The 72,089-nt window shown below is 37.8% G+C and overlaps 5 protein-coding genes across 7 annotated transcripts; 2 read left to right on the forward strand and 3 right to left on the reverse strand.

The window, feature by feature from the left end:
* The first annotated feature begins 3,123 nt into the window (after positions 1 to 3,123).
* LOC104214689 (putative late blight resistance protein homolog R1B-16) lies at positions 3,124 to 9,945 on the forward strand. Of its 3 annotated transcripts, none has more exons than XM_009764396.2 (3): positions 3,124 to 3,815; positions 4,866 to 7,586; positions 8,350 to 9,945. In XM_009764396.2, exons 2-3 carry the CDS (start codon positions 4,901 to 4,903, stop codon positions 8,364 to 8,366), a joined length of 2,703 nt encoding a protein of 900 aa, XP_009762698.1. In that variant the 5' UTR covers positions 3,124 to 3,815; positions 4,866 to 4,900; the 3' UTR covers positions 8,367 to 9,945. The 3 variants fall into 3 exon arrangements, with proteins under 3 accessions (XP_009762698.1, XP_009762700.1, XP_009762697.1); XM_009764398.2 differs by having other exon boundaries at positions 4,920 to 7,586; XM_009764395.2 differs by having other exon boundaries at positions 3,124 to 7,586.
* A 10,389-nt stretch (positions 9,946 to 20,334) lies between these two features.
* On the reverse strand, positions 20,335 to 24,747 carry LOC104214690 (putative late blight resistance protein homolog R1A-10). The gene is made up of 4 exons (XM_009764399.2): positions 22,577 to 24,747; positions 21,877 to 21,957; positions 21,724 to 21,789; positions 20,335 to 20,792 (listed from the first exon to the last, which is right to left on the reverse strand). Exons 1-4 carry the CDS (start codon positions 23,751 to 23,753, stop codon positions 20,620 to 20,622), a joined length of 1,497 nt encoding a protein of 498 aa, XP_009762701.2. The 5' UTR covers positions 23,754 to 24,747; the 3' UTR covers positions 20,335 to 20,619.
* Positions 24,041 to 30,542, reverse strand: LOC138882681 (putative late blight resistance protein homolog R1A-10). Its single transcript, XM_070163294.1, has 2 exons — positions 29,412 to 30,542; positions 24,041 to 24,055 (listed from the first exon to the last, which is right to left on the reverse strand). The coding sequence occupies exons 1-2, from the start codon at positions 30,540 to 30,542 to the stop codon at positions 24,041 to 24,043; spliced, it is 1,146 nt and encodes a 381-aa protein (XP_070019395.1).
* Positions 30,543 to 33,980: 3,438 nt separating this feature from the next.
* On the reverse strand, positions 33,981 to 35,988 carry LOC138882682 (uncharacterized). Its single transcript, XM_070163295.1, has 3 exons — positions 35,574 to 35,988; positions 34,331 to 34,819; positions 33,981 to 34,264 (listed from the first exon to the last, which is right to left on the reverse strand). Exons 1-3 carry the CDS (start codon positions 35,986 to 35,988, stop codon positions 33,981 to 33,983), a joined length of 1,188 nt encoding a protein of 395 aa, XP_070019396.1.
* A 27,420-nt stretch (positions 35,989 to 63,408) lies between these two features.
* On the forward strand, positions 63,409 to 64,290 carry LOC104213513 (uncharacterized). The gene is made up of 2 exons (XM_070163296.1): positions 63,409 to 63,832; positions 63,902 to 64,290. Exons 1-2 carry the CDS (start codon positions 63,409 to 63,411, stop codon positions 64,288 to 64,290), a joined length of 813 nt encoding a protein of 270 aa, XP_070019397.1.
* The last annotated feature ends 7,799 nt before the right edge of the window (positions 64,291 to 72,089 follow it).

Raw genomic sequence — 72,089 nt, forward strand, 5'->3', positions numbered from 1 at the left:
GATCTGATTATGTTTGCAGAGCTACATGGATCCACTAAAACACGTTTAATTTGAACTTTATTTAAAAGGATAGAGATTACTAGGGCATCATTATGAGGCAGAGATACGTCCTCTACTTTCTCATCACAGAACGATAGGGCGTCCTCGGGCACATAGCTCCGAGTCCGTTTCTCTTTCGTGATGGATACTTTGGTACATTTGAATATGGGTCTCTATGGGACGTCGACTCCACCGATGATCATGTGAATGACCTGTTGAGGTTCTTCAAGTTCATTCTTCCTATTTGCATCTCTTTCTCGGAAATGGTTCTTAGCCCGATCACTGAGAAATTCATGAAGATGCCCTTCATTGAACAACCAGGCTACCTCCTCCCTAAGCTGCCTATAATCCTTGGTCATATGCCCGTGAGTACCATGATACTTACATATTAAGTTGGGATTCATATGAAAAGGATCAGTCTATATGGGCTTGGGCTATCTAGTATCTTTAACTTTACCAATGGCTGATACGATACTTGAGGCATCGATACTAAAGTTGTATTTTGACAATTTGAGTTCCTCCATCGGTCCCGAGCGCCTGTCGAACCCGGTTTTTCTCATGAGCCCTCATGTATTTTGGCCTCGATCTACTCTTCGATCATTCTGAGGTGTATTATGCCTTGATATGTTCCTTCTATCTTCGACGTACAATTGATATCTTTCCTTGTTGAATCTTGGTCCCTGTGTTTGAGTCCCTGGGGGGCTTGGCTGCAAATCTGTTAGGATGAATTGAGCCCGAAGGGGCTCCCAACTGGTCATCCTCGACCCTAATTTTTGACTGATAATGATTGTGCACATCTAACCATATCACAACGAGATATTCAATAAAGTTCTACTTCAGCTGTCGAGATGCAATCAAGCTTTTTTCGTTCAAAACCTTGCATAAAGGCCTGAACTGCCCAGTCATCGGAGACCGGTGGTAATTCCATCCTTTCCATCTGAAACCGGGACATGAACTCCCTTAGTATCTCGTCATCCCTTTGTTTTATTTTGAAGACGTTCGATTTTCTTGTGGCCACCTTTATAACCCTGACATGTGCTTTCATGAGCGCATCCGCCAACATAGCAAATGAATCTATTGAGTTAGGAGCTAAGTTGTAATACCATATCATAGCCTTTTTTGATAGTATTTCCCCAAACATTTTCAATAATACTGACTCGATTTCATCGTCATTCAAGTCATTTCCTTTGATTCCACAAGTGTATGAAGTAATATGTTCGTTAGGGTCAGTTGTTCCGTTGCATTTTGGTATATCAGGCATGCAAAGTTTCTTGGGAATGGACATCAGAGCCGCACTTAGGGGAAAGGTTTTTGTATGAATTTTTTGGCATTTAGACCTTTCAAAACTAGAGGTGCTCCCGGTATTTGGTCTACCCGGGAGTTATAAGTTTCCACCTTTTTATCGTTGTCTTCTATCTTCTTTTCTCCTGACTCGATTCTTTTAGTTAGTTCTTCGAGCATTTTCATGATTGTGGTGTTAGTCCCCGAGCCGCTTTCGTCGGGCCTTTCTAGCGCTGGCTCGTGCCGGGCGTTTACTGGTTCAGCAGTATTAGGAGTTCTATTCTGACTCTGAAGTTGAGCGATGGCGACTTGCTGAGCTTGCAGCATCTCGAATATCACTTGGAGGCTGACTCCTCCTTCTTCCATCCCTCACGTTTCCTGGCCTCCTGCTCGGGCTTCCCTATGTGCGTTCCTTGCGGGGTCTGTGCATGCGTCCCTGTTCAGAGCGTTGTGCGAACTGATATTAACTGGCTCCACGTTTGACACTCCTTCAGAGTTTATAGGTGGTACACCGACCCCTATACCGCTATTTTCTCCAAGACCTTCGTCCTCGTGAATAGGTGCATTCTATGTGCTAGACATGTTTAAGCCTGAAACCAAAGAATCTTTGACAAGAAAAAGTGTAAAGAATAACGTGTGTTATCAGAAAACTAGCACTAAAACAATCACTATTATCTTTAGCCCCACGGCGGGCGCCAAATTGTTTACCTCGAAAAATGAGGGTAACAATTAAATGTAGTTTGTGATTTTAAAGATATATGTTTTATTCTAATACTAGTGAATATACAAGTAGTATTAAGTTTAAATAAGAAGAATTGATGAACCAAACCAGTCTTGCTATAACGATGGAGACCTCGAGCTTGGCTTTCTTGAGGACCTCGAGGTTAGCTAAGAACAATGAAGTACGAATAACAAAGTAAAAACAATAAAGCTGAAGAACACTTGTTGAGCACGTTAAACAAGAAAAATATAGTAGAATATTCTATTGCAATGAATAATGTGAAATGATAATGATTGAGGTCCCCTTTATATAGGAGGAGAAAACCCCAAGATAGTACATTTCTAATTGAGGTATAGAATTCTATTGGTACAGGTGTATAATAATCTAGTACGGACTTGTACCATTTCATACAAATCTTATCCTTTAATTTATGCCCTGATCCATGTGTCCTAGAGAAATTCCCGCTCTTTCTTGATTGCCCTCGAGAATGTACTGCCCTCGATGAAGGTCGCACCAGGTCTTCGATTTGCTTCCCGAGGTGCGTGTCTTCCAACCGGGTCTGACCTTTACCTCGAGTCGCCCGGACTTGGACTCATAGACCAATTTAAGGCTTCGAAATCAGACTTCTTGATTTTGACCGTATACACTGATATATAGAGAAATATGGCCTACTCTTGCTTTGAGATTGTGTCTTCATCTTATGGCAACAAAATGGATTGTCATAAGCAGTGGCGACACTAGGAATTTTCTCAAGGGCTTTCAAATTTAAAAGAAGTGAAAAAAATTTGCGACAAAAGGTGTTCAGTACGTGTTATATACCTCTAAAACGTAATATTTTACCTATATAGACAGTGTAAATTTTCGACGAAAGGTGGTTAGTTGACCACCGTTAGGACCATGTGGCTTCGCCACTGGTCATAAGTACAACAACAACAAATTCAGTGTAATCCGACAAAGTGGGGTTTGGGAGGGGTACAGTGTACTCGGACCTTACCCCTACCTTGTGTAGGTAGAGAGGCTGTTTCTGAAGTCTTCATCTTATGAAGATTGCTATATATGTACATGGGTCTGATTATGTGGTGTAGATGGTGGCACCGGTGGAGGAGAGGGTGGAGATATTGGTTATGGAAGAAGTAGGGGAGGGGAGGAGGTAAAATGGGTTGGGTGCAGTGAGATGGCATGCCATGTGATATTCACCTCACCAGGGATTGGGCTTCCATATTAGACAGTTCTAATGGAGGAGGGGTATATGCGAACAGTATAATGGAGGGTAAATCTAGAGCTTTCCACATAGTAAAAAGGCAATTTGACCCTTTTTCCTTTAAAGTAATAGTACTGTTTTGAGAATGTGACTATGCAATTAACATTTGAATGCTCAAGTTAGATGTGCTATAGGTGTTCAGTATACTACTTGCATACAAGAGTTGTTCCCAACATTAATAGAGTATTTACCTTATAAAGGAAAAAATGGTGTTTTATTTCATGTTTGAGGTTAAACGAAAAAATAGTAGTAGTAATATTTTTGACATTGATAATCCTAAATCCTTCAGGACAAGAGAGTTATAGCAAAAAGAACTTCACCTTCTGAGATCGAAGTCGACTAGAGCTGATCAGATCACCTTCTTTTTTATTGGATTCTGCAAACTTATGGGAGAGGGTCTAATTTATAGCACAAATTAGCTCCAAGTGTGTCATCAAACCAAGATTTAGTCATCAAATCTTTAAGAACTCAAAATCACCAAAGTTGTGATTTTTCAAGATTGGTCTACAAGAGGTAACCGCACAACCCAAACCTTGTTATTTTTGTATAAATACATTTGTGGGATGATGATTTTGGTGTAGAAAATGTATTTAATCATATCGTTGAGAAAGCCCTAGAAACTGGTGTTCTTGAAGTGAAATAAATAATTGGAAATGACGATGAATAGTGACTCTTGGATGAAATATGGGTTACTACTATTCCCAATAGTGTCGTTAGCTTGATTTGAAGTTGTAATATGTAGAGAACACTGTTCGAGCTAGAGTTAGTTTGAAGAGGTGAAGGGCTTAGGGTTAACTTCGTCTTACCTCAAGTTAGAGTTGACTTGAAGGGGTGCAACAGTCGAGTGATTGTTGGGGTGAGGCTTAGAGTCAGTCTTACATAACAGAGTTGTAATCTGAATTTGCTTGCTGTTATAGTGGAGTTGAGTTGAATCTTACAAGGGCAGATCTTGGTTTTTACACTTTTGAGTCGAGTGTTTTTTCACGTAAAAATCTCGTATTTTTTGCTTTATTCGCACTTTGTAGTTTATTTTCGATTACAAGAAACACATAAAGAACCAGGCTCGTCACGACGTAATTCACCCTCCTCTTGTGTCGTATAGGTGCATAAGATAACACATGGCAATCATCAAATGTATTTTTGAGCATTACTTGATAAATCTTTACTAGAGCAGGGCCTGTCTCTGGTTGTTGAGACTTTATAAAGGTGAAGTTGATTTGGCATATTATAAATCAGTAGGTGGAGACCATTGCCATATTTAAATGGCAACTTGCAATTTAATTAAGTCCTAGGAAACAATTGTTTTAAAAGACCACCCATATTGTCTGTTATGTACTTTGTACTACTATTTGTCATATTTTATTTTATTATGTGGACTGTGGAGTATCAACTTTATTGAAAACTGCTATGTAGCTAAGTTCTAGGATGCTATGTCAGTAAAATTAACAATTAGTAGTATTTAATAAATGACCACTTCAATTGATATACTTAGTAGTAGTTGTCAAACTATTCTATCATTTTGATAACTTTCAACAAATTTCTTCAATCGCAAATCCTGTATAGATCTCTGAAGAAACTTTGCAGAAGTAACAAGAGAAATGGCTGCTTATGCTGCAGTAACTTCTCTGATGGGAACGATACACCTGATTTCACAATCCAACTTAGACCTGCAGGACGGTCATAAAGAACACTTAAAATTACTCTACGAGAAGGTTGGCTCTCTGCTAGAGTTTCTTGACACTAATTCTGATGACGGATCAATGAAGGATTTGCAAGAAAAGGTAAAAGATCTTGCACATGAAGTAGAAGACAAAGTTGAATCACACATTCAAAGAGAGGCGCAGAAGAAGCTTCTTAAGATGTTGCAACGAGTCTTTCATCTTCCAACAAAGGCACATGAAAGGCTTCTTAAGATTTTGCAACGAGCTATAGAAGCCATTGATTCTATCAAAGAAGAGCTTTTCAAGCAGAGGGAGAATAATAATATGCAAGCAGGAAATAGTTCACTTGGTGGTTCTAATTCACCAGAATCTCATGTTTCTACACTTGAGAATAACATGGTGGGGTACAATGATGAACAAGCGAGCATGCTGCGTCAACTTACTGGAGACTCACGTCAACTGGAAGTCATTTCCATTGTTGGTATGGGAGGCATAGGCAAGTCAACTTTTGCTAAAAGAGTGTTTTCTGATCCCTCAGTTGTGGGCTTCTTTGATGTTCGTGGATGGGTTACTGTGTCCAAGGACTATAGTATAAGAAAGATGCTTCTATCCCTCCTTCAAGATGCCGGGGTGGAGCTTGATAAGGTAAGCGATGAAGAACAAGCAGACGACTTGCAGGAAAGCGATGAAGAACTAGATCACGTGCAGAAAATCAATAATGCACTTGCAGATCGCTTGCAAAAAAGTTTAAAAGGTAGGAGATATTTGATTGTTGTGGATGACATATGGAGCACGGATGCCTGGGATGAGATTAAACTATGGTTTCCAGAATACAATAATAGAAGTCGGATATTATTGACTACTCGAGACATGAAGGTTGCTCAATATGCTAGCTTTCCTGAGGATCCTTTTCCGATGCGTTTCCTGGATCCAGAGGAAAGTTGGAATTTGTTTTGCCAAAAGGCATTTGACAAAAAAGCTTGCCCGATTGAACTTGAGAATGTTGCAAAGGAAGTTGTAAAAAACTGCAAAGGGTTACCACTAATGATTTCTGTGATTGCAGGGACTCTCTCTAGCAAGAGGACACTGGGCGAGTGGAGGAAAGTAGCTGAAAGTGTGAGCTCCTTAGTAAACCTTGACGATTATCAACGTTGCTCAGGAGTGCTCGCTTTGAGCTACAATCATCTTCCTTCACATTTGAAAGCGTGCTTTCTGTATTTTGGAGTTTTCCCGAAAGCTAGCGACATTTCTGTGAAAAAGTTGATGAGATTATGGGCTGCGGAAGGACTCTTCGAGCTAAAGGGGCTTGAGGGATTGGAAAAAGTGGCTGCTTATCTTTTACATGATCTTATTGATAAAAGTCTAATCATTGTTAGCAGGCGAAGTATTGATGGCAAAATCAAGACTTGTAGGATTCACGATCTTCTTCATGATCTATGCTGGAGAGAAGCTGAAAGCAATAGTATTTTGTACGTTGTAAATGACGTACCTTATGGAGGACCAAGACGGTATTTTCCTCAAGGTCGTAGGTGGGTGTCACTTCATTTAGCGGGAGGTTATTATCCTACCCTTTTCAGTGCTCTTAGTTATAACAAAACGCGTTCCATTCATTTTTATGCTGATCCAGTTTATAATCTACAACTGGAGCATTTCAAACTTCTTAGAGTATTGGACTTGGAGGCCACGGAATTCCAATATGGTTTCCCTGGTGAAATATTACGCCTAGTTTGTTTAAGGTATTTGGTTATGAAGATCGATGAGATCTCTGAACATATACCGATTTCCAATCTTCAGAATTTACAAACTCTTGTTATATTTACTACATCGCGGAAGGGGTTTATAAATTTACGTGATGGAATTTGGGACCTGTCTCAATTAAGGAATCTCAATTGTTCAAGGATCTTTTTGTACCCTCCTCGGAATGTATCTCCTAATGAAGTTGAGTACCCGATTTTGGAAAACTTGCAAAGTGTTTGTGGGTTGAGTTCTTCTTGTTGCACGAAAGGAATATTTAAAGGGATTAAGAAAGTGAAAAAATTGGGGATTTCTTGCAACAGTTATACCGAGTCTGAATGGCTAGCTAATCTTAACTATTTACATGAGCTTGAGACACTAAGTATTGCATCGTCATCCTACTATGGTTATGTTTATTCAGATTTCAGGCTTCCATGTCCAGGTTCTTTCCCACCAAATCTCAAGAAGTTGACACTTTGTGGTACTCGGCTCTCATGGGAGGACATGACGATCATTAGCAAGTTGCCCAAACTCGAGGTGCTCCAATTGAAGGAAGATGACTTTGCACGTAGTTTGTCTGTGGGAGAGAGAGTCTGGGAAGTAACAGAGATGGGATTTCCCGAATTGAAATTCTTGCTCCTTGAGAAGTTGATTCTTGATTATTGGAGAGCCACTGATGATTATTTCCCATGCCTTGAGCATGTAATTATCAAAAATTGCCGTCACTTAAAAGAGATTCCTCAAGGATTTGCAGATAGTATGACTCTGAAACTAATTATGTTACAGGGATGTTCTCCTTCCGTTGTGACATCTGCTGACCGGATCCAGAGAGAGCAATTAGAGTGTTCAGGAAGCGACATGCTTAAAGTTTATGCCGTTGATACAAGGGGTAAGTAAAATAATCTACAATGAAATTTCAACATCCATTATATGTTTGGCTAATCTATGAACTGTGTTAAACCATTAGATGAGAATTGTCATGTGGAGTGTGATATTAGTTTTGTGCATAACTGCTATATTGTTCGAGTATAATAAGATATGCAACTCGCAAAGTTCATAAGGTCTATTACATCTTAGTATTTGTATTGAACTCGTTCATTCATATTTTCATTTTGCAATGCATGAATCATTAGCCAAATAGAAAAGGACGCAACCTGGAAGTGCAGACTAAAAAATGGCTAGTAAAGTTCAAGATCCACTTATGTAAGAGAAGCAATGTGAAACAATACTTATTGTGAAATTTTTTGTACTGTTAGTGTGAAACAAAGAATATTCTGCACCTTTACTGAAGTAGAAATGAAATAATTCATTTTTGTTATATTCACTTTCAAGGGCTTTCCACAATTGTAACTTAATGTTTGAGTGTACCTTGTGTACTTCAGCCAAATAATGTGGCGATGAGGTCTCAATTCAAAATTTTGGGACAGTTGGTTATAGAATCTGTTGCCAAATTAGGTAAATGAAATAGAAATTCGCTCCTTGCATCTGTCATAAGCAGCTGATATTTTAAACAATGGTTGTGTGTTTGATGTTATATATGTTAAATCTGTGAAATATGTGTAATAAGTATTGAGTTTTCAAATCTAACAATCCCTTACTGTATTCACTTTACACTTAACTGAAGATTCACTTGTAATGGCAATTGTACACAGATTCAGATCAAGATTAGTGAGAAGCAAGTTGGCAGAGTTCATGGTGGACTAGGCATCAGGAATTTGAAGGATCATAGCAAGGCCCTCAAGATGAAATGGCTATGGAGGTATTCACAAGAGCCTCAAGCATTATGGGGTAATGTGATCAAAGCCAAATATGGTGAGAAAGACAATTGGACAACAAAGGAAGTAAATACAGCATATGGAGTTAGCTTATGGAGATCCATCAGGTCACTCTGGCCTATTCTAAAGAACAACTCATCCATTAAAGTGCAAGATGGCAATAAAACCTCCTTCTGGAAAGATAACTGGCTGGGAGATGGTTGCTTAAAGGATCTCTTTCCCATATGTTTGTTCTGGCACAACATCAACATAACACTGTGGCTGAAATGTGGTCCCCTCAAGGATGGGCACTTGTTTTTAGAAGAAGCTTAAATGATTGGGAGGTGGACAGAATGATGGAATTCTACAAACACCTGGAAAGATTCATAGATTTACAGAGTGGGGTGGACACACTAATGTGGCAAGGACATAAAAGTGGTTTTTATAAGGCGAATGCAGCATACAAGATACCGAACCAAGCTAACATGCAGATTAACAACTAGCCTTGGAAGCATATATGGAAAACAAAGATTCCATATAAGGTAGCGTGTTTTTCTTGGTTACTAGCAAAGGAGGCTGTTCTGACGCAAGACACTCTTATAAAGAGAGGAATTCAATTGTGCTCCAGATGTCACTTATGTGGAGAAGATGTTGAGACAGTTAGGCATCTATTTTTACATTGTAAGATAACTGACCAGTTATGGAAGATATTTATTAACCTCAGGGGCATAGCTTGGACAATGCCTAGTAAGATTACTGAAGTTCTTTTCAGTTGGGATGAAGCGGGAACTGGAGCAAGAGACAGAGACAGATGGTGAACAGTCCTAGCATGTATTTGGTGGATGATATGGAAAGAGAGGAACTCCAGATGTTTTGATGAGAGAAGTAACTAAGATCAAGCTTAATTGTGTTTTGCTTTTTTGCTTTTTTGCTTTTTTGCTTTTGGTGTAAACAAATCTTCACAGAAGATATAGTTTCAATTCTAGATGTCCTAGGATCTTGTTAGGGCCGAGGAGAAAGTTTTCTTTACTTGGGTATTCCACTTGTAAATATGGCGCCACTACAGACCTTGTACTGATTTTTTTTAATAATATTCAATATGTTGCCTTTTCAAAAAAAAAAAAAAAAAGATTAGTGAGAAGCAACGCAGGAAGATACAGACAAGATTTAGAGACAGATTCCAAGGAAGAAAGAGGAAGACGAGCATTTCAAGAGTGGCGATGAAATGGAATAATGAGATTGTGCGGTTAATCTCCAGATTTTAGGGTGTATGTTGCGAAAGCCAAATGTATATAGTGTGAATAAGTCACAACTACTATACCAAAAATTATGACAGCCATCAAATAATAAATAAGACAATAAAACAACAATAAAAGGAACACCAGAATTTACGAGATTCGGCTAATTTTGCCTACTCCTCGGATACAACCAATATTTTATTCCACTCCAAAAATACAAGTAAAATAATACTAAAGAGAGAAGATACAAATGCCTTAAGAAGATATGAAGGCAAATGAGAAGTGTGTTTAAATCCTAAACATTAGACCTTCTTTTATAGGGGGAAAAATCCCCCCAACTCTTCTCCCAACCGATGTGGGACTTTGGCATTTTTCCAAACTTCAACAAATCTCCACCTTGACAAAATTCCACATCTTCAATTCTCTCTCAATAACAAATTTTGGTTGTGTCTTCATCTTCAATGTTCAACAATGTTGATCAAATCCAAACAATGTTGAAACTTGATCGTAGTCACCACTTTTGTCAGCATATCAGTAGGATTCAATGTAATATGAATTTTCTTCATCGTGACTCCACCTTCTTCTATGATTTCTCGTACAAAATGATACCGAACATCAATGTGCTTCGTCCTTGCATGATAAACTTGGTTCTTCGCTAATTGAATAACACTTTGACTATCACAAAAAATTGTGATACCTTTTTGTTCAACACCAAGCTCCTTTAGCAATCCTTGAAGCCAAATTGCCTCTTTCACAGCCTCTGTAATAGCCATGTACTCTGCCTCTGTTGTAGACAAAGCAACTGTTGACTGCAAAGTAGACTTCCAACTAACTGGTGCCTTTGCAAAAGTAAACACATAACCAGTAGTTGATCTTCGTTTGTCCAGATCACCCGCAAAATCTGAGTCACAATATCCAACTACAGACTGATTGTCTTCCTGCTCAAAAACTAACCCGACATCTACAGTATTATGAATATACCGTAGAATCCACTTCACAGCTTGCCAATGCTCCTTCCCTGGATTGTGCATATATCTGCTAATAACTCCAACAGCTTGTGAAATGTCAGGCCTTGTGCAAACCATTGCATACATCAAGCTACCAACAACATTTGCGTATGGTACCTTTGACATATACTCTCGTTCAGCTTCATCCTTTGGCGACATAGTAGTACTCAGCTTAAAATGGGGAGCACGTGGAGTACTAACTGGCTTAGTCTTGTCATCTATGCCAAAACGTTGTAGTACTCTCTTCAAATATTCTTTCTGAGATAAATAGAGTTTCTTTGAACGTCTATCTCTTATTATCTCCATGCCAAGAATTTTCTTTGCCTCACCCAGATCCTTCATCTCGAACTCCTTCTTCAGTTGAATCTTCAACTTATCAATTTCTTCCGAATTCTTGGAAGCTATCAACATATCATCAACATATAGGAGAAGATATACAAAGGAACCATCTTTAAGCTTGCGCAAATACACACAATGATCGTATTTGCTTCTCTTGTACCCTTGCCGCAACATAAACTCGTCAAATCGCTTGTACCATTGTCTAGAAGATTGTTTCAATCCGTACAATGATTTTTCAAGTTTGCATACCATATTTTCTTTTCCAGCAACTTTGAATCCTTCTGGCTGAGTCATGTAGATTTCCTCCTCCAAGTTTCCATGTAAAAATGCAGTTTTTACATCCATCTGAACTAGTTCCAAATCCAATTGTGCTACCAAAGCCAACATAATTCTAATGGAGGAATGTTTTACAACTGGAGAAAACACTTCATTGTAATCAATTCCCTCCTTTTGAGCATATCCTTTGGCCACCAATCTTGCTTTGTAGCGAACATCTACTTGGTTAGGAAATCCTTCCTTCTTTGCAAATACCCATTTGCACCCAATTGCTTTCTTTCCCTTCGGGAGATTGGCCAATCTCCATGTATGATTCTGATGAAGGGACTGTATTTCATCATTCATTATAAGTGGTAGGAACATCATCAGCAACCGTCTCTATGAGACGAACATGTTTCGTTATTGTTCTTTTTGGCCTGCTGGTTGCTATTGATTCAAGTTGTTGTTGAGGTTCCTGAGTTGGAATCTCCTCTACTGGCTCTCCTTCCAGAGGGTAATCTTCATTTGTTTCCTCCTCTGCTTCTTGTGTAGGAAAAATAAATTTTCCCTCAAACTCCACCTGCTTAGAAGCACCTTCATTTTGTTTGGTATCTTCTGTTACCTTATTTACCATAGCAGATTCATCAAAGGTAACATCCCTGCTGAATATTACTTTCTTTGTCATAGGACACCATAAGCGATATCCTTTGACTCCAGAAGTAATTCCCATAAAAATAGCCTTCTTTGCCCTTGGATCCAATTTTGACTCTGTCACATGATAATATGCAGTTGAGCCAAACACGTGCAAAGAGTCATAATCTACAGCAGGCTTTCCATACCATTTTTCAAATGGTGTCTTGCCATCAATAGCAGCAGATGGTAAGCGATTAATGAGGTGACATGCATATGTAACTGCCTCAGCCCAAAATTCTTTGCCCAAGCCAGCATTGGACAACATACACCGTACCTTCTCCAACAAGGTCTGGTTCATACGTTCAGCCACTCCATTCTGTTGTGGTGTATGTCTGACAGTGAAGTGTCGGACGATGCCATCATTTTGACAGACCTTATTGAAATGATCATTTTTGTATTCACCTCCATTGTCTGTGCGAATACACTTGATCCTCTTGCCTGTTTGATTCTCCACCATCGTCTTCCATTTGAGAAAAATTCCCAACACTTCATCTTTGCTCTTCATTGTATACACCCATACTCTTCGGGAAAAATCATCAACAAAGGTTACAAAATAGTGCTTCCCACCCAATGAAGGTGTTTTGGAAGGACCCCAAACATCAGAGTGTACATAATCCAAAATGCCTTTAGTATTATGGATCGCTGTACCAAATTTAACCCTTGTCTGTTTCCCTTTAACACAATGCTCACAAAACTCCAAGTTGCAAGCCTTGACTCCTTTTAACAATCCTTGATCTGATAGAGTTTTCAAGGATTTTCCTCCAGCATGTCCCAAGCGCATGTGCCATAGCTTGGTTGCTTCTGCCTCTTTGTCGTCACTGGATGTCACTGTCGCTGTCCCAATAACTGTACTGCCACGATAGCGGTACATATTATTATTCTTCCGATTAGCCTTCATTACCACTAGTGCACCGGAGCATACTCTCATCACTCCATTTTCTGCAATGATTTTGAACCCTTTTGATTCTAGGGCTCCCACAGAGATGAGATTCTTCTTCAAATCCGGTACATATCGAACATCTGTTAATGTTCTGATCATTCCATCATGGTTCCTTAATCGTATTGAACCAATGCCATATGAGGTAAGAGGGCTGTTATCCGCTGTGTGGACGACTCCATATTCTCCTTCTTGAAATTCCACGAACCAGTCCCTGTTGGGACACATATGATAGCTACAAGCCGAGTCCATCAACCATATGTCTGATGATGTTGATGACTCTGTTGTAACTAATGAGAAGTCTGAATCATCACAATCAGCTACATTTGAATCCATAATAGCCTTTCCATTGTTATGTTTGGCCTTATTCTTCAACTTCGGACAGTCTTTCTTCCAGTGCCCTTTTTCTCGACAAAAGGCACATTCATCTTTGCTGGGTCTGGATCTTGACTTGGATCTTCCCTTCTTTGTCCTCGTTTGATTTTGAGGACGACCCCTCACAAATAGTGCATGCATGTCTAACCTTAGAACATTTTTGTTTTCTCTTTTTCTGAGCTGTAAATTCTCCCAGTTTGGTAATAAATTTTAATTTATAAAAAAAAGTGTTGCAAATAAATATTGTGAGCTGCTATGGAATTTGCAGATGGTACCAAACTGCAGATCAATGAGTGACACAAAATGTTGTCTAACTTTTTCTGAGAGCAAACCTAACGAGAGCAAGAGAAGACAAGAGTAGTACAACTTGTGCTTGTTACATGCTTGGTTTTTATTTTGTTATCGCAACGTTTCCAGTGTCTAGTGATAGATGTGGGGGTGAATTTATTCTCGAAATTTCTCAATTAAATAAATTAGAATATATTGAGTAATTTTGTAACAATGTGGAAATAGCCCCTTGCAGAAATGCAATGTAAGACACTAAGGCTGCATACAATATACCTTTGTGATTTGTCTCTTCACCGGACCTCACCATAGCGGGAGCTTAATGCACCGGGCTATCCTTTTAGGTCCGGGACTATATTTTGAAAATTTAGAATGTCTGAAAGATTATTTAAAGATTATTGATTGTTTAGAGGATGCTTTATGAAATATTCTACTATCAATCTGTTGTTCTTAATTTTAAAAGCAGTCATGTTTCCATTGTACACTCTCCTTGTTTGAGCTTGGTCCAGACCTAGATAAAGGAGAGTGGTAGGTTGACAATCAGCGCAAAAGTAGTTAATTTAATGAGTTAAAGCAGTTCAGGAAACTAATAAACCAGAAATTGTTATGGAATAAAAGCAATTTAGTAAAACATGAACAAGAAATAAAAGCAATTTAGTAAAACATGAACAAGAAATAGAGATAGAGAGAAGGAAGAGATTTTCTTCTTCAATTGTGTGTATTTTCCTATCTATTACAAGACCTTTATATAGGCATGAAAAGTGAAGAAAATATGTCATGGAATATGTCATTGAACATAGAAAATATGTCATTGAATATGTCATTAACCATTTGAGAGAAAGATCATGGAGGAAGAGTAGACATCCACCATATTTTGATTTTTTATCATAACACTCCCCCTTGGATGTCCATAAATAATGTGTCTCGTTAAAACCTTATTAGGAAAAAACCCTATGGGAAAAAATCCTAATGAAGGAAAAAGAGTACACATATTTAGAAATACACCTTTTGGTTGCCTCGTTAAAAACCTTGCAGGGAAAACCCAATGGGATAAAACCTTGTAAGGGAAAAAGAGTACAACGCGTATTAACTCCCCCTGATGAGATCATTAGTTCACATCGTTGAGCCTTCGTATCCCAATCTTATACACTAGTTTCTTGAAGGTTGACGCCGATAGATATTTGGTGAAAAAATCAGCCATATTATTACTTGAACGGATCCGTTGCACATTAATATCACCATTCTTTTGAAGATCATGTGTGAACAATAATTTAGGTGAAATGTGCTTTATCCTAACTCCTTTATGAATCCTCCCTTTAATTGGGCTATGCATGTTGTATTTTCTTCATACAAAACTGTGGTAGTTTATCACACTTCAAACCACATTTATCTCGAATAAGATGTATAGTAGACCTCAACCATAAACATTCTTGACGTGCTTCATGAATAGCAATTATCTCAGCATGATTAGAAGAAGTAGCCACGATTGATTGCTTAGTCGATCACCAAGATATGACAGTGCCACACATGTAAACACATAACATGTTTGAGATCAAGCCTTCTGTGTATCAGATAAATACCTCACATCGACATAACCAACAAGATCGGTATTGCAATCATTGCCATAAAATAAGCCCACACAGGTAATCCCCCTTAGATAATGTAATATGTGCTTGATTTCATTCCAATTTCTCCTTGAGCGGAGCTATATCTTGCTAAGACATTAACTGAAAAAGTTATATCATGCCTTGTAGTGTTAGCAAGATATATTAGCGCACCAATTGCATTAAGATATGGTACTTTAGGACCAAGAAGCTCTTCATTATTTTCATAAGGTCGGAGTGGATCTTTATTTATATCGAGTAATCTCACAACCATCGGGGTACTTAATGGATGTGCTTTATCCACATAGAAGCTCTTTAAAATCTTTTTAGTGTATGCTGATTGAAGGACAAAAATTCTATCTTTCATATATTCAATTTGTAGACCAAGACAAAATTTTGTCTTTCCAAGATCTTTCATTTCAAATTCTTTCTTTAAACAGTCTACTGCTTTAGGAAGCTCTCCGGGAGTTCTAATGATATTTGAATCATCAACATACATGGCGATTATAACAAATTCAAATCCATATCCTTTTATAAGGACACAAGGACAAATTGAATTATTCTTATACCCTTCTTTCAACAAGTATTCTCTCGGGCGATTATACCACATGGGCCCTGATTGTTTCAATCCGTATAAGGATTTTTGAAGCTTATTTAATAAATTTCTTGGAAACCTTAATATGCTCCAAGACAATTTAAATCTTTCAATGATATCCACAATACGCATATCAAGTTTTTCATATATTGTCACATTAAAACCTGAAGTGACTATATCCACTATAAGAGAACATGTCTCCATATAATCAATGTGAGGATATTTATTAATTTTCTTGTGCCACAAGTCGTCTTTATGTCTATCGACTTGAACCTTTCGCACAAGAACACATTTATACCTCAATTGACTTTATACTTTCAGGTGTTGGACTATCCGTCCAACTTCACATTTTTCAAGTGAAGTCAATTTCATTGCGTATTTTTTATTTGGCCAATCTTTTATCCGTCCAAATTTCATGACAGATTTGATCTCAAGATCCTCGTCAATATTAATCATATTGAGCGCTACATTATATTAACAATATCGTCGACAATCATTTTATGTCGGTTCCATTATTACCCAATAAAGACATAACTTATTGAGATCTCTTTATTTCATTATTTTCAGGTACCTGAGCCTCTCACATGAGGTCTTACGAAGTGTTATGTCGTGGTGCTCTTCTAGAGCACTTGCCTCCTTATTATGACCATTTTGAATATTTGCCCCTCTCCTTCTTCAAGGAGTTTTATCTTTGGAACCGATTGGTCTGTTACACTTCATGCGTGCCATAGACTCTGTCCCTCATGGACTTTATTCTATTTGGAGCATTAGCAGCTGAAATATGACATTTAGCTTTGGGTCAGCAAATGCGTCTGGCAATAATTTGTAAATGAATTATCACTTGAACTTCAAGTTTATATTTTCTTGTACGAGGATCTATATGTATTCATAATAATTCATTTCACGTATCACTTTCTCAGCTGCCCATTTTCTCCCCCTAATGTTGGGATCACCAACACATTTCCCAACCATCTTTGGGAACTCATCTTTGTGCATTTTGGTGGCATAATTAAATCATATAGCACATCCATATTTCTATATAGAAATTATTTGGTTCCTGACCCTGAACCGATTGTGATAGGGAGAAATTTTTATAACTTGGCTAGATGCGTACACGTGCTGCTGTATATTAAATAATAAATCTCATACCAAATTTCGTTTCTGGGAGTTTTGTTCTCATAACCAATGATTTAGCTATAATTGGAGGCATAAAATTTCTGCTAAACCAACTTGGATTTAAACCAGTATTATTATGATAAATCATCATAATTTATATTCTGGAATTGTGCTCTAATAATTTGAGCAAGCAATCTTGCAAAAACCAAACTGCAAGTTGATAACAAATGCACATGTGATCATAAAATAGATGCATCTATTAAAATCATATAATAGTAAACGGTTCACATGGCAGGTGACTGGACCCATATATATATATCACCTTTTGTTCCTTCCAGAAATCAAAGGATGCAATCCCAACCTTTAACTGGTATATCATGAGAATAAGCAGCACAAGAGAATTCTTGAAGAATATTCTATTCTTCAATATGTGTCAATGTAATTCTTAATTAATTTTTCGCATCATAATTGAACCGATATGGTCAACCGGTCATGCCAATTAATATTTATTTTAGTAAATCTCTAGTTTACTTGTGGCATATGATTCCAGCATCATGCTTATATTTGTGTAGTACAAATAGAAAGAAGATCGGGTAACCTTTCATATTTACCCGGTATGATTATAGAAATATGAAGATATTCAATATTCCTTCATTTATAGTCTCAATATGCCAATCACTTTGACTTATATATTTGAAACTCAAAAAGTTTCTTTTGAGACTTTACAATATCAATGTCATGAATAAGCTTATTCATCTGGGTAGTAACAAATTAGTTTTTCCAGAGTTCTTAACAACTTTTGTACTACAAGATTTTTTATCATACCATTCATATGGTAAATGTCTCCTTCACGGAGAAAATTATATCATAATAAATTGTCATGGTCAAAATCATCATAAGCAAAATTATTTCTTGCTTTAATTTTGCCTTTAATAACTTTTATAAGGCATGACAAAATAATATTTGGCGTATCACATGTACGCGACCGATGACATATTCATGTAACCACACAATAATATTTATTCTCTTTATTTTACTCAAATCTCCCTTAGAGGTGAGTTGTGTGGTATTCATATAATCATGAATTGCATGTCTTTATTCATTGCTTTTATCACATATTGCCACATTCAATTTTAGGAATGGGTTTGCATTCTCAATGCTTATCACAAGTCACATTCTCTTCAAGGAATGGATCATAATCAGCGACGTGCTTTATTATTTTCATATCAATTTAATGGTAAGCATTGCCTTCACATTTTGAAGGACTATTTTGAGAACGCTTATTGTTCTCCTTTTATAATCATAGTGATTATTATTATTATTTTGATATTTGGAACGCCCACGTTCATTGTTCAACCACTTGTCTTCATTGAAACTTATTATGCACTACTATCACATTCATTTCAAGAATGGAGCAAATCAAGTGAGACATTTTTCATGCCTTTTCATGAAAAATATATTATTTTTCTTTAGTCATCATTATATCATCAATATGGTACATTGGGACTCAAACCCAATGTCTTACCAATATAAAGACATGTTAGGCTATAATAAATTGGGACTCAAACCCAACTCTTATCATTATGGAGCATCAGGACTTGATCCCGATGTCTTATCCCCAATCAATGGCATAATAGGCTAAACAATATTGAGATTCATTCTCAAGCCTTAATTTCAATCACATGCCAAGAAAGTTATACACAACTAATTTGCAACTTAGCAAATCAAATTTGCTTTCTTAAATAAGTGTACAAATCTCAAATCAGCGTAAAGCTTTATTAATTATTTGTAGCATCTATATGAAATACAATTGTTTGTAGTCAGAATATTTCTTCTAAATTCTATTAGAGTTTAAAAGGATCATAAAATCATTGTCATAATATTTATTGACTCTCTCTCAAAAATATTGTTGCTTTCGGGGTATACCCTACCTATTGGATTTGATTTAACGCCATGACTTTCGTTCACTCAATTCAACCAAGCAATTAGTGAATAAATTTATCAAAAGTACACCATATAGGTAACAACACATATATAGTACTAATACATAAATTCAGCATTTATATTACCTAAAAAGTGACATTATAGGTAACAACTTACCAGTTGTAGCTTGTGCATTATTCATATAAAATACTTAAAAATGGTAAGTCAGTAGCAAGCATCAAGTAGGTCATGGATACTCAAAAATACCTCTTCCAGTAGTCATACTAATCATTGTTTGCTTTCAAATGATACGACCATAAATTATGAAGTATACTTTCTCAATAGCTTTTGAAGTAATTAATCAACCTAGATAAAGATGTGAAGTATTTCTTGTTTTCTTCAAGATGATTTATGCTTTTAATCAGTATGACCAATTTTATTTTATTTTTTATTCCTTTTTTTTGGTACTATATGCAAGTGTAAAAATCCAAAAGAAAAAAAATATTCATCCAAGTAAAAGAAAATGTTAAAAACGGCAGGACAGATTGAAGATAGTTAACACATAAATATGCATAAGACAATTTATATAAAATATCCTTGGTTACCATGACATGCATCATATCAACAATTAACTGTTACTATGATTTTAACATATAGAACTTCAAAAAATTTATTCCATTCATGTGATATAAAAGATGTAATATTAATATGTGCTTATGCAATACAGGTGTAGTACGAAGTTGTGTGTATATGAGATTTTAAAGGAATGACAAGTATAAGATAATCATACCTTCTTACATTTCATTACTTACCATATGTAGTTTCTCTTTATATTTAACCATGTGATGATATGTATGACTTCTAATTGTAATCTTTCTGGATGTAGGAAATTTTTTGTAGATATATATATATATATAATTGGTTAGAGACTCGTGCTGATAACGTGTTATGGAATAAAAGCAATTTAGTAAAACATGAACAAGAAATAAAAGCAATTTAGTAAAACATGAACAAGAAATAGAGATAGAGAGAAGGAAGAGATTTTCTTCTTCAATTGTGTGTATTTTCCTATCTATTACAAGGCCTTTATATAGGCATGAAAAGTGAAGAAAATATGTCATGGAATATGTCATTGAACATAGAAAATATGTCATTGAATATGTCATTAACCATTTGAGAGAAAGATCATGGAGGAAGAGTAGACATCCACCATATTTTGATTTTTTATCATAACAGAAATAAAGTTATTTCAATAATTTTGTCCAATTATTTTGTTTTATCATGATAACTTTTTGGTTATGGATTAATTAAAGTAGTCTTATTATTCTAATCAAACACATTTCTCTGAGTGTGGGATGACCTTGAAAACGTCAACTATACTGAAAGCATGACTTACCCCTCAGGTTCAAGTGTCGGAAATGAAGCAACTCCTAGTAATGAGCACTTCCCCGTTTAATGGATCCAAAGTGGCACGAATCCGAGCTAGTCAGGCCAGTGAGTTTCAAATACCCTATGGTTAAACCCAAAAAAAAATAATTTAAATAAACATTTAGACAAGCTAAATTTGAGTATAAAATCCCATAGCACTATTACACAGCAACTCTATGTATTCTGTTTATTTTTCTCTTGAGAAGTTTTGAGAATAAAATACAACCCATTTTACTAAACAAGAACAGGAACAAAACCAAAAGAAAAAACTAGCATTTGATTTAAAAGGGCTGCAGTTTTGTTCTATCTGCAAATTCCTTGGCACCTTTTAAGTAAACCAAAACACCTTCCCTCACAAATCTAACTTAAAAACTCATTTGCTTGATTCTTCCTCTGTTTCTTCTAGATGAAAATTAGGAAAAAATTCTACTAATAAAGGAGCAAAATAATTCTTATAGACGTAAGCTTTTGATCGGTCTCTTCCTCTAGAACTTTGCCCGGCCTTCTCTGCATCTATGTCTGCTGCTTCTTCATCTGAATCCAACTCTGTACAATGGCCATTACAACCGTAAGAGATTATTAGCGTTGGAAACTCAGTATAACAGATAATATACACTACTACTTTACAAGATTTAACATATCTAACTTCAACCAGACATCACCATTTTAAAAGGTGTTTCCGTGCTAATCAAAGATGCAAGTGTTGCATGTGTGTAAACAAAGTCTCACTTGGAAAGAAAAATAAGTTATTTATAAGGAGTTGAATACTTTTAGCGCCGTTTCGCCATAAAAAGTATTTTTACTTTTTTCCGGAATCAGTATTTGGACATAAAAAATTTCAAATTTCACTTGAAGTTGAATTTAGAAATTGTTCGAAAATTTTAGAAGTTCCAAAAAGTTGTTTTTCTCAAAAAATTTCACTTAAAATCACTCACAAAAATTCAAAAACAGCTCTAAATTGTATTCATGTCGAAATACAACCCTAATTTCAAATACCATATTCACTTGAATTTTTTTTTTGTTTTTTTTCTTGAATTTCACAATTCTTATGTCCAAATGCCCAATTAATGGTGTAAGGTCTTTGAAGAAAAATCATGCGGACTTGACGCAAAACGGACAATATCACACCAAAGTCAAGAGTTTCTTCGAGCCGCTTGGCGCGGGCCCAACTAGTGCCTTTACGCGTCTACGGGCTGGCTTACGGACATTTACCCATAGACTTGAAAACGTATACACACCATGCTAAGAGTATCTTTGGGCTATTAAATTTTAAATGTGAACTCTACTAGTCATTATCGAGCTAAATCTGCACTTCCCTAATGTTCTGATATTATCTAGTTTGCTTCCTTTTTCTATTTGATTAATGGACTAGACCTCTAAAGATGCGAGAAATATGTCAACGTATTTATCCAATTAATTTCAGCCCTAACAAAAAATAAATACACAAATTAGCGAGTTCAATAGAAACATTAGGTACCAGATTGAAGCATATCTAACACTGCTTTCATTGCTAAATCTTCAGAATCTTCATCTGAATCAAGCCCTGTACAGTAAGTGTTTAGTGAAAAGAGTCAGAGATTTTTAGACTTGGAAACTTAGTTTTTTAGAAAACCAAAACACCTTCGCTCACCAGTTTCTTGCTCTAAAGATTTGACAGTCTTCTCCATATCTCCCTCCGCTGCTTCTTCATTAACTTCATCTGAATTTACCTCTGTACAACGGCCATGACAAGAGTAAGAGATTATTAAAGTTGGATACTTGGTATAATCACATACTTTATAGCAAGATTTAACCTATCTAACTTTAACCAGACAACTATCAGTTAAAAAAGCATTTCTCTACATATAATTGATTTAGGAAGCCAAATTCTTATTTCCAACTGTTGACGTGCCGCCCTTTCGTTGTGTCATTTATGACTTGTGTGCAAAATTTGAGGTAATTCGGAATTTGTTTAATATGATTCGGCATTAGTTTTGAAAGTTGGAAGTTCATTAGTCCATTAGGCTTGAATCAATGTGCGATTCGTGATTTTTGTATGGGTAGATGTGATTTGAACTCGCTCGAAGCCTCAAATCACATCAAACAACACCAAAACCACGAATCGCACATCAATTCAAACCTAATGAACTAGGGAACTTCCAGCTTCCAAAACTATTTCCGAATTATATAAAACCAATTCTGGATGAGCTCAAATTTTGCACACAAGTCATAATGAACAACTTAGTTTTACCTATCTTATTACAATCAAAGAATATAATATAGGAGTAGTAGTTATGCACGGAAAATTTTGCATCAAAGTCAATACTAAACTACTAAATTATTTTACTTACCTCCAATTGTGTCAAAGGCATAAACTTTAAGCATGTTGTTTCCCAAATCCTCATGATTTTCTTGAATCTTCTTAGCAAAAGTCACAAGGGAAGGAGAACATCCCCATAACTCAATTCGCTGCAGTGTCCCACTATCTGCAAATACTTTAGGAATCTGTTTTAAGTAACTGCAATTTCTGATAACGACACGCTCGAGGCATGGGAAATTATCATCGATATCAGCGGCTCTCCAATATTTAAGATCCAACTTCTCAAGGAGCACGAATTTCAATTCAGGAAATCCCATCTCTGTTACTTCCCACCTTTCTGCTGACCATGCTTCAACAAAGGCTGAATTCTTCAATTGGAGCACCTCGAGTTTGGGCAACTTGCTAATGATCGTCATGTCCTCCCATGGAAGATAAGTTTTGGAAAGTGTTAACTTCTTGAGATTTGGTGGGAAAGAAACCAGACGTGGAAGCCTGAAATCGAAATCAAGCAAGTCCATATTGAACCCTGCAATTTTTAGTGTCTCAAGCTCATGCAAATGTATCAGATTATCTAGACACTCGGGCACATCAATAAATTCGTTGCCAGTGCCAAAAATTCCCAATTTTTTCACTTTCTTAATCCCTTCAAACATTTCCTTTGTGCAACAAGAAAGACTCAATCCAGAGACACTAAGCAACTTTTCCAAAATCGGGTGATTAACTTCATTAACCGATACCTTTCGAGGAGAATGAACGTACATGCTTGTACAGTGGAGATGCCTCAACTGAGACAATCCCCAAATTCCAATTGGTAAGCTTATCCGCCCGTCCAGTTCAGATTGAGAAACAACGAGAGTTTGCAAATTCCAAAGATTGGAAATTGGTACATCCTCAGGAATCTTATAAATAGCCAAGGCCAAGTACCTTAAACCTACTAGGTGTAGTATTTCACTAGGGAAATAACTGAATTCAACGGCCTCCAAGTCCAAAACTCGGAGAAGTTTAAAATGATTTAGGCTCAATAATGAATCCTGCCATAAGTCATTGGCAGAAAAATGAAGAGAACGTGTTTTGCTGTGAGTAAGATCATCAAAAAGAATGCGCCGAAAATTACCATTTGAATGAACTGACACCCAGCGACAACCTTCAGGAAGAATCTTTCCAGCTCCATAGCTTATGGGATCTACAACATAAGAATACAAAAGCATCTCGCGTTTAGCTTCTCTCAAGCATAAATCATGAAGAAGATCGTGAATCCTACACGCCTTGATTCTTCCGCACAAACTTCGCGTGCTAACAACAACCAGATTTTTATCAATAAGATCATGTAAAAGATTAGAAGCTAGCTTTTCCAATCCCTCAAGCCCCTTTAGCTCTAAGAGTCCCTCTGCAGCCCATAATCTAATCAACTTCTTCACAGAAATCTCTCTAGCTTTTGGAAAAACTCCAAAATACAGATAGCAGGCTTTCAAATGTGAAGGAAGATGCTTGTAGCTCAAAGCAAGCACTCCTGAGCAACGTTGATAATCGTCAAGGTTTACTAAAGAGCTCACACTTTGAGCTACTTCCCTCCACTCCTCTAGTCTCCTCTTGCTAGAAAGTGTTGGGAATAAACCCCTTACCAAAATAATATTCACGGTAATAAAGCGGAATAATAATGTAGCACCGAGATACGGTAATTAACAAGAATAAAAGAGTAACAATGACACCAAAATTTTTACGTGGAAAACCCTTCTGAATAAGGGAAAAAACCACGACCCCGAGAGGAGCAACTGATATCACTATAGTAAGGAATTTTACACTTTGTAGGTCGGAGGTAAATACTCCAAAGACCACTACAACACTCAAAAGAAATAACCCTCTTTTGATATTCTCACCTCACTACAATATCGCTCACTCTCTATTTTCCTCACAGACTATTTTCTTATACCTTGTCTGTGAAACCTTACTCTTTCTTTCTCTCTTTGTTGGTGTGTAGAAATGAGAGTTGAAGCTCTCCTTTTATAGCCAAAGCTTCACCCTCTAAAGCCTACAATATTTGACAATTTACACACATTTTTCACAATTCAACAAAGTTGGCTACCAAACCAAAGAAATTCAACAAGGTTGGCTACCAACCAAACCAAGTCAACAAGGTTGGCTACCAAACCAAAGAAAACTCTTATTAGGCACATGCCTAATACTTCTTCAATGAGATGGACATCATCAATCTCCCCCTCCAGTCTCATTCATCTAGAGGAGGTAGCACTGTCTTCTAGTTTGAGTGCATGCCGACAAGTTCTTTGCATAGCTCGAACTTGTTCCTTGGTACCACCTTGGTCAGCATATCTGCGGGATTCTCACTTGTAGAAATCTTCAAGACTTTTAGAGATTCATCATCTACCATTTCTCGAATCCAATGATATCTCACATCAATGTGTTTGGTCCTTGCATGGTACATAGAGTTCTTGCTAAGGTCTATTGCACTTTGACTGTCACAATAGACGACATACTCCTTCTGATGCAATCCAAGCTCTTGAAGGAATCGCTTGAGCCATATCATCTCCTTGCCAGTTTCTGTAGCGGCAATGTACTCTGCTTCAGTTGTTGAAAGTGCAACGCACTTCTGCAACTTAGACTGCCATGATATAGCTCCCCCTGAAAATGTAAATAAATATCCAGTAGTAGATTTTCTGTTGTCAATGTCACCTGCCATATCAGCATCTGTATAGCCCTTCAAGATTGGATCAGATCCTCCAAAGCACAAACAATCTCCCGTGGTACCTCTCAGGTACCTGAGTATCCACTTGACTGCTTCCCAATGTTCCTTTCCAGGATTTTCAAGAAACCTGCTGACAACACCAACTGCGTGAGCAATATCAGGTCTAGTACATACCATTGCATACATCAAGCTTCCGACTGCTGAAGCATAAGGAACTTTAGCCATGTTCCCTTTCTCCTCCACTGTTGTAGGACACATCTTCTTACTCAACTTTAGATGACCAGCAAGAGGTGTGCTGACTGGCTTAGCATTCTTCATGTTGAAGCGTTCTAGTACACGTTCAATGTACTTCTCCTGAGATAGCCACAACTTTCTACTTGTTCTCTCTCGAACTATCTTCATCCCTAGAATTTGTTGTGCTGGGCCCAAGTCCTTCATATCAAATGACTTGGACAGATCTCCTTTCAACTTTGCTATCAACCCCTTGTCTTTTCCTACAATTAACATGTCATCCACATACAACAACAATATAATAAAGTTATTCTCAGAAAATCTTTTGAAGTATACACATGGATCAGAATAGGTCTTTAGGTATGTTTGACTTTTCATGAATGAATCAAACTTCATGTACCACTGCCTTGGTGCCTGCTTCAATCCATAAAGACTCTTATTCAATTTGCACACCATGTGTTTCTTTCCAGCTACTTCAAATCCTTCTGGTTGCTCCATATAAATCTCCTCTTCCAAATCTCCATGAAGAAATGCAGTTTTCACATCCAACTGCTCCACTTCAAGATCTAGGCTAGCTGCTAAGCTCAAAATTGTTCGAATAGAAGTCATTTTAACAACGGGGGAGAAAATTTCGTCAAAATCAATACCTTTCTTCTGTTCGAAGCCTTTAACCACCAATCGAGCTTTGTATCTGACCAGCTTGCCATCTCCATCTTTCTTGAGTTTAAAGACCCATTTGCATTTGAGTGGTCTTTTACCCTTTGGAAGTTCAACCAGCTTGTATGTGCCATTTTTCTGGAGAGATTCCATCTCTTCTTGCATAGCTTTCATCCACTGGTTCTTTTCTGGATGGGACAACACCTCCTTAAGACTTTCTGGCTCCCCCTCATCACTGATGAGGACATACTCTGTGGAAGGGTACCTGCGTGACTCTACCCTTGGCCTCTCTGATCTCCTCAGAGGTTGAGGTTGTTCTTCTCCCTGAGTGGGGTGCTCCACTTCCTCGACACCTTCATCAAGTTGCTCCCCCTGCTCAATAACCTCACCAGGTTGCTCCCCCTGCTCGGCAACCTCGTCGGTCGTACTTTCTGCACTTGTGGGATTGTTAGAAGTAGAAGGAATAGTAACAAAGTTAGGAATTATACCATTCTTCGCCTTTTCTGACATATCAGCAGCAGTTCCAACTTCACTTTCTCGGAAGACTACATCTCTACTTCTGATGACCTTCTTCTTTACAGGATCCCACAGTCTGTACCCGAACTCTTCATCTCCATATCCGATAAATATGCAGGGAATAGATTTATCATCCAGCTTTGTTCTCTGCTCTTTTGGTACATGTGCAAAAGCTCTGCAACCGAACACCTTCAGATGCGAGTAGGACACCTCCTTGTTGGTCCAGACTCTCTCTGGGATTTCAAACGCCAACGGAACTGATGGACTCCTATTGATCAGGTAACAGGCTGTCTGAACTGCTTCACCCCAGAATGACTTAGGCAGTTTAGCCATTCTGAGCATGCTTCTCACCTTCTCCACAATGGTGCGGTTCATCCTCTCGGCTACGCCATTGTGCTGTGGGGTTCCAGGAACTGTCTTTTCATGTCTGATCCCATGACTTGAACAATACTCTTCAAATTCCCTTGAAGTGTACTCACCTCCATTGTCACTTCGGAGACGCTTTAGCTTTCGACCCGTCTCCCTTTCTACTAGAGCATGAAACTTCTGGAAAACTTGAAACACCTGATCTTTGGTTTTCAAAATATAAACCCATAATTTTCGTGAAGCATCATCAATAAAAGTAACAAAATATTTGTTACCGCCCATTGATTCAATTTCCATTGGGCCGCAAACATCAGAATATACTAAATCAAGTATATTCAATTTTCTTTCAGACGATGTCTGAAATGAGACTCTATGCTGCTTACCAAATAAACAGTAGTCACAAGGTTTTACAGTTGTACCTTTGGCATAAGAAATGAGTGATTTCTTGGCAAGAATCTGCAATCCCTTCTCGCTCATATGACCCATTCTTTTGTGCCATAAATCTACAGAAATCTCATCTTGTGCCGCGTTCAATTCACCTTGGCATATTTCTGCATTTGTCCTGTACAACGTGCCACGAGCAACTCCCTTTGCAATCACCAATGATCCCTTAGTGAGTCTCCACTTTTGATTTGCAAAATAACTCTCGTATCCATCTCGGTCTAAAGCAATTCCCGAGATCAAGTTCATCCGCAAATCAGGTACATGCCGCACATCCTTTAGAACCAATGTGCATCCGACATTTGTCTTGATACAAATGTCACCAATCCCCGCAATCTTTGAGTAACTTGTGTTACCCATTTTCACTGTGCCGAAATCACCTGCTACATATCTGCAAAAAAGATCTCTTACCGGTGTGGCATGGTGAGATGCCGCTGTGTCAACCACCCATTCCGACTCTGAACCTGACAGGTGCATGCATTCCTCTTCCTCATTTATAAAGAGGACAACATTATCATTATTTTGCACCATGGCGGCTGTGTTGTCGTCATTCTTCTGGCCACTGGTTTCACCTTTGCCCTTCCTTGGATTTGGGCAATCTCTTTTGAAGTGACCTGGTTGATTACAGTTGTAGCAATTTCTGACTCTTGATTTGGATCGGTTCTTTGACTTCCCACGAGCTCCGGATCTACCATAGTTGTTCGAACTCCTTTGATAACTCCTGCCTCTACCTTCTGTGATGAGAGCCTGTCCTTGATTTTCAGGCTTCTTTCTCATCTTCTCATTGAGTAGAAGAGCCGATGTGACATCTTTCAACTCAATAGTAGTCTTACCGTGCAGGATGGTTGTTGCCAAGTTATCGTACGAAGATGGCAACGAGTTCAATAGCAAGATGGCTTTATCTTCTTCCTCGATTTTCACTCCGAGGTTGGCAAGCTGTGTGATTAGTCCGTTAAACACATTTAAATGTGACAAAAAATTCGTACCTTCACTCATGTGTAGGGCGTATAACTGCTTCTTCAGGTACAATTTATTTGTCAGCGTTTTGGACATGTATAGGCTTTCCAACCTTGTCCAAATTCCTCGTGCAGTGTCTTCATCAATGATGTTATTTACCACATCATCTGATAAGTGCAACCTAATTGCACTAGCAGCTCTTTCATCCAAGTCAGCCCAATCCTCAGCTTTCATGGTATCAGGCTTTTTGGAATCAACATCTAGAACCTTGTGTAATCCTTGTTGGATGAGCAGATCTCTCATCCTTCTTTGCCATGTTGAGAAACCGTTATCTCCGTTGAATTTTGCTACCTCGTACTTTACTCCGGACATTTTTATTTTTTCACCAAGTATAGTACTACCGACAGTGAATAGTATTTCAGTGAACGAGCAGAACCCGTGCTCTGATACCAGTTGTTGGGAATAAACCCCTTACCAAAATAATATTCACGGTAATAAAGCGGAATAATAATGTAGCACCGAGATACGGTAATTAACAAGAATAAAAGAGTAACAATGACACCAAAATTTTTACGTGGAAAACCCTTCTGAATAAGGGAAAAAACCACGACCCCGAGAGGAGCAACTGATATCACTATAGTAAGGAATTTTACACTTTGTAGGTCGGAGGTAAATACTCCAAAGACCACTACAACACTCAAAAGAAATAACCCTCTTTTGATATTCTCACCTCACTACAATATCGCTCACTCTCTATTTTCCTCACAGACTATTTTCTTATACCTTGTCTGTGAAACCTTACTCTTTCTTTCTCTCTTTGTTGGTGTGTAGAAATGAGAGTTGAAGCTCTCCTTTTATAGCCAAAGCTTCACCCTCTAAAGCCTACAATATTTGACAATTTACACACATTTTTCACAATTCAACAAAGTTGGCTACCAAACCAAAGAAATTCAACAAGGTTGGCTACCAACCAAACCAAGTCAACAAGGTTGGCTACCAAACCAAAGAAAACTCTTATTAGGCACATGCCTAATACTTCTTCAATGAGATGGACATCATCAGAAAGAGCCCCTGCAACTACAGAAATCATTAGTGGTAATCCTTTGCAATTTTCTACGACTAATTTCGCGACATTCTCAAATTCAGTTGGACAATCTTTTTTGCCAAACGCCTTTTGGCAAAACAAATTCCAACTTTCCTCTAGCTCCAGGGGACGCATTGGAAACGGATCCTCAGGAGAGCTTGCATATTCGGCAACCTTCATATCCCGAGTAGTCAACAATATCCGACTTGCATTACTGTTTTCGGGAAACCATAGTCTAATATCATCCCAGGCTTCCCTGCTCCATATGTCATCCACAACGATCAAATACCTCCTACCCTTTAAACTTTTCTGCAAAAGATCTGCTAGATCTCCGTTGCTTTTCTTATCGAGCTTTTCTTTCTTTTCTTTCTCCACAATAGTATCTTGAAGGAGGGATAGAAGCATCTTTCTTAAACTGTAGTCCTTGGACACAGTAATCCATCCACGGAAATCAAAGAAGCTCAAAATTGAGGGATCATAAAACATCTTTTTGGCAAAAGTTGACTTGCCTATCCCTCCCATTCCAGCAATAGAGATAACTTCCAGTTGAGATGAACGGCCAATAAGTTGACCACGCATGCACTCTTGTTCAATGTTGTACCCCACCATGTCATTCTCAAGGATTGAAACATGAGATCGTGGTGAACTAGAACCCTCAAGCGAACGATTTGCTGCTTGCATATTAATATTCTCCTTCAGCTTGACGAGCTCTTTGGTGACAGAATCAGCGCCTTCTATTGCTTGATGCAAAATCGCAAGAAGCCTCTCGTCCGCCTCTGTCCGAACATGTTCATCCTTCTCTGAGACCAGTCGTAGCTGTGATTCAACTTCGTCTTCTACGTTATGTGCTACATCTTTGACCTTTTTTAGCAAATCCTTCATTGGTTCATCATCAGAATTAGTGTCAAGAAACTCTAGCATTGAGCCAACTTTCTCGTAGAGTAATTTCAAGTGTTCTTTATGACCTTCCAGCAAGTCTAAAGTGGATTGTGAAATAAGGTGTATAGTTCCCATCAGAGAAGTTAGAGCAGCATAAGCAGCCATCTCTGTTTCTCTTGTGTTTATACAAGAATTGTGAATGAAGAAATTCTCAGAATAGTTAGAACTCAGAATGACAGAGAGACAAGCTTGACAACTCCTATTTACAAGTATATCAAGAGGTGGTCATTTGTTAAATATACTTCTTGAGATTTTTAAGGAAGTTTCCTATAGAACTTAGCTAAACTGCAAGTTGCAATTTAAATATGACAATTGCCTTTTCATACTGATTTAGAATATATTAATTCAACTGCACCTTCATGAATTCTCAACAACTAGAATATTTTACTAGTACCAAATTTTAGCATCAATTAGCAGGCATAGGGCAGCTAGATAGACACTTTAACTACTACTCATAATTTAGGTTGCACATGATTTTTTTCATTTCTTTTTTAGCTGAAAAATCAACTAACGCCTTCACATTCAACCTCATTTGTGCCAGGAATCAAACATTTGGTCTCAAGAAGATGACTATGTCGCCTTTTGGTCACTATTAAGATATCATCACGACAAAAGAGAAGAATTAAAGAATTTCAGTGATTGAAAGAAACTAGGAATTATTGTGTAATAGGACACGAACATGAAAACTCTTGACCCTTTATCTTGTTATTAGGATGTGTTTGGAATAGGTCATTTTCGAGGAAAATGTTTTTCATGTTTGGTTGTCAACCCAAATGGGGAAAAATAACCTCTCACTTTAGAGCGGAGTCATTTTCAATCACAACTATCTCAACTCTTAACTTCATATCACTGTTCTAACCGCCAATTAGACATTATTACCAATCTTCGATACTAAAACATTTAACAAAACACTCTCTGATTTTCTAATGTTATCATTAATCTTTTACATGTATTTTTTCCAACAATTTTTTTTCACTCACCAACCAAACACCAAAAAATATTTTTTTATGGAAAACATTATTCAAGAAAAATATTTTCTATAGCAAATAACTTCCATTGTACCAAACACACTTAGTCGCATATATTTTCCGTCATCTAATAAAGGGGACATGAAAGTAGAGGTGTCGAAGGAATTTTAAAATGAACAAAAAATAATTAATGTCGTCAATATACATTAGACTTTTTTATTTAAATGGCGTTTTTCTTCATTCACCAAATTTTAGCTTTTACTTGTCTTAATATAGATCCAATCAAACAATAACAATAAGAAGCAATGCAAATGATGAACCTTGATGGTAGAGCAAAGACCTTCAGAGATCTATACAAAAAGTGTTTGAATGAAAAAACTTGCATAAAGTTGGCTAAAAAATGATAGACAAGTTTGAGAACTACTGTTAAGTATATCAAGGTCAACAGTGGTTGTCATTATCAGGAAAATAAAGAAAACACAGCTATATTGCAAATTGCATTTTTAACAAGGTAATTGTCATCCTACTGATTTAAAATTTGTTCAACTATTTGGTTTACAAAAGACTCAATAATTAGAATATTTACTAGCATACGTACCTGCGTGATGCGAGGAGAATATTAAATAAAAGTAATTTTACAAAATTCCTATCTTACAAAAAGACTCAATAATTAGAATATTTATTTGTACCAAATTGTAGCATTAATTAAGGAGCTGCACGAGTTGGGCAGTCAATATCATTACAACTGCTGATTTTGATTGCATATGAATTATGATATTTAACCAACGAGCCATCCTAGAACATATCTATAATTTAATTATGGCAATTGTCATCCTACTGAATAGAACCAAAGGCAGATCTAGGATTTTAGGTTTATGGGTTACTACAAAAATAGAGTTAATATACAATATTAACCGGATAAACGGACTGGGTTCCAAGCTAAATATTCTTATACATTTAATGAATTTTTCAATACAAATATATATTTTGGACAAAAGCTACTGGGTTCACGGGAACCCGTAACTAATGAACTGAATCCGCTTCTTAGAACTGATTTAAAATTTGTAATTTAACTATAGATTTAACAAAGACAAAACAACTGGTAAAATTAATTAAGGAGCTGAGTGAGAATACATCTTTTAGGCAATTTATCATTTTACTGAAGTTTCTTATAACATACCTAAACCCCAAATTACATAATCATTCTTGTCAAGTCAACTCTAGGTGTATAAACTCTCAACAAATAAAATATTCTACTAGTACGGTGAGAATGCATGAGAGAAAAATATTATTGATTAACAATCAATAATATATATATATATATATATATATATATATATATACATATAATATATGTCTTACTCCTAATACATATGCAATTAAGGTTATTTACTACTATTTAACTATCAAACTAATACTCCCCCTCAAGCTGGTGCATATAAATCATATGTACCGAACTTGTTACATATATAACTAATACGAGGATCAGTGAGGGACTTGGTGAAAATATCAGCAAGTTGATCATTCGACTTCACGAATTTTGTAGCAATATCTCCCAGGAGTATCTTTTCTCGAACAAAGTGACAGTCAATCTCGATGTGTTTAGTTCTCTCATGGAACACTGGGTTTGAAGCAATATGAAGAGCAGCTTGATTATCACACACAAGTCTCATCTGACTAATCTCACCAAATTTCAACTCCTTGAGCAACTGTTTGATCCAAATTAGCTCACATGTGGCCATAGCCATTGCTCGATATTCTGCTTCTGCACTAGACCGAGCAATCACATTCTATTTCTTGCTCTTCCAAGACACCAAATTTCCTCATACTAAGACACAATATCCAGACGTAGGACGTCTATCAAAAGGTGATCCTGTCCAATCAGCATCTGAGTATCCAACGACATGCTTATGGCCTCGATCCTCAAATAATAAGCCTTTGCCTGGAGCTGATTTTATACACCGAAGAATGCGGACAACTGCATCCCAATGACTATCAGAGGGAGATCCATAAACTGACTCACAACACTCACATGAAAGGAAATGTCAGGTCTAGTCATTGTGAGGTAATTTAATTTACCAACCAGAAATGTCAGGTCCAGTCATTGTGAGGTAATTTAATTTACCAACCAACCGCCTATATCTTGCAGGATCGCTAAGAGGCTCCCCTGTCCTGGCAGAAGTTTAGAATTCGAATCCATCGGAGTGTCAACAGGTCTACAACCTGTCATTCTTGTCTCCCCAAGAATATCTAAGGCATACTTCCGTTGTGAGATCACAATACCTGAGCTAGACTGAGCGACCTCAATACCCAAAAAAACTTTAATTTACCCAGATCCTTAGTCTGAAAGTGCTGAAAGAGATGTTGCTTCAACTTACTAATACCATCCTGATCATTGTCGGTAATAACAATATCGTCAATATAAACGACCAGATAAATACAGAGATTTGAAGCAGAATGTCGATAAAATACAGAATGATCAGCTTCACTACGAGTCATGCCAAACTCCTGAATAACTGTTGAACTTACCAAACCAGGCTCGAGGGGACTGCTCTAGACCATAGAGTGACCGGCGCTACCGACATACAAGGCCATTAGACTCCCCCTGAGCAACAAAACTAGGTGGTTGCTCCATATAAACCTCATCCTCAAGGTCACCGTGAAGAAATACATTCTTAATGTCCAACTGATAGAGAGGCCAATGGCGAACAGCAGCCATGGATAGAAAAAAGCGGACTGATGCAATTTTAGCCATGGGAGAGAAAGTATCACTGTAATCGAGTCCAAATATCAGAGTATATCCTTTGGCAACAAGACGAGCCTTAAGTCGATCAACCTGGCCATCTGGACCAACTTTGACTGCATACACCCAACGACAACCAACAGTCTATTTACCCGAAGGAAGAGAAACAAGCTCCCAAGTACCACTCATATGTAAAGCAGACATATCGTCAATCATAGCCTGTCGCCATTTGGGATGAGACAGTGCTTCACCTGTAGACTTAGGAATGGAAACAGAGGACAAAGATGACACAAATGCACAATGGGATGATGACAGACGGCGGTAACTTAAACCTACATAATGAGGATTAGGATTAAGTGTGGATCGTATACCTTTTCGTAGTGCAACCGGTTGATTAATAAGAGACAAGTCCGCAGTATTAGCAGGGTCAGGTGCAGGACGTGAATCAGCTGAGCCTGATGTTGGACGCGGACGACAATGATAAGTCAGGAGTGGTAGAGCTGTAGAAGGTTGAACTGGACTAGGTGGTGGCACTGGAGCTATAGGTGGTGGAGCTGCAACTGGAACTGTAGGTGGTGGAGCTATGGAGGAAGATGAATGGGAGATAAGGACTGAATCTCCAAAAGAAGGAACTGGTAGCACCTCAGAAATATCTAAGTGATTAACTAGACCTGTGAAGTATGATTGGGTTTCAAAGAAGGTAACATCAGCAGACATAAGAATCGCTGAAGGTCAGGAGAATAACATCGATATCCCTTTTGCGTTCTTGAGTAACCCAGAAATATGTACTTAAGAGCACGAGGAGCTAACTTATCTTTTTTTGGAGTAAGGTCATGAACAAAACACGTACTCCCAAAGATACGAGGTGGAAGAGAGAACAAAGGTAAGTGGGGAAATATGACAGAGAATGGAACTTGATTTTGGATAGCTGAAGATGGCATACGATTAATAAGATAACAAGATGTAAGAACTGCATCCCCCAAAAACGCAGCGGAACATGAGATTGTATGAGTAGGGTACGAGCAGTTTCAATAAGATGTTTATTCTTTCTTTCAGCAACCCCATTTTGTTGGGATGTGTACGGACAAGATGTTTGATGAATAATCCTATCGGAGTTCATAAATTGCTGAAATGGGGAAGACAAATACTCTAGAGCATTATCACTACGAAATGTGCGGATAGAAACCCCAAATTGATTTTGAATTTCAGCGTGGAAGGTCTGGAAAATAGAAAACAACTCAGATCGATTTTTCATCGGAAATATCCAAATGCACCTGGAATAATCATCAATGAAACTGACAAAGTAGCGGAGTCCCAAGGTAGAACTGACCCGACTAGGACCCCAAACATCTGAATGGACTAAAGTAAAAGGTGACTCTGCTCGATTATCAAGACACCGCGGAAAATGGGAGGGGGTATGCTTACCGAGCTGACATGACTCACACTCTAGAGTGGACAAGTGAGATAAGCTAGGTACCATTTTCTGAAGTTTTGACAGACTGGGATGTCCTAATCGTTTATGTAATAAATCTGGTGAATCAGTAACGGGACAAGTTATTGGAGGAAGACAAGATGCGAGTCCATGTGATTTTGCGAGGATAAGGTAATAAAGTCCATCTGATTCACGGCCGGCACCAATGATCCACCATGTACTGCGTTCCTGTATAAAAACAAGGTCATCAAGAAATAAAACAGTAGATTTAAGTAATTTGGATAAACGACTAATGGCTATGAGATTAAAAGGACTACCAAGAACATAAAGAACTGAGTCTAAAGGTAAGGAAGGAAGTGGAATTGCTTGACCTACTGCAATTGCCATGGCTTGAGACCCATTGGCCATTGTGACTGTTGGAAGAGATTGAGAATATGAAATACTAGTGAAAGAGATTTGTTACCAGAAATATGATCAGATGCACCTGAATCAACGACCCAAGACTCAGAAGTTGGAGATTGGGAGACACAAGTCATGCTACTATTTGTTGGAACAACGGAGGCTAATCCTGGAGATGTCTATTTACGTGCTTTGTACTGAAGGAACTCAATATAATCCGGTAAAGAAACCATCTTGATTGGATTCAATGCATTGGATCCAACAGATTGTGAGTTAAAGGCTTCTGATACGAATGCCATTATAATATTGTGCCGGAAAAAAAGCAAAATTTTTCAAGGAATTACTGTTCTTGCCGGAAAACTTACTGTTCATGCCGGAAAAATCTCAAAGTCCTCGGAATAAAAAGAAAACAGTATGGGCCTAGTCGAAATTACTAGAAAATAGGACTATTCTGAAGAAATTTTCCAAAAAGATGACCGGAACACTATTCACGCGCCGGCGCGTGGGTCTGACGTGCCGCCGGCGTCAGAAGATCTGGAGGCGCGTGGACGTGTTCTGCCGGTGTGGTTTTCTGGGGTTTGGTCGCCTGAGAAACCCGCACCTGCTGGTGGTGTTATTTTTCGTAAAAAAAAAAATGGGATTTCGCAAAAAAAGAGCCTGAAAGTCACCGAAAAAAAGGCAAGGTGACTGTCCCGGACTAGTTGGTAACTGCACAACCAGGATTTCTCACTAGTTACTCTGATACCATGTAAGAATGCACGGAAGAAAAATATTATTGATTAATATTGACAATGATATTTATATATATATAATACATGTCCTACTCTTAATACATATGAGATTAGGGTTATTTACTAGTACTATTTAACTATCAAACTAACAAGTACCAAATTGTAGCATTATTTAAGATGCATGTTAGAGCTGGATAGATACATTAAATTTATTTTTGGTAACTAACCGTTTCTGTATTAATCACCCATGAAACAGTTATAAATCCATAGCAAGCCAACACAGCCAGCTATCCAAACATAAAATCAATGCCTACCTGGTGAGGCTCAAACATAACAGACATAAGCTCTCTCTTGCTATACATTCCGAATGCCGACTTTTTCTTTCAAAAATTCTAAGATTTCGCTCAATCCAAACTGAGTGGACTGCGTCAGACACATTAATTACAACTCATGATTTTGATTGCAAATGATTTTACAAAATTCTAACTTAGCAGGAAAACCAACTAGCCTATCCTATCCCCACCTCACCCAAAAGAAAAAGAAGAAAGGAGGTAAGCTGTTCATTTTCAACCTCACTGTCCTGAAACAATACAACAGCTGAGACGGATTGGACGCCTTTCTAAAGTGAATTAGAAGAAGAAAATAATTTTGTTACTTGAGCTACTTCCTTCTTCGACTTAATTAGCTTTTGAAAAGTTTAGGCACAGTTATAATGCTCTAAACACTGATTGCTTATAAAGCCAAAGATCTTGAGAATCCTATTTATAGAGACGCCTATAACTATCCTGTTTTATTCTCTACAACATGAAATCGAGTGTAATTTCAACAAACTGAGTTTGAGAGCCACTCATAGGACCAAAATGCCAACCCAGAAACTTACAGTGGCAATCCTTACTGCAGGAGCATGCAAATGTAACAACAACAACACAGTGAAATCCCACAAGTGGGATCTAGGGAGGGTATAGTGTGTATGCAGACCTTACCCCTGCTCCGGAGGAGTAGAGAGGCTGTTTCCAATAAACCCTCAGCACAAGAAAAAGGAACGAGACAGTGTAGCAGTAACAACAAAGGAATCCAGAAAGATAACACCAACAACGTAATAACCAGAAAAATAGAGAAAAAAGTAATAATAATAAGCAGTAACAATGGCACATTACTACAGACGCAAAGGAGCATGCAAATGTAACTGAAAAGAAAATCTAAATCCTCCACATCCTTACACAGCAGAAAACCACATATACATGACAAGAATTTACTGTCAACATCACCTTGTTTTATTGATTGGCCCGCCAAAGTAACCGAGAATCCATTCTACTCGTAACGACTAACAACTGTGCAAATGATTATTCAACCAGTGAAGCTCAAAGCATTTCATTTTCTTCAGAAACTACCTAACGGAGTTAAGAACACAAATCTCAGTGTAGATCTAGAAGTTTTCAAGAAAAACATTTGAAAAAATGGCATGCAAAAGTTTTCCAAAGAGCACACATGCAGTCCAGAATTACCATATTTGGAAGAAATAACAAAAGAGTACAACAACAACTATACACCTTAATCTCACACTACTTGGAATTGGCTATATGAAGATGTGAGAAGTTCATCATTATTGACTAGTTTTAGCTGGCCATCAACCTATTGCAACTCTCCTCCTTTATCTTGGCTTGAGACCAGCAATATGAGCTCACATAGGATGCAAAACTCACACATGACAAAAACATTTTTTTAACCTCATCTAGTTGTATTGATTGACCTGCCAAAGTAATAGAGAATTCTCATGCTACTTGTATGTGAACGTCCGAATGATAACATTCAACCATTGAAGCTCAAAAAAGTTCATTTCCTTCAGTCATTATCTAGAGGAGTTAAGAACACATATTTTAACTAAAAAAACATCTTAACTAAGGGCATGAAAAACTTTTCTAGAGAACGCACATGCTATCCAGTATTTGGAAGATGAACAATAATACAACAACAACCACGACACTCTAATCTCACAACAGTTGAGGTCGGCTACATGAATATGTACAAATTCATCATAATTGACTAGTTTTAGCTGGCACTAATCTATCGGAACTCTTCTCCTTTAATTTATCCTGGCTTGGGACCAACAATGTGAGCTCACATAGGATGCAAAGCTCACACAAGTGAAGTTAAATGCTCCACTCATTCAACAAGCCGTTACAGAAACATCACATACCATCTGCATGACTGGGGACTTCTTTACAATGTAGGACAGAGGTCCTGCTCATTGTGCATTATTCAAACTGTCTGTAATCAGTACAAAATCATATCTTTACGTGAATGCATCACTGTACATCGCTTTCTAGCATAATGCACCTTTTGGGCCTTCTGCATTCCCATGCTAACTGAAATATAGGCGCACTCACACACAAACAGATATGTACATATTGCAAGTAGCAATTGGAGGAAAATTAGAAGTATTGACCATCTACACAAGCAAAGATAACAAATTTAAAGGATTCATAATATCAATATATTAATTTGATAAACAAAGCTTCTCCCTCGTGTAGTTACAGTATATCATTTTATAATCCGATTATGCTCGTTGTTCCGAGTATTCACCAGCTTCATGTCGAAGACACGTGATTCATCGTTTGAGGCCATCAAAATCATGCCGGCAGTTAAGGAAATCAACATCATACACAGAAAACTTCAAGGATTTTCTCGAGAAAATAGAGGAGAATTTGATGATAGCAGGAGATGAAGAGAACAGGAATGAAGTATCGTATCTCTATTTTCATTTGATATTTTCCCATAGAGAAAATAATATTTTGATATCTTTACTGATTCAGAAAATCTCTTACCCACTTAAATTTTGAGATCACCTATTTAGCCATTACTCTACGAGGCTGACGTTATAAAGAAAGTATTCTCATCTTCTTAAAATGCTAAAAGCAACCAATTGTAGATGTATCAATTGCCAATCTTGGTAGGCCTCTTTTCTTATTACTTTTTCTTTATCATCAAGTGTTATTTTTTCTCTTTTTATCTATTCCCTTTTCCTTTTCCTTTTCTTTTTTCATTTCTTCTCTCTCTTTTTTCCTTTCCAGACCCACTGCCATGACATGACATGACAATCACATGTAATAAAGATCTTATGATCTATTCATTTAACCTTTCTAATCGCACTCGAACAACATACCACTCCGTACGTCGTGTCACAGTCTCTAGGAGACTACGCATATACTGGTTAAACACAGTTCATGAGAAGTCAAATATACAACCAGTATTGAAAGTTCAATGTGATTTAGTTTACTTACCTTTTGTGTCGAAAACATGAACTTTGACGATGTTGTTTCCAAAACTCTCCTGGTCTTTTTGGATTTGCTCAGAAAAAGCCATGAGTGAAGGATAACAATACTGTAACTCAATTATCTGCAGAGTCTTACTCACTGCAAACCCTTTAGGAATGTCTTCTAAGGAACTGCATTTTCTGATAATCACACGCCCAAGGCATGGGAAAGAATCAACAACGGCTCTCCAGTAACGAAGATGCAAATTCTCAAGGAGCAAGAACTTCACTTCAGGTAATTCTCATTCTGTCTCAAGTTACTTCCCATTCTTCATGTACAAAGGCACGAGCAACTGGTCAATGATCCTCACGTCCTCCCATTAATATTGTAGATAAGTGTGGAAAACTAATAACCGCCTGAGGACTCGGACATGGAAGCTTAAAATATGATTCAGTCAAATGCAGTTTTAGACAATGCAATATCAGTGTCTGGAGGTCATGTAAATATATAATGGAAATCTGTAGAGATTTAGAAATCGTAATGGTTGAAGACACATGCCTTAAGCAAACAAGGTCCAATATTGAAGTAGAGATGTCGTTGAGTACCACAGACTCCAAGTCCAGTACTTGAAAGGATTTCAAATAAATACTTGTCAGTGTGATGAACTTGAAAAGGACAAGAATAATGAAACCCTTGGAATTTAACAATATGTGCAAAAGTCTTCAAATAACCATCCAAATTCGAATATATAATCTCAGACCATTATTACATAGTTGTACCACACATATTCTAGTTTTTTGTTTGCTGGAGAAGTTTTGATGATAAAATCAAACCTCTTTTACTAGAAATAAGAACAGGAAAAAAAACAGAACAAAAAACAAGCACACATTACAAGTGTCATTATCAATGCGCTGCAGTTTGGTATTGTCTTAAAATTCTTCAGCAATTAATCTCATTTAAATAATACAAAATACCTTTCCCCCACAAGTCTCCCTTAAAACTCATTTGCTAAATCTTCCTCCGTTTCTTCATCTGAATCTTCTTCAACCTTTTACATAACTACTGCTGCTGCTTCTCCGTAATCTTTATCAGAGTGTCTTTCTCTCTGTAGAATCATGACATTACCAGTGAATCGTTGGCAAGTTTAAGGGGAGAGATTGTTATGAGTTGGAAACTTAGTATAACACATATTCACATACTTTAAAAAGATTCAACATATTTAGTCATTGTTTAGCTGAGTTTATACTTACGTTCTGATGATATGTGGGTTACGTTGCTTCCTTTTGATTTGGTTAATGGGCAACACATCTAAATTTGTTGGTGTTTACCCTAAAATTCGAGTAACAATTAAACTTATATTGTAGTTTTAAGGATTATGTGATTTAATCCAATACCAATTGATAAACAAGGAATTAAATAGATAAATTAGAGAGTGAAATAAGTCAAACCAGTATACAAGCTAAAGCTTGACCTCGACCTATGACAGTCTCGAGGTGGGTCACTAGAACATCAAATTATAAGGCAACTCTAATGAATGAACTCTGTTGTACAAATGAATGGGATTCCCGTTTATATAATAGGGGAGTCCTAAATAAGATACACTTCTAATTACAGTAAGAAATCATATTTGACAGTTGTCTAACTGCCGAATACCAATCCATTCCTAAATTTATGTCGTGATCTCCGGGCCGTTGCGGGTATCTCGCTCTTTCCGTTACTGAATCATGTCTGAGGATGAAATGTTGTGCTCAACTCAACCCGCATGCCCAACTCTCGCGCAACTGCTCTCCAGAAACATGAGGAAAATTGCGTACCTCGGTCCAAAATAATAGACTCGGGCACACCATGAAGACGAACAATCTCCCAGATATAGATCTCAGCTAACCTCTCAGAAGAATAGGAGACTGTCATATGAATGAAATACGTTGACTTAGTCAGCCTATCAATAATAAACCACACTACATCAAACTTCCTCCGAGTCTGTGGGAGACCAATAACGAAATCTATAGTGATCCGCTCCCACTTCCACTCAAGAATTTCAATCTTCTTGAACAAACCGCCAAGTCTCTTATGCTCATACTTAACCTGCTGATAATTCAAACACCGAGCCACATATGCAACGATGTCCTTCTTCATTCTTCTCCACCAATAATGCTGCCGCAAATCCTGGTACATCTTCCCGGCACCCGGATGAATAGAGTACAAGGAGCTATGGTCCTCCTCTAAAATCAACTCTCGAAGCCCATCAACATTAGGCACACAAACTAGACCCTGCAATCTCAAAACTCCATCATCACCCAAGGTAAACTGCTTGGCACCTCCGATAGTTAGCATTGGGGATAAGGCTAGCTTTTATTCGTGGGGTGTGGCCCTACTATTTTGATTGACTGTTGGATTACTGTATATATTCTTTTACTTTCAGCACATTCGTAGTTGTAGATGGCTTGTATATAACTGTTCATGCTAGATGCCCTTAAACTCTGTACATATTCATTCCCCCTGGTTGTATATTCTACTCCCCTTTTGTACATATTCATTCGGTTTTCATTTTGGGTTTTCTATTTTTTGTTAAAAATTTTCGTTTTAGTTGCAAAGTCAGGCTCGTAGCTTTTTTGTTTTGTTTTGGCGTTTGCAATAAGCCCTTGGTTTTCTTAATGCCACGGTTCTTTCCAAGGGTAGAGTGTTGTGCGAACCGGGTGGCTCTTCTCAATGATAGATGGCGTGACAACCTTCTTAAGGGTTTGAGTCCGTTTTTTATTTTTCTTTTTGATTTTCTAGTTTTTCTAGTTAAGGGTACCTCAGGCCTTCACTTGGGCCTAGCACATTTGCCTTTAATCCTATGGTCAAAGACATTATGTTGTGTTTAGGATGGTGAAAGTTCTGGCCTTGAGACTCTTGTGTTGACCAAACAATCATCATGTGGTCATTCTGGGCCATTGTGCGCTTGAATCATATCTAAGGTCGTTGTGGGCCCTCGACTCCGTCTTTGGCAATCCTTGAGTGTGTGTAGTGAGAATTCGAATCGTGAGCCCAAGTACCGAGCCGATGGTCTAGAACTTGCCCTGAATGTTATTGAGGCGAAATCATAGGTGGAACTTGACTTGAGACGTGATTATAGGCTCTCGTTGATCCAAAATGCAAAACTTGAACAACTCCCATGACCTACCAATGAAATAATCCCTAGTTCACCCCTTTTGAGCCTTAAACCTTTTTCTTTCATGAACCAAGCTACAAGCCTATACCCGTTCTTAATGAGACCCTCTCTTGGAACCCAAATCTTCCCTTGAGTAAATGGCAAATGTCTAAGTTTGGGGGAGGGGGAGACAAGAAAGGCATCAACGTGGTAAAAAGGCGCAAAAGCAAAAGAAAAGGAAGGCAATGAAAAAGAGAAAAAGGCAAAAAGAAAGACAAAAATGAATAAGAACCAAAAAGGGAAACCAAGGACAGCAAAAAAAAGTGAAAAAGGTGTGAAAAATGGTAAAAAAGGAAAAATGGTTTGAATTGCAAAAGAAAGAGTGACAATGTGTCTCTCTAACCCCTTGAAAGAAGTGAATTACTCAATTGAGTCAAGAAATTGTGCCAAAATAAATCAAAAGAAGTGTTTAAGGGAAGATTGAACCCATTTGAACAAAAACATGTCCTACCTTTACCCAAAGCCTTCACTATGAATCCTCAAAAGCCCTATATGATCTTGAGTTGAGGGAAGCCTACATTAGTGGATACTTACATAAGGGGCAAGCATATGGTACTTAGAGCTGGACTTAGGGCCTTTTCTTTGTGAGAGATGAGAGAGAAGTCCATTCACCTCGATTTGTGTGCAAATACTCTAAAAAGGTGAGGTTCACTTAGGGAAAGTCGAGGATGTGTGAGTTTGGGTTCCACAATGACCAAAGAAACTGAGAAAGGTTCTTTGATGAAATGTGTCAACTCTTGATGCTCTTGTGTCACACTTGATACACAAGTTTTCAAAAGTTTAAATGTGTTAATGATGCATTCGCATTGAGGGCAATTGTTAGTCCCAATTGATGCTTGTTGAGGTTACTTTAGGATAAACAAGAATTACTTGGGTGTTTTCCATTGAGGGGTATGTCTCATTTTAGTTGCTTGAGGACAAGCAAGGGTTTAAGTTTGGGGGAGTTGATAACTTTGATTTCTACATGTTTTATACACATTCTCACCTAAGCTTTGTGCATTAACTGCCATAACTTAGTCCCAAAATGCTTACAAGTTGTGCTTGATTGCAGGTTTGAGCGACAAGATGACAAATACTAAAGATCGGCTCAAAAAGGAGTGAAAACTGCCAAGTGTCAAAAGACAACTGAAGTGGGGAACGAAATGACCTGTGCGGTCCGCAATGTTTTGTCACGCGGCCGCACAGGAGAGTTCAGAGGCTGGACAATTTCCAGTTCAACTTGCGCGGTCCGCACTGCTTTGCCACGCGGCCGCGCAGGATAGTTCAGAGACTCAGAAATTCAAGGCAAAAGCCCACGCGGCCGCACACTTAATCAGTGCGGTCCGCGTGGATGAAGTTCAGAAACACCTTACGCGGCCGCGCGTCACATTTGTGAGGTCCGCGTCCCTAGTGTCAGAAGCAAGATATGACGACCCAAACCCCTACTCGGCCGCGCGTCAGTTGCGTGCGGTCCGCGCCAGACCCTCAGAGGTATTTTCTCCGGTTTTTCCTGTGTAGTATAAATAGAACATTTTATTTTTTAGAGGGAGTTTTTTTCAGCTTTTGTTTTTATCAGATAGCAGCTGAACTCGAGACTTCATGGTTTTAGCCTATTTTGGGCAATTTCTTCTAGTATTAACGTGGATTTGAGTAGATTAACATTGTAGTTAATTATTATGTCAATTTCATCTACTATTTCTTCAATTTCTGTTTCTATTATGGCTAGCTAAACCCATAAGCTAGGGTTGTGGCTCAACCCTAGTGTGGGTAATTAATGGGTGTGATTGTTTAGTGCATGAATGATGTTGGGTATTTGTTATTTGGATTAATCTTATGTTTTCATTAAGATTTGGTGGTTGCAAACACTAAGTCTAGCTTAGTGAGTTTTGACTCTTCTTGAGAAAGAGAGTCTATGACCCCAAGATTAATTCCAACAAGGAATTGGGATGGACCCATGAGAATGGTAGTCCCAATTAACGGGTTAAACCTCGAGAAAGTAATTACCCAACTTGAACCATAAGTTGCTTGGGCAAATTGGCCTACCCAATTGGTCTCGAGAGAGGCAATTGGGCAAAATCACTCTCTCTACCGAGAGGTGTGAGAGTGGGTACAAAAGTGCAACGGTTATAGCATAAGTCCCATATTCATCATTCTTGCATTAGGAATCTCTACCCGTTAGTTGACCACCTAGGTACATGCCACGACCCTAGTGCCTTTCTCTATATTGCATACAACTTAGAATTTATATCTTAGCCTAACTTAGCTTTAAATTTGTAGTTGATAAATTGTAGTTGATAATCAAAAGAAAACCAAAAATGTTAGAAGATCAATTAGGAGCTAAAACATAGTCCTAGACCATAAAAACACTCAACTCCAAATTGAAGCTCCCTGTGGAAAATTGACCCCAATACCGCTATTGGGTAAAAGTATTAGCGCCCACTCTTCCCTAGGTTGAGTCCGCTGTGATCAGGTAGCACCGGTTCAGGAGAGTCACTCCACTGCCCCACCAGTTGATGAGCCAGTTCTTGAGCAGGCACCTGTCCCAGCAGCACAACAGCAGCAGGCCGGGGACCAATCTGAGGTCCCCGCCACTACAGAGGACTTAGGAGCCACTGACCAGCACAGGGTGACGGATGAGGCTTGAGGGGCCTTTCTATATCCTTTCTTTCATTTTGGTGCTTATTTTGATAGTTAGCATTGGGGACAATGCTAGCTTTTATTCGTGGGGGTGTGGCCCTACTATTTTGATTGACTGTTGGATTACTGTATATATTCTTTTACTTTCAGCACATTCGTAGTTGTAGATGGCTTGTATATAACTGTTCATTCTAGATGCTCTTAAACAATCACGGGTTCGGGTCCGTTTACCCAAAACATTGACCAAAGTCAAATTAATTCATTTTATAGTCCAAATTTATTATTTTTCACAGATTTCACATATAGGCTTTCCGGCTACGCGCCCGAACTGCGCACGCAAATCGAGGTGATGCGAAAAGAGGGTTTTAAGGCCTCAAAACATAGAATTTTCTTTTAAAACAAGGGATGACCTTTTGGGTCATCACATTCTCCACCTCTAAAACAACCGTTCATCCTCGAACGAACAGAAGAAGGAAGTACTTGAGTCGGGGAAAAGATGGGGATAATGGCTCCGCATATCGGACTCGGACTCCTAGGTCGATGCCTCAGCAGGCTGACCTATCCACTAAACACGAACAAAAGGAAAACTCTTTGATCTCAACTGACGAACCTGCTGGTCTAAAATAACTATCGTCTCCTCCTCATAAGACAAGTCCTTGTCCAACTGGACAATGCTGAAATCTAACACGTGGGATGGATCGCCGTGATACTTCCGAAGCATGGACACATGAAACACTGGATGCACAGCTGATAAGCTCGGCGGCAATGCAAGTCTATAAGCCACTTCTCCCTCTCGATTAAGAATCTCAAACGGGCCAATGAACCTAGGTCGAAGCTTGCCCTTCTTCCCAAATCTCATCGCGCCCTTCATAGGCGACACTCGAAGTAATACCCGTTCACCGACCATGAATGCCAAATCATGAACCTTGCGGTTGGCATAACTCTTTTTCCTGGAATGAGCTGTACGAAGCCTATCCTGAATAATCCTAACCTTGTCCAAGGCATCTTGAACTAGATCTGTGCCCAACAACCGAGCCTCTCCCGGCTCAAACCATCCAACTAGCGACCGACACCGCCTACCATACAAAGCCTCATATGGAGCCATCTGAATATTCCACTGGTAGCTGTTGTTGTAGGCAAACTCACTAAAGGCAAAAGCTATCCCACGAGCCTCCAAAGTCAATGACACAAGCTCGGAGCATATCCTCCAAAATCTGAATAGTCTGCTCGGACTGCCCGTGAATCTCATCTAATGACTTAAAACAATTTATTAGAAGTTAAACTTATAATGGATGTTGAAGATTCAATCTAAAATGATTTTACGTACCTCTAATTGTGTCAAAGGCATAAAATTTAAGCATGTTGTTTCCAAAACTCTCTAATTGCTCATTCTGGATCAGCTCAGCAGAAATCACAACGGAAGGAGAACATCGATGTAACTCGATTAGCTGCAATGTCACACTATTTACGAATCCTTGAGGAATCTCTTCTAATTGACGGCAATTTCTGATAATTATGCGCTCAAGACATGGGAAATAATCATCAGTGGCTCTCCAATATCTAAGAAGCAACTCCTCAAGGAGCAAGAATTTCAATTCAGGAAATCCCATCTGTGTTACTTCCCAGACAGATTCTCTTCTTATAGAGGCCTTTACGCACACAACTCCCACAAAGGCATTTTTCTTCAATTGGAGCACCTCGAGTTTGGGAAGCTTTCTTATGATTATCATGTGCTTCCACGATAGCCAAGTGGAACAAAGTGTCAGCTTTTTGAGATTTGGTGGGAAAGAATCTGGACGTGGAAGCCTAACATTCAAACCAGTTACGACAATGTAGTACGCTTCAATACTTAGAGATCCTCAAGCTCATGTAAATATGCAAGATTAACTAGGCATCTGGACTGATTTCATAGCTAAAAATCCCCAACTTTTTCACCTTTTTAATCCCTTCAAATAATTCTTTTCTGCACCAATGAAGACTCATTTTCCAAAACCCGGTACTTAACTTCATTAGCTGAATAAAAATTCATTGTTATAGCTTGGAGATGCCTCAATTGAGACATTTCCCAGATTCCATCTGATACATGGAAGCTCCCACCGCTTTCTTGAGCACAGTGACGGCAAATAAAAGTTTGGAAATTGGTAGATCATAAGGCATCTCAGGAGCCATCACAGCCAAATACCTTAAAAGACACTAGATTTACTACTTCAATAGGGAATGAACCTAATCTCATCGTCACCCACTACTAAAAATCCGAAAAAAAAGCAACCAAAATTTAAAAAAAGCGACTAAAGTTGGTCATTAAATTGTAGAATATAATTAAATAATTATTCTAAAAGGTTGTCGCTTTTTGGTCGATAATTTGGTCAAAATGTTGACCAGACTTGTCACACTTGCTTGGTCAAAGAAATATCGAAATTAGCGACCAAATTTGGTGGCTAAAGTGGGACCCACTTATAAATTTTTAATAATTATATTATTATTTAAAAATTTTATAAAATATAATTTAAAATTAGACTTGCTTGGTCTAAGAAATACTAAAATTAGCGACCAACTTTGGCCGCTAAAGTGGGACCCTGTTATAAAATTTTAATAATTATATTATTATTTAAAAAAATTATAAAATATAAATAAATATAATTCAAAGTTTGCGACCAAAGTTGGTCGCTTACTAAAGGGGAAGCATATAGAGACCAACTTTGGTCGCTAATATGGGACTCAATTCTAACGTTGAACAATTATATTATTATTTTAAATATTATATAAAATATAAATAAATCTTATTTAAATTTAGCGACCAACTTTGGTCGCTAATTTTAATTTTTTGGATAATTAGCGACCAACTTTGGTCGTTAATTTTAATTTCTGGATAATTAGCGATCAAAGTTGGTCTCTTTTCAGGTCAACATTGGTCAAAATTAAAAATTATTTTTGTTTTTACTATCTAAATAATACAAATGTAATTTGTTAATACTTTTGTAATACAAGGGATGAATACACTAAAATATATTCTAACATGCTATATCTGTAGTTAAAGTAGTACAACGAATCGTGTTTTATATATATATAAAATTGAATCATCGACTTATAACCTACTCAGATGCATCGTTGAATATTAAAAATAAAACGTCTCGACTTATATCAATTAATCTGTTATAATTGATTCATCGGCTTATAACCTAGCGATGAATGAATGTAATTCATTAACTCTGTTACAATACAAATAATGAATACAATATCATGTACTATAACATGCTATATATGTAGTTAAAGTAACACGAAGTGTGCATGTTATATATATACACACACTAACATATACTATAACAAGTTATATAAACGTTATAGTATTGCAGTGAAGTGTCTCTCTGTGTGTGTATGTGTGTATATAGTGTATTATATATACTGAGTGCATAGTATACAAGCTATATTCGATATATATAGTATCGTATAGTATATAGTATTGTATATTATACTATGTATAGTATAGAATATGTATACTATATATATCGAGTATAGCTTGTATATGTATATGTATACATACTATACTATGTATATATACTATACTATATATGTACATAATTTTAAATTGAATTAAAATCCTAAATTTTAATATTCAATATTTAATATCGAATATATATATATATATATATATATATATATATATATATATATATATATATATATATATAAAACCAAAATAGAAAAAAAAGTTATTTAATTTTTTTAAAAATAGCGACCAACTTTGGTCGCTATTTTGGTCAAACGGTCAAAAATAGCGACCAACGTTGTTCGCTATTTTGGTCAAACAGTCAAAACCTAATTAGCTACCAAAATAGCGACCAATGTTGGTTGCTTTTTTGTAAATCCAGACTCAAAAACGGGTTTCCCCCTCCCATTCTCTTATTTTCTTCCCAAAATTTTCCCAAATTCTCTCTCAACACATTCCCCTCCCCTTCTCTATTTCCCTTACACAAATCAATTCCCCCACCCCGCGCCACCACTGTGACCGCCTGAGCCACCATCGGAGCCGCTGCTGCCACCGCTGTCGCTGCCCCTTTCTCTCCTTCTCCACCTAAAAAAAAACTTAGGTTTGAATTATAACCTTGAATCTTTATTATTTCTAGTTTTTGTTTCAATTATTTCAATATTGTAGTTTAAGGATATGAAGTAGTGTTTAAATTCTTTGAACATTGTATTTTATTGAGGATTAGGGTTTAGGTCTTGTTTTAGTTAGCTTTGTTAATTAGTTTTATTAACTAATTAGTTTAATTAGTGTTGAATTTAGTTTAGTTAGATTTGAATTATACTTTGTATTGTCTTGATAGTTTAGTTAGAATCTAGGGTTTAGGATATGAATTGTAATTTTTGTGTATGAATTGAACTTTTAGGATATGAATTGGACTTTTAGTTTATGTATTGGAATTTAAGTTTATAAATTGAAATTTTAGGATATGAATTGAACTTTTGTGGATATGAGTTGATGTCACTACCCGAATTTTCCACCATTGAGAGTCGTGATGACGCCTACTCGTATAAGCTAGGCAAGCCACGAAATATAAAAGAAATTCAATCTCTTTCCTTTTTAACTCCTTTTAACGAATTGAATTAACAGGTGATCAACATTTAAATAATAGCGAAAGATGAAATTAAACGGAAGACTTAGACTAATATAATATCAAAATCAGTACGAAAATGCCAACATGCGTCTCTACCCAGAAACCGGTGTCACAATATCCACGGACTGTCTATGAATACTACATACAAATGTCTGAACAAGGAAATACAGTCTGTCTCGGAAACAAATAGAAACAGAACATATAAATAGATAGAAGAGAATGCGGGGCTTGCGGACGCCTGCAGGACTACCTCAGGATCTCTGAGTAGACTGAAGGCTGGCTCCCCAAGTGCTACTGTCCAAATGCTGCTCTGGTATCTGCACATAGTGCAGAGTGTAGCATCAGCACAACCGACCCCATGTGTTGGTAAGTGTCTGACCTAACCCCAGCGAGGTAGTGACGAGGCTAGGACCAGACTTCAAATAAACTTGTGCGGTTATATAATATACAGCAAAAAAATAATAAACAGGAATAAACAATGTAAATGGGAGGGGGTACATGCTACGGGGAACATATCAAATCCAACAGAAGCTAAAGAGTGACAAGAGAGAACAGTTCAAGTTCTACAACAAGTAATAATAACACTATTGCGGCACGCAACCCGATCCCTTATCATTTAACACTGTTGCGACGTGCAACCCGATCCATTTATATTACTGTTGCGGCATGCAACCCGATCTAATATAACATTGTTACGGTGTGCAACCCGATTCAATATAACTTTGTTGCGGCGTGCAACCCGATCCAATATATAATAATGTTGCAGCGTGCAACCCGTTCCAATATATATAATAATGTTGCGGTGTGCAACCCGTTCCAATATATAATAATTTTGTGGTGCGCAACCCGATCCAATATATTTATATATCTTAAACTCAACCCTACCACGAGTCCCGGCAAGGGATCAACAATAAACTACACTATCCCGGCAAGGGAATTCAATAGTAAAAGTATATACGTCCCGGCAAGGGAGAATCATCTATAACCAATCTTAACTCAATCCCTACTCATCTCAGCTAACACCAATACTCAATCATAATTACTTTCCACGAAAATAAACTAAATCCTTGCTCTATATCGAGAATCACCAATTAAAGCATCCTGTAGTATCATTTAAGAATGTGATGACCTTCTTTTAAATTGAATTATGTGTTTCCGAGGCCTTGAAAACCTCATTTAGTAACACTTCGATTTACGTGCGCAGTTCAGGCATGTAGCCGAAAAGCTTATATGTGAAAATCTATAAAAATGATAAATTTTGACTATAAAATAAGTTAATTTGACTTCGGTCAATGTTTTGGATAAATGGACCCGGACCCAAAAATATGGGACTTAGGCGTATGCCCAGAATCGAACTCCGAGGTCCCAAGCCCGAGAAATAAATTTTTAAAGAAAATTATTATCTGAAATTATTTAAAGGAATTTGAAATGAAATTTGATTAGAACATGATGGTATCGGGCCCGTATTTTGGTTCTGGTGCCCGGTATAGGTCTTATATATGATTTAAGATGATTATGTGGAATTTGGTGAAAAACGGATGTCATTTGACGTGATTCGGACCTAAATTGCAAAAATTTATGTTTTAAGAAGTTTGAGGAAGTTCTTTGGTTTTGAGGTTTAATTCATTGTTATTGAGGTTATTTTGGCGATTTGATTGCATGGATAAGTTCGTATGATGTTGTTGAGTTAGTATGTATGTTTGGTTAGGAGCCCCGAGGGCTCGGATGTGTTTCGGAAGGTTTTGAACTTATGAAAAGTTGCAGGTTTTTGCTGTATAGTCAGTTGTATACCAAGTTTTTGAAGTGTGAGTTATGGTTGAGTTCAGTTGCATTCCTGGGTCATATTGTATCAGCAGAGGGTATACAGGTTGATTCGAAGAAGATTGAGGCAGTCAAGAACTGGCCTAGACCAGCATCAGCTACAGAGATTCGGAGTTTCTTGGGATTGGCAGGCTACTATCGTCGGTTCGTGGAGGGGTTTTCATCTATCGCAGCCCCGATGACCAGGTTGACCCAGAAGGGTGCCCAGTTCAGATGGTCGGACGAGTGTGAGGCAAACTTTCAGAAGCTCAAGACAGCTCTGACTACGGCACCGGTGTTGGTGTTGCCCACGGGTTCAGGCCTTATACAGTTTATGTGATGCATCTCGTATTGGACTCAGTGCAGTGTTGATGCAGGATGGCAAGGTCATTGCCTATGCTTCGCAGCAATTGAAGATTCATGAGAAGAACTATCCGGTTCATGATTTAGAGTTAGCCGCCATTGTTCACGCGTTGAAGATTTGGAGGCATTATCTATATGGCGTGACATGTGAGGTGTTCACGGATCACAAAAGTCTTCAATATTTGTTCAAGCAAAAGGAGTTGAATTTGAGACAGAAGAGGTGGTTGGAGTTGTTGAAAGATTATGATATCACTATCTTATATCATCGAGAAAAGGCCAATGTGGTGGCCGATGCTTTGAGTAGGAAGTCAGCCAGTATGGGCAGTCTTGCTTATATTCCGGTCGGTGAGAGACCGTTTGCTTTGGATGTTTAGGCTTTGGCCAATCAGTTCATGAGGTTGGATGTTTCTGAGCCCAGCCGTGTGTTAGCTTGCACAGTCGCTCGCTCTTTATTATTGGAGCGTATCCGAGATCGGTAGTATGATGATCCCCATTTGTGTGTTCTCAGAGACACGATGCAGCACGGAGGTGCCAAGAAGGTTACCTTGATGATGGAGTTTTGATATTGCAGGGTCGAGTTTGTGTGCCTAATGTAGATGGGCTTCGAGAGTTGATTTTAGAGGAGGCCCATAGTTCCCGGTACTCTATTCATCCGGGCGCCACGAAGATGTATCAGGATTTGCAGCAGCATTATTGGTGGTGGAGAATGAAGAAGGGTATCGTTGCATATGTGGCTCGATTTTTGAATTGTAAGGAGGATAAGTACAAGGCTTTGAATTGTCGGTCTCCGATTGCCGGGAGAGGCTCAGTTATTAGGTACTGAACTAGTTCAAGATGCCTTGGACAAGGTTAGGATTATTCAGGATAGGCTTCGTACAGCTCAGTCCAAGTAAAAGAGTTATGTCGACCGTAGGGTTCGAGATTTGGCTTTCATGGTCGGTGAGCAGGTATTGCTTCGAGTGTCTCCTATGAAGGGCGTGATGAGATTTGGGAAGAAGGGCAAGCTTAGCCCTAGGTTCATTGGCCCGTTTGAGATTCTTGATCTAGTGGGAGATGTGGCTTATAGACTTGCATTGCTACCGAACTTATCAGCCGTGCATCCAGTGTTTCATGTGTCCATGCTTCGGAAATATCACGGCGATCCATCCCACGTGTTAGATTTCAACAATGTCCAGTTGGACAAGGACTTGTCATATGAGGAGGAGCCGTTAGCTATTCTAGACCGGCAGGTTCGTTAGTTGAGGTCGAAGAGTTTTCCTTCTGTTCTTGTTCAGTGGAGAGGTCAGCCTCCTGAGGTATCGACCTGGGAGTTCGAGTCCGATATACGGTGCCGTTATCCCCATCTTGTCCCTGACTCAGGTACTTCCTTCTTATGTCCGTTCGAGGACGAACGGTTGTTTTCAGAAGTGTAGAATGTGATGACCTTGCTTTTAAATTGAATTCTGTGTTTCTGAGGCCTTGAAAACCCCATTTAGCATCACCTCGATTTGCGTGCACAGTCCAGGCATGTAGCCTGAAAGCTTATATTTGAAAATCTGTAAAAAACATTGATAAATTTTGACTATAAAATGAGTTAATTTGACTTCGGTCAATGTTTTGGGTAAACGGACCCGGACCCATGATTTGACAATCCCGGAGGGTCCGTAGAAAAATATGGGACTTGGGCGTATGTCCGGAATCGAATTCCAAGGTCCCAAGCCCGAGAAATGAATTTTTAAAGAAAATTATTTTCTGAAATTGTTTAAAAGAATTGAAATAAAATTTGATTAGAACATGATGGTATCGGACCCATATTTTGGTTCTGGTGCCCGGTACAGGTCTTATATATGATTTAAGATGATTATGTATAATTTGGTGAAAAACGGATGTCATTTGACGTGATTCGGACCTAAATTACAAAAATTTATGTTTTAAGAAGTTTGAGGAAGTTCTTTGGTTTGAGGTTTAATTCGTTGTTATTGAGGTTATTTTGGCGATTTGATCGCACAGATAAGTTCGTATTATGTTGTTGAGTTAGTACGTATGTTTGGTTAGGAGGCCCGAGGGCTCGATTGTGTTTCAGAAGGTTTTGGACTTATGAAAAGTTGCAGGTTTTTGCTGTTCAGTGCCCAGGGATTTTGTTCTTCGCGTTCGCGTGGGTTCACTCACGAATGCGTAAGGAAAATTTCCCATGAGCCAAACTTCTTCTTCGCGAACACGAAGCTGCAGTCGCGAATGCGAGGCTAAGGAGGGATACCTTTCGCGAACACGACACACCTCACACGAACGCGATGGCTAGTAAGCCTGGGCAAGGGGATGGGCATTTTACCTACGCGAACGCGACCCATTGGACGCGAACGCGAGGCTCGAGGAGTTTCTTCTCCGCGAACGCGAGCTGGCTTCTGCCAACGCGAAGGCTTATCAGGCCTAACTCATTGCAAACGCATTGAGTTTATCGCAAACGCGATGAGTAATTTCGCCCAGTTATTTTAAAAGACCAGAACAGTAGCCATTACGGGATTTACACCAAAACTCATAATTTCTTCATCTTAACTCTAAATTGGGCGGCTTTTGAAAGGGGATTCCACCACCAATTCATAGGTATGTAATCTTAGACTCATTTTCTTCAATTTTCATTAACACCCATTAGATTTCTAGGCTTAAATCATGTAATTAAGCGTAGAAAATTAGGAATTTGGGTAGAGTTCGGGCTTTTTGATTATTTGTGATTTAGACCTCATTTTGGGGTCGAATTTGAAAACAATATACATATTCGGACTCTTGGGTGAATGGGTGATCGGGTTTTGGTCCGAACCTCGTGTTTTGACCAAGCGGGCCCGGGGTCAATTTTTGACTTTTTGGGAAGAATGATTAAAAAGCTATAATTAAGCATTGGAATTGGATTGTTTAGCGTTTATTGATGTTATGAAGTCGATTATGTATAGATACAATTGATTTGGAGCCGAATTCGAAAGTAAAGGTGGTGTTTGAGGCTTGAGTTGGTCGTGTTAGTTCGAGGTAAGTGTTTGGTCTAACTTTAGCTTGAGGGATTAGGAGTCGAGTCCTATTTTCTATGTGATAATTTTTGAGTACGACGTATAGGTATGGTGTCGAGTATCTATACGTTGGTGTCAAGCAAGCCCGTGAGTCTTATATTGTAATTTTCATGACTTTGTTGTATTATCTATGCTTTAGAGTTGATTTCTATTTGTTGTGAGAAGTTTGTGGAAGGAATTGTGACCTTTGAACATCGAGGAGCATTGGCTCAAGTTATACTATGAACTGTGAAAGTATATGAGTTGATTGAACCCTTTGGAGCATTGGCTCAAGTGGTAAAGTGAGTTGTGAAGTAAAAGTGAATAAGAGAAAAAAGTCACAAAATTGTTCCCTTGCCGGGATATTGTTGCTTTATTGGTTATCTCCCTTACTGGGATGTTGATATTATTGATGTTGCTCCCTTGTCGGGACTTAATTGTTAAATTGTTGTTCCCTTGCCGGGATTCTTGTTATAATCTTATTTATTCGCTTGCCCCATTGTTTGTGATTGTTGTTTGGGTGAGGAAGAGTGTTAAAGCACGAAGGGTGATGTCGTATATTGTTTATGTTGTGAGGAAGAGTGTAAGCACGAAGGGTGATGCCGTATACAATTGTGAGGAAAGAGAGTAAAGCACGAAGGGTGATGTCGTGTTGTACGATGTACATTCCGTGCTGATTTTATTGATTCTATGGTGAGGAAAGAGAGTAAAAGCACGAAGAGTGATGTCGTACACACTTTTATTATATAATTGCTTTGGTGAGGATGAGAGTAAAAGCACGAAGGGTGATGCCGTGCATTTGTGGATTTCTGATTCTTTGTTGATATCTGAGTTATGTTGTTCTTTCATTACTTGATGTATTTCTATTCGGAATTGTTATCTCCCTCACAACATGCTCCCCCTCCCATATTGACTGGTTATTTCTGTATTTCTTTTTCGCTATATATATTTGAACTGCATAGGTTTATTTGGTAGTCTGGTCCTAGCCTCGTCACTACTTCACCGAGGTTAGGGTAGGCACTTACCAGCACATGGGGTCGGTTGTGCTGATACTACACTCTGCACTATGTGCAAATTCCGGAGCAGTTTTTAGACCATAGTGTGGAGGCTACCTTTAGTCCACGTGGAGATCCAAGGTAGACCTGCAAGCGTCCGCAGGCCCTGGCGTCTCCCTCTATCCCTACTTTCCTATTTCATTTTCCTTACATTCAGAAACAGTGTATTATTATTTCTTCAAACTTTGTATGTAGTAAATCTTAGACCGTTTGTGATACTGTGACACCAGGGTTTTGGTGGTTAAGACTTAAGTATTTGTAATAGATGTAGATTTCAGACATTTAATTGTTATCTTCCGCTTAATTATTTAAAGTTCCACTGTTTTCATGTTATCGACTTATATTTGTTAAAAAGAAGTAATTTGATAATGAAGTAAGTAGTTAAGGATTGGCTTGCTTAGCTCTCATTAGTAGGCTCCATCACGACTCCTGAGAGATGGGAAATCCGGGTCGTGACAAAGAACACAACAAATATCAATTTAAGACTTACGGTCATGCTCGACACCAACGTATAGATACTCGTCACCATGCCTATACGTCGTACTCAACAAGAAGCAAATAGCAAATAGGACACAACTCCTAATCCCTCAAGGTAAGGTTAGACCAAACACTTACCTCGAACTTTCACGACCAACTCAAGCCTCAAACATCGCCTTTCCTTTCGAATTCGGCTCCAAATCAATTGTATCTATACATAATTGACTTCATAACATCAATAAGCGCTAAACAATCCAATTCCAATGCTTAATTATAGCGTTATGATCATTCTTCCCAAAAAATAAAAAATTGACCCCAGGCCCGCTTGGTCAAAACACGAGGTTCGGACCAAAACCCGATCACCCATTCACCGACGAGCCCGAATATATAATTTGCTTTCAAATCTGACCCCAAAACGAGGTCAAATTCTCAAATAATCAAAAAGCCCTAACTCTACCCAAATCCTTAATTTTCTACCCTTAATCACATGTTTTAGGCCTAGAAATCTAGTGGATGTTGATAAAAATGGAAGAAAACAAGTTAAAGATTACTTACCCAAGAGGTTATGGTGAAGAAGTTCTTCAAAAATCGCCCAAGAGGTGTGGAGAAGATGAAGTTTGTGAAAAATAATGAAAATCCCGTAATATTTTCTGTTTTTGGAACTTAAAATAACTGGGCGAAATTACTCATCGCGTTCGCGACAGGTCCATCGCGTTCGCAATGGGTTAGGCCTGCTAGGCCTTCGCGTTTGCGGAAGACTTCTCGCGTTCGCAGAGAAATGACCCCTCGAGCCTTCGAGTTCGCGTCCATATGGTCGCGTTCGCGTAGGTTTAATGCCCCACCCCCTGCCCAGCCTCAATTAGCCTTCGCGTTCGCGTTACCAGACCCGCGTTCCCGAAGGAAAGACCCCCAACGCCTCGGTTCGCGACCTGGGTTTTGCGTAGAAGGAATTTCCTTCAGCATAATTAACACATCACGTTTGCAAGGGTCCTCTCGCGAACGCAAGGAAGGAAATATCAGAATACCAACAACTGAAAACCTGCAACTTTTTAAGAGTTTAAAACCTTCCGAAACTCACCCGAGCCCTCGGGGATCCAAACCAAACATACGTACTAACTCAAAAACACCATATGAACTTATCTGTGCGATCAAATCGCCAAATTAACATCGAATTAAACCTCAAAATCAATGAATTATTTCAAACTTCTTAAAACATCAAATTTTGCAATTTAGGTCCGAATCACGTCAAATGACATCCGTTTCTTACCAAACTTCACAGAGTTATCTTAAATCGCTTATAAGACCTGTATCGAGCGCCGAAACCAAAATACAGGCCCGATACCAATATGTTCTAATCAAAGTTCATTTCAAATTCCTTTAAACAATTTCAGAAAATAATTTTATTTAAAAATTTATTTCTCGGGCTTGGGACCTCGAAATTTGATTCCGGGCATACACTCAAGTCCCATATTTTCCTACGGATCCTCTAGGACCGTCACATCATCGGTCCGGGTCTGTTTACCCAAAACGTTGACCGAAGTCAAGTTAACTCATTTTATAGTCAAAACTTATCATTTTTCATAGATTTTCATATTTAGGCTTTCCGGCTACACGCCCGTACTGTGTACGCAAATCGAGGTGATGCAAAATGAGGTTTTCAAGGCCTCGGAATACATAATTCAATTTAAAAGCAAGCGATGACCTTTTGGGTCATCACAGTTGAACCTTTAGGATATAAATTGAAATTTTTGTGTATGAATTGAACCTTTAGGATATGAATTGAACCTTTAGGATATGAATTGAAATTTTTGTGTATGAATTGAACTTTTAGGATATGAATTGAGCCTTTAGGATATGAATTGGACTTTTAGTTTATGTATTGGAATTTTAGTTTATAAATTGAAATTTTAGGATATGAATTGAACTTTTGTGGATATGAGTTGAACCTTTAGGATATGAATTGAACCTTTAGGATATGAATTGGACTTTTAGTTTATGTATTGGAATTTTAGATTACTAGTTCCTCGGCACGTGCATTGCACGTGTATGCCGAGTTATGTTGTACATAATTCTCATAGAATAATATTAATAAAAATAATTATCTAAATATTTTTAGCCATTATAGCAAAGTGTTATTATAAAAATATATAATAGAGCATATATATAAGAAGAAAATTTCGTTCCAAAAGAAAACCGCTATAGTGAAGTCTTGTTATCGAGGATGGTTGTTATAGAGAAGTTTGATTGTACATGAGAAAATAAATTATAAAGTTTTGTGAATGTATAATGTAGATCGTCGTATACTGACTTTTTTATCGAGGTCAAAGATAATTGGATATTTGAACCTATAAAGATGAACAATCAAGATTTAATTAGATACATGTGATTTTTTTTTACTTGTTTTAATTTATTAGGTACAAATTAAATCATAGTGTACCTAGTCATATATTTGTGTTTAAAAATTTACTTAATATGCATAAATAATATTTTCAGAATCCAGAACTCATAACTTATAAGGTAACGTTAATTTCTTCCTATTTGTTAAAGTTTACCCTTTAATATTTTCAACCTCTTTGGATATCAAAGAAATACTTTACATTTTGTTCTAAAACACATCAATACAGGAGAAAAATGGATCTTAGGTTATAATGTAAATATTCTCACTTGAATATAAATATATAACTACAAGTCTAGAGAAATCACCAAAATTCATATTATTCACATTTTTTGTCGTCAAGCATGCTGTATATAACGTTAATACTTTATGCTCTCTCACAAAGACATCAAAATTTATGATAAAAGATCAGCAACCTTTATATAATATTTAAATATAAATTTTATTTATTTTTATGAGCATTTTCAAGTATTAATGTAAGCCTACTTCACATCTTGCAACCTTAAAAATATAATATTTCACATAATTTCATGCATGTTGATATATAGAACCCGTTTTATACCGTTTCAACCTCTCCAAATAATGGTCTGACATAGGAGAATTCTTGCCAAGGTCATGTAATAATATTACTTTAATGTAATTTTACCTGAACACTATTTTCCCTTAGAGTCGTGTCTTTTGATTTCCTTTCTAATCTTCTTATTTCCAAGGCTGTTTGGTCGATGACTAAGCAATGTGTGAGATAATATCCTTCAAAGGTCAATTTCCCAACGCTCTGGCCTTTCAGGTAGAAGGTAATTATCTACTTTTTGGCAAAAGCTTTCTTTATTTTTTTTGTCCTAAGAAGTTTCTTACTATTTATGAAAGACAAATGTTAACCAAAATAAAATATTTAATGATGAAAACTATTTTTAAAAAGTACCGTTGCAAACATCGACTATACAATAACAACAACATCCCAATATAAACATCGGCGACTATAATAAAAGATTTTCTTTCACTCTCTATATTGTCTTTTGACAATTTCCAAGAGAACTGTGACTAATCTCCTTTTGCTTGACTTTGGACTGCATCTCTCTGCTTGTAGCATTTTCGCACGATCTGGCCGGTTCCCATTGAGATAGATGAGTCTTCATTCTATAACTAAATAGCCAAAATTCACACTTAACTTGAATGGATGTGACTGTTAATGAATGAGTGCTTGGACTATTTATAAGGTCACAATTATTTTATACGAATAGTATTAAGTTATTTAGAAGGGCATTTTAGTAATTCAATTTTTAACTTTTGAGGTTCCCACATTTATAATATAGATAGATATAGATATAGATAAATTGAAATTTTAGGATATGAATTAAACTTTTGTGGATATGAGTTGGACCTTTAGGATATGAATTGAACCTTTAGGATATGAATTGAAATTTTTGTGTATGAATTGAACTTTTAAGATATGAATTGAAATTTTTGTGTATGAATTGAACTTTTAAGATATGAATTGAGCCTTTAGGATATGAATTAATATTTTGTGGATATGAATTGAAATTTAGGATTGCGGGAGGATTTTGTAGAAGGGGTTGATGACCTTATTAGACATGCAATGGAACTTCCACCAAGAATAACTTAGATACAGTACCTGGCAGAGTGAGTCTTTAATTGTTGTTCTCATTAGCGACAATGATGATGAGAAGACAATGACATGTGTTTCAAACAGTGATGGTGTAGGTAGGAATTTAACATTTCCTAAACAGATAAAAGAAGAGGTTATAGGGGAATTCTCTACTTTATTTTCCAAGAGGAAAAGAAGTTTAATTGAGAGTGACAAAGTTGATGGTAATGGAAAATTGTCCATTGCTCATGGCAGTTCACATAAAACGGGATCATAAGACTTTGTGATGACAAAGACGAAAGGAAATTTTATTCTCAACTTTCTTTCGAGTCTGATCCGCAAAAGCTTAATGAGATTGGTGATATTTCTTCGAATTCAGACAATGATTTGAGAGACAAAAGTATGAAAATGCTAAAGGTAAAACGCTTCAATATAATAGGGAATGAACCTAATCTCATCGTCACCAAGTCCAGCACTCTAACAAGTTTAAAATGGACTAGTCCTAAATCGCGAGGCCTAGTCTCTATGGAAGAGTAATGAATAGAACGTGTTTTGCTATAAGTAAGATCATCAAAAAGAATGGGATAAAACGAACCTCGTTTTGAACGAACAACTGACACCCACCTACGACCTTGAGGACAAAAGCCTATGTGTCTCTTAGAAATTGGGAGTTCTGCAACATATAAAAGACTCTCGCTTTCGGCTGTTGGGCTTTAAAGACTTTAAGCATTGGACTTTAAAGTTTAAGAGTGTGAATTGGGAAATGGTGGGAAATAAAATGGAGGGAAAATAAAAATTTGAATTAAGTGAGCTTTTGTCATGAACTTTGTACCACATTGGTGAAAGACAACTACACTTGTGTGTATAAATATAGGATCACTTCTTACAGCTCTTAAAAGGAGTTGAAGAGAATGAACCCTCGCGCCGTCGTCGTCGCTCGCTCGGCTTCCGGCTTTCGGCTTTGTCAAATGATCGATAAGATTATTTTTTGGACAAAATTTATTTAATTAATTATTTAATAATTAATTAAATGCCAGATCACTGCTGAAGATTCAGAAGTATAGTCTGGCCGCGGTCCCGGCGTAACCGCGGTAGGACCGCGCCAGAACCCTTCTGCAGATTCAGAGGGCCACTCTGGCCGCGGTCCTGGCGTAACCGCGGTAGGACCGCGGCGGGCGGCAGAAACTTCTGAAAAGGCACCTTTTCCAGAACAAACATCACACCTCTTCCAATAATTACCTATAAATTCTGAGGCATGGCTTCAGTTTTAATATACCAAAAACATTACAGAACTTCCTTCTTTCTGAAAATACTGCATTCTAATTTGCAGTCTCTCTCTCTCAAATTCGTAAGTGTGATTTTGCTCCGTTCTTTGAGTTCGTTGGTATCCTGCAGTTTGTATTGCCACTGTTGCAGGAATGTTTATTCCGTTTCATCCTCGGAGGATTTAATCCATTACCTTGGCAACGTGTGAGGGGGTTAAAATTCCTTACGGACGCACAAGCAAATTGTGGACTCGGAATATTTCTTATAGTTTATATATTCTATTTCTTCTTCCTCTTGTTTTTTCCTTAACAGTGTTGATTTTGGTTAATACCCGTTGCCTAACAGCTTAAGGAATTTTAAAAAAAAATCCGGCAGCGTGGTTTTGCACTATTATTCCTGTGTTGGTTTTTGCACTGTTATTGCTGCATTTTCTGGACTGCAGCGTGTCTTTGTGTTTAATTGTGTTTGCTGCAGGTGTTTGTTTAAATTCTGCAGGTGTTTGTCTAATTTTGAAACGATTTAAAAGAGAAAAAAATTGTGATTTGGAATAAAGGAAAAAGGAACATTGTTTACTGCCGCTTCATATTTTGTTGTTCCTTGAAATTTGTTTTGTTTAAAAATAAAGGAAAAAGGAAAAAAAATCGTTTACTGTTGCTTCTATCCAATTTGGTTTCAATCGTTTCTTGCTTCTGATTGGTTAAAACTATTATCTATATTTTGTATACTGGTTTGGAGACTAAAACCTTCGTGCTTTCTACTCCAATAATTGTTCTGTCCGGTTTAAAGTATAACAAAACTTTACCGGAATAAGAAACGTACGGGTTTGAAGTATATAAAAACTTCACCATTGTTACGTGTTGTGTGTTTGGTTTGGTATTCAGTTTGAAGATATCAACGCTTCACTGATTTAACAAAGTTCTGTTTTGTTTCCAACTCTACAGAAACATGTCGAATGAAACCAAACTAATGGAAATGGTGCGGGAACGGGTGCTACTATTACGAGTGTTGCTGCCTCGTCAAGTCGTTCAACTCCTGCTCATGCTATGGCACCAGCAGAAAAACCCGAAATGTTTTCCGGTATTGACTTCAAACGTTGGCAAATGAACATGCTCTTCTATCTGACTACGTTGAGTTTGCAGCGATTCATCAAGGAGGATCCTCCGGTCCTGGCTGAAGGCACTCCGGATGACGAACGATTTGTGGTAACTGAAGCATGGAAACATTCTAATTTCTTGTCCAAAAACTACATTTTGAGTTGTTTGAAAGATAGCTTGTACAATAGCTATAGTGTCATGGAAACTTCAAAAGCATTATGGAATGCGCTTGAGAAGAAGTACAAGACTGAGGATGCCAGACTTAAGAAGTTTGTGGCTGCAAGGTTTTTGGATTTCAAAATGGTTGACACTAGGTCGGTCATAACTCAAGTTCAAGAATTACAAGTCATTGTGCATGATCTCCTTGCTGAAGGTATGACCCGAATCAATAATTTTATTAATAAGATTTATCGTGTTATTAATTATGAATTTATTATTGAAGGTATGGTCATAAATGAGGCATTTCAAGTCGCCGCTTTCATTGAGAAGTTACCTCCATTATGGAAGGACTTTAAGAACTATCTAAAACACAAGCGGAAGGAGATGACACTTGAAGACTTGATTGTTCGTTTGAGGATAGAAGAAGACAATAAAAATGCTGAAAAGAAGTCACGTGGAAACTCGACAATAATAAGGGCTAACATTGTTGAGGAGGCGCCACAAAATAAGAAGAGAAAGAAGGCTTCTGGACCAAAGAATTACCCAAGCAAGAAAAAGTTCAAGGGTAATTGCCACATCTGTGAAAAATCTGGGCATAAGGTCGTGGATTGTCGTGCACCAAAGAATGATAAGAAGAAGAAAAATCAAGCTAACATGGTTGAAAATGCTTAAGAAATGGAGGACTTGTGTGCAATGTTGTCTGAAAGCAACTTGGTAGGAAATCCTAAAGAATGGTGGATTGATTCTGGAGCCACCCGCCATGTTTGTGTTAACAAGGAGTTATTTTCTTCCTATGCCTCCGCAGGACCCGACGAGACAATTTTCATGGGAAATTCGTCTACAGCCAAAATTGAAGTAGTTGGCAAGATTGCGTTGAAGATGACGTCGGGAAAAATTGTGACTCTAAACCAAGTTCTCCATGTTCCAGAAATTCGCAAGAATCTTGTGTCTACCTCACTTCTTGTAAAGAATGGATTCAAATATATTTTTGTTTCTAATAGTGTTGTACTAAGTAAGAATGATGTGTATGTAAGAAAAGGTTACCTGAATGAGGGCCTTTTTAAGCTAAATGTAACAGCAGTTCCTATCAATAAAGTTAATGCTTCTTCTTACTTACTTGAGTCAAATACTTTATGGCATGCACACTTAGGTCACGTCAACTTCAAAACATTGCAAAAAATGATAAATTTAGAAGTATTGCCAAAATTTGATTGCATTAGTTCTAAATGTCAAATATGTGTGGAATCAAAGTATGTTAAGCATCCTTATAAGTCCGTTGAAAGGAATTCAAGTCCTTTAGACTTAATTCACACAGATATTTGCGATATGAAGTCAACACCATCTCGCGGTGGGAAAAAGTATTTTATTACTTTTATTGACGATAGCACGAGATATTGCTATGTTTATTTACTTAATAGTAAAGATGAGGCAATTGATGCTTTCAAGAAATACAAGATTGAAGTTGAAACACAACTAAACAAAAAGATCAAAATGATAAGAAGTGATAGGGGTGACGAATATGAATCTCCTTTTGAAGAAATATGTTTGGAAAATGGTATTATTCACCAAACAATTGCCCCTTACTCTCCACAATCTAATGGAATTGCGGAGAGAAAGAATCAAACGTTAAAAGAGATGATGAATGCGTTGTTGATAAGCTCTGGTTTACCACAGAACTTGTAGGGGGAAGCAATACTTACAACTAACCGAATAATCAACCGTGTACCTCATAGTATAACACAGTCCATTCCTTATGAAAAATGGAAAGTAAGGAAGCCCAGCTTGAAATACTTCAAAGTGTGGGGGTGTTTAGCGAAGGTACAAGTTCCTAAACCTAAAAGGGTTAAGATAGGTCCAAAAACGGTTGATTGTGTATTTATTGGATATGTAACCAATAGCAAGGCATTTCGTTTTCTGGTTCATAAATCAGAAAATCTTGAGATTCACGTTAATACAATAATAGAATCAGATAATGCTGAATTCTTTGAAACTATTTATCCGTATAAAAAGGAAAGTGAATTGACCTACCAAAAGTCAAAATGACCTCGGGAGGAAATAATAAATGGTATGCCAAATGAGGAAAATCCGAGAAGAAGTAAACATCAACGGACATCTACTTCATTCGGTCCAGATTTTCTAACTTTCCTGCTAGAAAATGAGCCTCGTACCTTTAAGTAAGCAATGTCTTCCTCAGAAGCACAATATTGGAAAGAAGCTGTCAATAGTGAAATAGAATCCATAGTGAGCAACCATACCTGGGAATTGGTTGATCTTCCTCCAGGTAACAAAACATTGGGTTCTAAATGGATTTTCAAGAAGAAAATGAAAGACAATGGTACTATTGACAAATACAAGGCAAGACTTGTTGTCAAAGGATTTAGACAGCGAGAAGGTCTTGACTATTTTGACACATACTCACCGGTAACAAGAATTACATCCATTCGGATGCTAATAGCATTAGCCGCCTTGTATGGTCTTCAAATCCATCAAATGGATGTAAAAACAGCCTTCTTAAATGGTGATCTACAGGAAGAAATTTACATGAACCAACCTGAAGGGTTTGTGGTTCCGAAAAAAGAAAAGAAGGTGTGTCGACTTGTTAAGTCCCTTTATGGACTAAAACAAGCACCTAAGCAATGGCATGCGAAATTTGACCAAACAATGTTGTCAAATGGCTTTAAGATTAATGAATGTGATAAGTGTGTTTACATTAAGAACATTCCAAATCATATAGTAATTGTTTGCTTATATGTTGATGATATGCTAATAATGAGCAAAGACATTGCCGACATTCAAGCTACTAAGCGTATGCTTGCTAGTAAATTTGATATGAAAGACTTAGGAGTTGCCGATGTAATTCTAGGAATTAAAATCCAGTGGAATCCTCAAGGTCTAGCTTTGTCTCAATCACATTACGTGAAAATGGTACTTGAAAAATTCAAACACTTGGAATTTAGAAGTGCAAGAACTCCAATTGACTTAAACCGTCATCTTATAAAGAATAAAGGTGAAAACACGTCTCAATTGGAGTATGCTCGTGTATTGGGAAGCTTAATGTATATCATGAACTGTACACATCCTGATATAGCTTGTGCAATAAGTAAACTTAGTCGATTCACAAGTAATCCCAACAAACATCACTAGGTTGCAATGAAACGAGTTCTGGGATATTTGGAATATACCTAAGACTACGCTTTACATTGCAATAAATATCCTGCGGTTATCGAAGGATATAGTGATGCGAATTGGATAACCGACTCAACAGAAACAAAGTCCACAAGTGGATATGTTTTTACTGTTGGTGGAGGAGCAGTATCTTGGAAGTCTTCCAAACAGACATGCATCACTCGCTCTACAATGGAATCAGAGTTTATAGCTTTGGATAAGGCCGACGAAGAAGCTGAATGGCTTCGAATTTTTTTAGAAGACATTCCGTTCTGGCCAAAACCTTTGGCTCCTATATGCATACATTGCGATAGTGAGGCTGCAATAGGACGGGCAGGGAACGTTATGTATAACGGAAAGTCACGTCATATACGACGAAGACATAACACCGTTAGACAATTACTTTCTAGTGGAATTATCACTATTCATTATGTAAGATCAAAGGATAATATGGCGGATCCGCTTACAAAAGGCTTAACTAGAGAGGGAGTTGAGAAATCATCTAAGGGAATGGGACTATGGCCGAGGACAAGTCAACATGGAGGTAACTCTACCTAGAATTTTGGATATTCCGAGATCTAGGTTCAAGGAGCTCAAACAAAGTTGTGATTGACCGGTTCAACATTGTCAAAGTAAAGTCTTTGGTCCCTTCTCGTGATGAAGACAATGTTCAGTAACAAGGATAGAACTTTACACATTCTTTAATGATTACCTAAGTTTGATGTGGTATTTATCAAATAGTGTCAATCTAGAGGATTACATGTTTAGGAATCACCTATGTAAGTGTGGAGTGGAAGCCGCTTCAATGAGAATTCTGTAAGGCCAATTCTCTACGCACTTATGAAACCAGGAGGTGTTCATGGCTGAAACGAACACAACAATGAGAACCAAAAGACTGTTAAGGGTTGATTGTGTGACATATGGTTGTCTAGGTATACACTAAAGTTTGACGGTTTAAAGATATCAAATTTACCGATTGACCGAGTATATCCGACATATGTTCACTATGAAAAGTTCAAAGGGAAACCTACTTATCCAGATGCAATTAATCCTTACTTGCAAATCACACAGCTTTCATCGATGATCATTCTTGTTACAGCCATTCCCATTCATGTGGGGGATTGTTGGGCTTTAAAGACTTTATGCATTGGACTTTAAAGTCTAAGAGTGTGAATTGGGAAATGGTGGGAAATAAAATGGAGGGAAATGAAAATTTGAATCAAGTGAGCTTTGGTCATGAACTTTGTACCACATTGGTGAAAGACAACTACACTTGTGTGTATAAATATAGGATCACTTCTTACAGCTCTTAAAAGGAGTTGAAGAGAATGAACCCTCGCGCCGTCGTCGTCGCTCGCTCAGTTTGGATTTGGATTTGGATTTGGATTTGGATTTGTCAAATGATCGATCGATAAGATTATTTTTTGGACAAAATTTATTTAATTATTTAATAATTAATTAAATGCCAGATCACTGCTGAAGATTCAGAAGTATAGTCTGGCCGCGGGCACCTTTTCCAGAACAAACATCTCACCTCTTCCAATAATTGCCTATAAATTCTAAGGCATGGCTTCGATTTTAATATACCAAAAACATTACAGAACTTCCTTCTTTCTGAAAATACTGCATTCTAATTCGCAGTCTCTCTCTTTCAAATTCGTAAGTGTGATTTTGCTCCGTTCTTTGAGTTCGTTGGTATCCTGCAGTTTGTATTGCCACTGTTGCAGGAATGTTTATTCCATTTCATCATCGGAGGATTTAATCCATTACCTTGGCAACGTGTGAGGGGGTTAAAATTCCTTAAGGACGCACAAGCAAATTGTGGATTCGGAATATTTCTTATAGTTTATATATTCTATTTCTTCTTCCTCTTGTTTTTTCCTTAACAGTGTTGATTTTGGTTAATACCCATTGCCTAACATTTCAGCTTCTCTCAAGCATAAATCATGGAGGAGATCCTACACGTCTGGATTTTGCGATCCAAGCTTCGCTTGCTAACAACAACTAGACTTTTATCAATAAGATCATGCAAAAGATTAGCAGCCATTATTTCCGATCCCTCAAATCTTTTTAGCTCTAAGATCTAGTCCTTCTGCAAGCTATAATCTAATCAACCTCTTCACAGAAATCTCACTAGCTTTTGGGAAAACTCCAAAATACAGAAAGCAAGCTTTCAAATGTGAAGGAAGATGATTGTAGGTCAAAGCGATCACTCCTGAGCAACGTTGATAATCATCAAGGCCGACTAAAGAGTTCCCGCTTTGAGATACTTTCCTCCACTCGTCCAGTGTCCTCTTGCTAGAGAGAGTTCCTGCAACCACAGAAATCATCAGTGGTAGTCCTTTGCAACTTTCTATATATAATTGCCTTTGTAATATTCTCAAATTCAGTTGGACAATCTTTTTGGCCAAACGCCTTTTCCTCTAGCTCCAGAAAACGCATTGGAAAAGGATCTTTCGGAAAACTAGCATATTGAGCGACCTTCATGTCTCGAGTAGTCAACAATACCCGACTGTCGTTACTATTATTTAACCAAAAAATGGAATTTTAGTCAAAGCTAAAATTTAGAAGAACACGAGTTACTGATAATCGAAAAAATATGTAAAAGAGAGTAATTTGGGTAGCAAGAATATAATCAAGAGAAAAACAAGTAAACCAAAGTATATTCCAGTAGTGTTTCCTGTCCTTACAATTGATCAGATATCTCCCTTTTATAGATATCTAGGAGATATACCTTTTGCCCAAATCATAATGAGGCTATTATGAGTAATTAAAGACATTGAATGCTACGTTACATAATCATTACATTCAATACAAATTCTCTAACGTATTCCACATTTAATGCCTATTAAATGACGTATCTGCACTCTTTTCTATTGTCAGATTCATTCCTTTTGATTCTCGGACATAAATGACTTAGATAGGTACGGGTGCTGAGTTATTTGAATAACTGCCTTGCCTCTTCCTCTACCGTTTGATTGTATCTATTGCTACTCGTGCCTCTTGGCTAGTTGTAATTCTTTGACCATTTGACCAGTCTACGTGTCTCAACACGTCACCTTTATATTTAAATACAATTTTTCTCAATACAGATAGTCCCTCCACTTTCCATTTATTCATCAGTTGAATATTTGGGAAGTGGATTTCATTAAAAGAGAATTTTTGTCACCATCAATGCTATGACAAAATTGAAGCTTTAATTGTCGCTTCCATTTAATGTTCCATACCCATGTCATTTTTCCGTTGGTTCTGCAGTTTGCAGCCCTTTTCAAGGCTTTTTTACGGCTCCATTATTCACGAAGTGCCAGTTATCATTATTATGGTCCTTCCATCACAACATTTTTACCTTTGGCGGTTGCTTATTAATATAAATATAACTTCTTTCCTTGTCTTTTACCACATAAAGCTTATTGAACACTTAATTCCTCAAATCTCAGTTCACTTCTTCCTCACATTATTCTTCTTCGCCATGTCTTCACCAAACTCTAACCCTAGGAGAGTTTCCATTGTTGATACCTTCCCCAATGCCCCCATTAGGCATAGAAGGGGAGGTAGGCTTCGTAGCTTAGGGTCTACTCGTGGTGGTGGTTCGTCTATACCTTCTCCTAGTTCTGGTCCTTCTTCTAGAACTAGAGGTTCCCTATCTCACAAATCTTCTTCTAGGGTTAATGAACCTCTTGAACCATTACGTGATCCTTTAGTAGAGGAGATAGTCCCTACAGAACTATCTTTTTACCATGATAGGGAATATCTTAGAAATCAGGTTTTCGCTTTAGATCGTGTTGATGCTTACCCCACTCAAATTACAAAAGTTTTGACTCCTGTAGTTTGCAAAGACTGCCATTGAAGTAATGATTTTACCATTATTATCCCTAATCCAAATCAGAGAATTACTTCTTACTTGACTGGGTTCTCTTTTGTTTATATATACCCTTTCACTTTAGGGTTCAAACCAGCTATTGACACAGTCATTCTTGAATTTTGCCGTTTCTTTAATGTCTGTTTGGGTCAAATTGGCCCAATTATATGGAGGGTTGTTGCATGTTTGAGGCATTTAACCAATATGGCTGACGTTTGCTTTACTTTCCCTCACCTGATTCATCTTTACTCCCCTAGGCTTTTCTGTAATGGCGTTTTTACCCTAGTGGCCAGGAGTAAGAGGGTTTTGGTGAGCCCTGAAGATGACAAGGACCATGGCTGGTATGCTCAGTTTGTTGCTACCCCCACTGTTGGCTTAGTGGGTGAAGATAACGTTCCCTTCCCTGAGAAGTGGAATTTTGAACACAAGTCTTTTATCCTTCTTGTGCCTTTCTTCTTCAAGTTTATCAACTTCTCTAATTTTGCCCCTTTTTTTAGCAACCATGGGAGTTGTGGAGGATATTCCCAATTTTCATGGTTGGGTAGATAAATTGCTGAAGACCGCACCAATAGATGGTAGGTCTTGGAGAACACTTTCTAACTGTTACGGTTGGAAAGTAAAGACTCATGGTAAGAGTTTTTGTTTCATCTTTCATGCATATATATATATATATATATATATATATATATATATATATATATATATATATATATATATATATATATATATTTTCTTTATTGCTCCAACTCTCATCCTTCTTTTTATCAGGATTTGCTATTCGAGGAGTTATTGCTGAAGCAGTTGCGGCCTCTCGTGTCTATTCGGGAACCCGTACTCCTTCGGGGACCCGTATCTCTTTAGAAAGAGCCCGAGAAGTAGTCTTGGGTTCTTCTTCTGCGAAAAGGAAAGCTGTTGAAGAGGAAGACTCTAAAGAAGAGGAAGATGGGGGCTCCCTGGTGACGAGGCCATGAGCTAGGAGACGCATCATCTCTGATGATGAAGCTGAAGTTTCCCCTCGTCTTTCTATTTCTCTTACCGAACCTGTTGAAACCCCAGTAATAATTCCTGACGATGACGTCACTCCTCATGATACCCGTGAGTCTATTGATCAACTTTTCATAAGTGGTTTTGGTAGTGGAAGTTTAGGGCCTGTTTTAGATGAAATATAGATGAAATACCCTTATCTTCTTTTTCAACTCCCGTGCCTATGATTCCTTCCTTACCAGCCCCAGCTATTTCTGTTCCTTCTTCTACTGTTTTCACTTCTTCTATCGCTCCCCCTTTGACAATTCCCCCTCCTATTGTTCATTATACGGAAGTGGGCTCTTCAAGTAGAAGTGCCGCTATGAGGAGGGTAACTATTGAAGTTCCTGCTGATAGCAGCCTTTTGAGGAAGTCAGGTCAGGCAGATGTATGGCTAGAGCCTTTAATTGGCCCAATTGAAAAA

This window comes from Nicotiana sylvestris, chromosome 12, assembly GCF_000393655.2.
Source record: "Nicotiana sylvestris chromosome 12, ASM39365v2, whole genome shotgun sequence".
NCBI lineage: Eukaryota > Viridiplantae > Streptophyta > Magnoliopsida > Solanales > Solanaceae > Nicotiana > Nicotiana sylvestris.

Coding starts and splice junctions, on each gene's coding strand:
- LOC104214689 (XM_009764395.2), top strand. CDS start 4,901: ATGGCTGCTTATGCTGCAGTAACTTCTCTGATGGGAACGATACACCTG.
- LOC104214690 (XM_009764399.2), bottom strand. CDS start 23,753: ATGCTTTTGTATTCTTATGTTGTAGATCCCATAAGCTATGGAGCTGGA. Junction 21,790..21,876: donor ATCTTTAGAGCAAGAAACTG/GTGAGCGAAGGT, acceptor CTTACTGTACAG/GGCTTGATTCAGATGAAGAT. Junction 20,793..21,723: donor GTTAGATATGCTTCAATCTG/GTACCTAATGTT, acceptor GCCATTGTACAG/AGTTGGATTCAGATGAAGAA.
- LOC138882681 (XM_070163294.1), bottom strand. CDS start 30,542: ATGGCTGCTTATGCTGCTCTAACTTCTCTGATGGGAACTATACACCTT.
- LOC138882682 (XM_070163295.1), bottom strand. CDS start 35,988: ATGGCCAATGGGTCTCAAGCCATGGCAATTGCAGTAGGTCAAGCAATT. Junction 34,820..35,573: donor GTGTGAGTCATGTCAGCTCG/GTAAGCATACCC, acceptor CATACTTCACAG/GTCTAGTTAATCACTTAGAT. Junction 34,265..34,330: donor GTCTGCTTTACATATGAGTG/GTACTTGGGAGC, acceptor GGGTGTATGCAG/TCAAAGTTGGTCCAGATGGC.
- LOC104213513 (XM_070163296.1), top strand. CDS start 63,409: ATGGCACCAGCAGAAAAACCCGAAATGTTTTCCGGTATTGACTTCAAA. Junction 63,833..63,901: donor GCATGATCTCCTTGCTGAAG/GTATGACCCGAA, acceptor TTATTATTGAAG/GTATGGTCATAAATGAGGCA.